Genomic DNA, 63,892 nt, shown 5'->3' with positions numbered 1-63,892 from the left:
TCTAGCAGGGTCTCTGAGCATGCCCCTACTGCCTTGGTTCTAGCAGGGTCTCTGAGCATGCCCCTACTGCGGTGGTTCTAGCAGGGTCTCTGAGCATGCCCCTACTGCCTTGGTTCTAGCAGGGTCTCTGAGCATGCCCCTACTGCCTTGGTTCTAGCAGGGTCTCTGAGCATGCCCCTATTGCCTTGGTTCTAGCAGGGTCTCTGAGCATGCCCCTACTGCCTTGGTTCTAGCAGGGTCTCTGAGTATGCCCTTACTGCCTTGGTTCTAGCAGGGTCTCTGAGCATGCCCCTACTGCCGTGGTTCTAGCAGGGTCTCTGAGCATGCCCTTACTGCCTTGGTTCTAGCAGGGTCTCTGAGCATGCCCCTATTGCCTTGGTTCTAGCAGGGTCTCTGAGCATGCCCTTACTGCCTTGGTTCTAGCAGGGTCTCTGAGCATGCCCTTACTGCCTTGGTTCTAGCATGCTCTCGAGACGACTGTATGATTAAAATAATCTGAACATGAGTGTCCAACCCAAACATAAACATCTCGTATTGTCAAATGGGTCATTACCACCCGCCACTGTGCCTCCACACACGCAGCTGATTTACCGCCAGAGCTGAATGAAGAAGAAAACATACGAAAAACAAACAAGAAAAAACAACAAATGAGCATTCAAAATGAAATGCACTTTTATAATTAACTCCTAAAAGATATTTTATTGTCTTTGTGAAGCACCAGTCACAGGGAATCTACTCTCCCCCCCCTCCCTCCCCAGGAGTCACAGAGACAAAGCTTTCAGTTGCTTCTTCCCTCAGCCGCTTTGGTGTTAATAAGATTTGATATTCATAAATACTGCTTTACATTCATTACTGTCAGGCACAGTGAAAAGCGGGAGGCAGGGGTCGCTCGGCGGAGGTCCTGCTCATGCAGAACGCTCTGCAGTCGCTGTCACGCAGGCCCAATGCGCCCACGCCCCGCGTCCTCTATTAGCAAGGCTCCGAGCTGCAACCTTTCCCACCACCTGCGATTCTGCCGCCTTTGGTCGGCTCCCCATTTCCATACCGACAGCGGAAACATTCCTTTGTTGGAGGACGGCTGACGCTTTCTTAAAGCTGCATGTCCCTCCACCCCCTGCCTGGCCTGCCGTCGCCCCCCTGCGACGGTCGCATTTTACACTGCCCCTCGGAACGTTTGAGTGCGTGAGCTTCACACCCCTTTGTCTGATGGTAGAGGATCCAAACCCTTTGCCTGTGGTGTTTCTCTAACAGAAAGTGGCGCGGTTAAGGGCCACATGCTCCAGGGTCTTCCAAGAGGAAGCTACCTGGTCTCTGACCCAAATTGCTTCAGACTGGGAAGGTGGCTTTTGAAGCATCAGAAGAAACATATCAGGGTAACGCATGTACAGGGAGGGGGCGAATTCACAGGCATGTAAATGCACAATGACTGATTTAAAGCATAGTGGTTGTCACAATCTTCGATAAGGGCTTTAAGAGCCTGCATGCTCTGTTGTTTGTTTGTTTTGATTCGGTCATTGGTATGAGAAACGCTACCTGAACTCATCTGTATGCCGGTGACATCACACATGAAGCGCTCTCTGCCTGCCGTGCTACCGGCTCCCTGTGCCATGTGCCAAGACCCACTCGGGAAGATATTTGCATACCGAATGATAATTCAAATGCTTCACGAAAGAATCATGCGGTGTAAAATCGTTTTAAGTGCGATGGATTGATGGATTCTACTTGCTCGTGGTAATCTTGAGGATAAACATCCTGAAAATGTCTTTAACTGGCTCACATACAATGACAAACGGTTGCCAGGTTGGATACTTTGAAACATCCTTTCCTGTGCTTTTTACATCAGATTAAAACTATTTTTAATATAACACCGCACTAAACGCTAATGCAATGGGTGTCTTTTAATTTTAAGCACTAGTCAAATTTGATTTCATATATTAAAAGGTATATAGCCTTCATTCAAAATGTTATGATTTCCAAACCAATTTCACAGTTTTACAGGGACATAAAGATTTAAGATGACAATCGAGCAGGAATTTTGCACCATAAAAACAAGAATGTGACAGAAAGTGCTGCGAAGAAAATCCTCCGATTTTTCTGCTGTCTGATCTCATTCTTTATCTGCTACATTTCTTTTGATATTTGCTCCTGTATTTCAAGTAGCAGTGAAAATATTTGTTAGTGGTGGGGAAGCTGTAACTGTTAAACACTTCATATGTGCCACTCAAACCGAATTTAGTGACCAGTTTAGCATAAATATTATAGCTGTAAGTTGATATGGGACAATTTGGAGTGTGTAATATGCAGTAACGCATCTTTAATTATTTTTGAAGGTAGCATTAATGGTCTGCTTTAGCAGGAAGTGGCCACTTGAAATGGACACTGAGGGGTGTAATTTGGGGTGAGTCTCGGCTCCGTCGCATTAAAAGGAGTACAGGCAGGAGCTGTCGCCGAACAGGTTTCCACGCACCCAGGGGGAGAGCCGACGTGTCTGTAACTGGCGAAGGCACGCCGGTGATTGGCAGGCAGATGGTGTCAGTCACTTCTCATCTGGCTGCCCGGGGACCCGCCAGCACTACTGTCACACGTCGTTCGCCTGTCAGAGCCGTCAGACGCGATGCTATTCAGCCTGACATTTGGGGGGGGATTCTTTAAAAAAATATGCACTCAGGAGATGTTACGACTCCTGGGTGAATAAAACAGTCTCCCATTCAAGTTTATAAGCGGTCCTTCAAGCTCAGCCGGCTCCCTTAGGAACGCGATCCCTAACCCTCGCCGTTATGCTTGTTGCCGGTATGGAATCCATCCATGCATCTTTCATAACTGTTTATTCTGGTTTGAGGTGAGCAAATAGTTCACGACAAATGAGCCGCTCAGGTCGCAACTGGATGGATTTGAGGTCCTTCTCTCACACGCTTCATCTCAAGAACAAGAGACCGATGTTAAGTCTTCCGCCAAGCGTTCGATTTTACACTATGAAATACCGCAAAATCACTAAGAAAGCGGGATGACGTAACGGCGATATAACAAAGGCAGATTAGCCTTAGCAGATTTCTTTGAACTTCTACAAAAAGCGATCCCCGCACACTCCCCAAATTGACGGTCATGCATCCGTTTAACCAAATAAGAAAATAAAACAATGCGTCTGTCTGCCGTGGGGGACAAAATGCAGAGTTATTTAAATCTGGTAAGAACTGCTTAAAAGGGGTCGGAGCAGGGCCCACTCTGAGCCTGTTTCATCGCATTAGAGGCCCTTTTATCAGCTGCATGTACCTGCAAGCCGCATTGCTGTCACATGACAAACACAATTATGCTCAGACAAGCAAAGCAACATCCATCTCTTTAATATGGTGATTACATTACAGCATCAACGATGTACAAAACGGCTTAAGACGTGTGAATGAATCCAGAGAGGTAGAGAGCTTCTCATTGGTAACAGTCTCTAAGTGAAATCTACACAACGCTGAAGATCGGAACGGTCAGTCCCGCTTTCTGGCGCTGCGAGGATTCCTCCTGACAGATAATAAATAGCGACCGATGAAAATCCAGGTTAAACAGTGTTGTCTTTCTATGGACTGAAACAAGTAGGAAATCGATATAAAAAACTGCTCGTAAACACATGTAGCTCAAAGACAAACAAATGAAAAAAAGTCAAACTGGATCAGGGCCTTCAGGAGGAAAGAAGTTCAAATGAAGAAGTGATCATTGGTTTCTGAAAGTCCCAGAGTGCGGAGTGAAGGACTAAATGTCAGTCCAGCTCTGTGACACCATGTCCTTGTGCCCAGCGCTTTGGCTTCATGGGGGTACAGTGGAGGGGGGGGGGGGAAACTCCAGCGGATGAATACAAAGTCGAAAATCCGAAGCTGAAATGTTCAGCGTGTTCACAGTTTCTTCAACTGTACCGAAGTACAGAGACGTCGTGTTAAATTTGTCTAAACTACAATGTCCACTTCTCTACCACTTTTTCCATCAACAGAGTCAAGCCAAAAGCCACTGTTAAGAATATATTCAGGAGAAAAAACGTCATATGCGAGCCAGAAGGGAACATTCCCGCCCCTCCGACAGACGTGCACAGAAGCAGCAAGTGCACCAAGATTTAACCAACAAATTCATTTGGTCTCGATGCTGGAAATGTCTGAGAGAAGGACAGCAGAGGACTTCACTACGAAGCTCAAAGCCAGTAGGTGGGATAGTGGTGCTTCAGTAAAGCTAAGAGTATCAATGCAATTGCACAGCAACGTCAACAATTCAGTTCATACTACTTTGGTAGGCAACTAAAGTTACTTTACTATTATTCATATACACACATTTTTAAGCATACAAATACCATATATCAACATATTATAGCAAATTAAGCTAGACATTAACATTATAATTACAAATTACACTGTAAGTAAAATTTATGGGAATATACTATATCCGATACTACTAAATAATGAGGAGATACATGTATAGGGATTATGGCAAGGCAATGATTAAAGGCGTACCCAAAGCAATCCTCGGGATGCCGATATCCAGGAATTGAATAAACCACCCCTTTTTAGAGTGAAATGTTCATATATTCGTAATCAAAATTTAATATGCTTCATTATCAGTATTAAAGAAATATTACCCAGTTCAGAGTAATGCACAAATTAAGACTAATGGGGTTTCCCAGTCCTGTCCATGACACTCGGCCTGGTTCTGGGCAGGCCACAGTGCACGCCGCTTCAGTCCGCACACACTCGGTTTAGACCCAAAACATCATACTCCATTCACAGTAGGAGATACAATAACGCACGGGGATTCAAAATAAAAAACAGTTACCAGTAAGCATTTCAAGCCTACAGTTGGCCAGACGTGTATATATAAAATTAAAGGGCGTGACGCTTTATTAAAAGGAGATTCCTCAAGGTAGCACACTCCTCCTTTATCTTTTCAATCGCCTCGAGATTTCAGCGGCGTGCTCCTGGTTGAGACACAAAGGTGAGCGGCGGTAGATTCACGGCAAATAATTTTATCTAAATTCGGGTCAGACGGTGATTCCGGCGTAGACTTATAAGACAATTCCACGTACGCCATTATATCAAACGACGTAACAGAACTTCGGTAGCGGTACATTCCTACTATAAACCTATATAGGCCTAAGTACATAAGCAAATACTTCAAAGGGTTACTTAACTCTTTAGTTTTTAAATACGACTCCTGAGCTTCCCCAAATGTCACAGTCTGGAACGTTTGGCCAGCATGCGTATGCTGTCCTGAAGCTTAGCAATCCTGAGGAAAACGAGGAAATGTTACTGACCTTCTGTAGATTACCGAGTATTTCATAAACCTGAGCTCTGGTGCCCGTTAATCTGGGCAACGGTTAAATATTGATCATCTTTTTGAAATGCTTTATACTGCTTTCTTATTAAAATCATCGTCACTGAATTGCACTCTAAATTAATCCCCAATAAAATGCATTTTCTTTCCTGCAAATAAAAGTAGATTTTTTAAATCCTATCGAAACTAATTCATTGACTTAAACTACAATTCAAGAAATCTACGTAAGCAAAGTTTAAAATGAAAAAAATAAATAATACAAACGTCAGTTTCAAGTCTGAACCGCAGATTAGCAAACATGAAATATACTACTGTATTTTTCTTCTTTGTTCAGAGGAGATTGGGTTTGGTTTTATATATATATATATATATATATATATATATATATATATATATATATATATATATATATATATATATATATATATATATATAAAAAACAACACATTTTTTTGCAGTGCTTAGAACTGTTAGTGAAACAGAAAATAACTCTAGTTACAAAATCCACTGAGCTGAATGAGACCGGGGTGGGTCCAATTTGAACAGGTGCTGAGCCACATTTTTATTTACGCTGAACCGGATTCACGGTGGCGCGGAGCAGGCCTCGCACTGTTGGGCTTTCACACCGTCGCCGATTCCCCGGCCAGGGGTATTTTTGGTGCATGTTCCTCATCCAAGGCGGCCGCTTTGCAGTCCAGTGCCGAGCCTGCGGGCGCCGAGTCACGCGGATCCTTGAGTGGCACACGGAGTGCGGCGAGCTGGAACGCATCGGCACGGAAGGACGCGTGGCGAACGCTCTGGACGCCCGTCTTCAGGTTCCTTTTCTGAGAGGCGACGTACGGGCAGTGCCAGCTCCAGAATGGTTTCTCCCCTGCGGGACACAGAGACAAGGGCGCAAAACAGGGGGGAGGAGGGGGTCAGGTCCGTTGTGCACTGGGCACAGGTGGCACTCTGCCTGTCATGTATACAACCCCCCCCCCATTTCTAAGGCAGGCCGAGGAGGAACTGTAACGGTGACTGACAGCACGTCGCTGTGGCATATGGGAAAGGCGAGATCTCCGGCCCAAGGGAGACGTCAAGCGCGGTCGCCATCAGCTGGGCCCGTGACAGAGGTGCTGCGACGGACTGCAGGCTTCCCGTTGCCCGGGCGAGAAGGCACACAACATTCATGCGAGTAACACGCCATTGACTCTGTCACGCCGCTTAGCATTGCAATTAAACCGCGTCTCCGTTCTGCTGCTGATCGGAAGCTTTTGTGCTGTACCAAGATGTGTAACATAAGAGTTTGCAGGGAGAGGTTCAGCCGTGTCAAAATATAGGGTATGTCACCTGCCTGCGGTCACCCCCCAGGTAAAGCACCCTCCATACACACTTGGTGTAATTAGATTGACCTACAGAGATGCACGATAATAAGCAAGAGCCTGATTAAAACAAGAGACAGTGAGAAAGGAGCAGAAACCAGGCAGCAGGCCGCCGTTCATGAAGACTCTGGATGGAGCAGCACACTTAGAAGGCTTGGGAGTGAGCTAATCTTAGCGTTAGCAAGAGGCGCCGACTTTAACTACAAATGGCATTCCTTCTTTTTGAGTATTAACCAATTGTACGATGTAATAAATAGGAACGAATGAATGATTAATAAAGCAGGGTTAGTGCGGAGCTGCTGACTTCAAGAACATCATTAATTTTGTCCTGCTCGCTTCTGCAAACGCTTTATGGAATAGGAGAGAGGGTGGAAACCTCTATTACTGCTCCGTTAGTGATGGAGGCGAGTGGACGCAACGTGATGGGTCACTGGTGGGATGTAGGAGAGGCACACCAAAGCAGAACAGCGGTTCAAAAGCTGCAGGACAGGGAGGCAAGTCCGTAACCTGCATGAATGGTCAGGCGGGATAGATGCGACTGGACAGGTCCCTGCAGCCCCCTGAATAAAGGTGTTTTTATTTAAAGTTACGTGTCAGCAGAGATCTACGGTACCCATGTTACACTGTCACCACATTCATTGTGCCTATTCTCTACTACCACGGTCCCCGTGGCAACCACCAACCCAAAACACGCAGGTTGGACACACCGTCCCATCCATCTGCGTGCAACAGATCAGGAGTTACGGAGTTATGGAGTTATGGAGTTACGGAGTTATCGCATTAACTGTGCGCCCGGTTAGCGCCAGTCACCGAGGTAACCGGGACCTTGTTTAGTAGCCTCATTACTTGGGACCGCAGTGAATGACTTTAATCCTGCACAGTGTGAGAAAATGCAGCCATACTGATCCAGACACATGGCAGAAGATGGAAACTATCAAGCAACCAAGGCTCAAATGTGTAAACACATACTCTCTCACACACACACACACACACACACACACACACACACACACACACACACACAAAGTGAATGGCGGAACATACTTGCTTGGGGGCTTCGGCAGTGGGGGTGTGAGCATCAGAACCTTGGAGTCCACTGGACTCCACAACCACTGTGGGAACAAGGGGGGGGGGGGGGTGCGCAGTTAAAACCAGGGCCTCTGAGCCGCAGTTCAGATCTGCGGAGGTGCCAGGACCCACCACACGATTGAGATCGTGGCCCGTGGGCTAAAACCGGCAATTGTACATGACACTCATAGTTTGGGGGGGGGGTAAACCTGAGACCTTCAGCTAGCCGCCATCCTAAGAGATTGCTTCCGACTGCCACCACCCGCTCGAGGACGGAGAGGCTATCCCGTAGCCTGAAACCGCCAATTGAACATGACGCGTGCGGTTAGCGAGCACTCTAATGGACGCCGGCACTGACAACATTAATTACGATTGTAGGTGAGATGGGGAGGGGGGGGCCCTTCCTGCATTGCTGACCGGCCCGGCCCTGTCCCCTGGCATGTCCATACGTCACTCTGGCGTCTGACGTCGTGCCCCTCAGCCTTCGCCCGTCTGCCAGCCCGTCCGGCGAGGACACCGGCTTCCCCGTTGTCTCCCTGGTGTGGCGGGGGCTCCTCCGCCCCACGGGCGGCACGCACCCCCACACCACCAGCTCTATTAACGGTAGATCAAATCTCCCTAACTGGCATCTAATTAATAATGCATACGGACCCTCGCCGGCTGGAATCACAAAGAAAGATGCAACCCTGAACCGAAAAAATAGAGCTGATGTACAGGGAGAGCAAATCCCCTGCCCCCCTGCTCTATTTTACTCCCCCTAATGTAAAAAAAAAACAATAAACATATGAAAAAACTGGAACAAATTAAGTAGAAGGTTAGGGACTCCTCGCCATTTTAGAAGCCTGTACTTCTGGATGTCGACCGATGGCAAATGCACAAAGTCTGTCTTTTAATGCTCACCGTCCTACAGTCCGGGAGTTTGGGAAAATGCACACAGGTACAAACACGCACGCACCCACATGCGGGCCGCACGAGCACAGCTCCGAGCCGCACACCCCTCACACGCACTCCCGCCGACGCACGCCTGCGTCTTACGCACCTGTGTGTGACCTCATGTGTGTGCGTAGGTGGCTGGGCTGGCCAAAGCTCCTTCCACAGTCGCGGCAGATGTAGTCTCCTTGGTGGGCCAGTGACCTCAGCATTCCTGAGGGGGGGGGGGGGGGTTTAGAAAATTAAAGTTAAAGAAGACAACATTATGCCTGGGCAGAAAAAAAAATGGAGAGAGGAAACATCATTAGTATGTCTAATGTGTCATTATGTAGGGCTACCTCCGGGGCCTGGAAGGCTGCTGTCAGGCTACATGAAGCAGGGCCTGACAGCCAGACGTGAGCAGGCCACAGAGCCGCATAAATTACAGACAATTAAGAGGCGTCACCCGTCACGTGCCCGCTCCAGGACTGGCGTGTCACATGTCAGCCGGCTGTCTTGCTCTCCCTCCCTCTCTATCTCTCCCTTTCTGCCTCTCTCTCTCTCTCTCTGCTTCCTCAGCCGTCACTTCGATGGCCAGCTGCCAACTTGTGGGGGGGGTGGTGGGTTGAGAGGAACAGGAGTCTTGTAGCTACACACCTACATGGGTACACAAACTGACCGTGCCCTAACTACAGGTACCCATGTACCCCCATCCCTATCTGGGCCCAGTCCATCGACTCATGCCACACCTGTCCCTTTGTGTCTGCACCGTACCCCACACCCCTCTCCGGCCCTGTAGGGACACGGTTCCCTTTCGCCAGCAAGATGAAAATAAATGAGGACACAAAGAGAAGCGAAACCGTTCCCCTTTCTCAAAGGTCACTTTGCCTAGTCTGACTCAAAGGGGCCACGCTGGGCCGTGATATCGTCCTCGCTGACTCTAAGACGCAAGGCGCGGTAATTTGCCATAAAAAAGGGAGAAATCACACAGGGTTGGCAGATAGAGCACAGTTTCCTGTGTTAAATTGTCCCACTTGACCTTAGAAATAAGCAGTATTCGCAGGGAAATCGTGCAGAAACGTGGGTTTTGTGAATGCCGGATTTCTAAGAAGCTGCTGCCTTAATTTAATTTTTCTCCCTTGCTCAGTGGTACTTTACATATTTGTGCTGTCAGGTGAAATCCAAAGTGGATCTAACCTGAGCTTGTCACAATGGCTTTTTGGCTGAGGGCATCACGGTACCGGGCTGCCTGTCTCTGCGCATTACTCAGAATTCTAGCCGCCACCAGTATTTTTAACCGCACGTGAATGTGCTCCATGGATAGGCATACGCTCAGAGATGGGGCCTTTTGGACTCCGTTATGAGCGTACACCTAAAAAAAAAAAAAAAAACACACAGCCCTTTTTGGGAAGGACGCGCGAATCGGCACCACGAGTTATTCTGGTGCGGCTAACTGAACGTGACGGATGGATCCTGAAGGCAACGCTTCCATCACATTCCATCACCAGCAGGGGGCAGAAACACAGCGCTGGCTGTAGTTACTGGGGAGCAGGTTAATACATCTGTGTCCCCAGCTGAGAGTCACTCCAAGGACCTCCAGTAGTTAATAAATACGTAGCTACACACAATGTATTGTTTTGTACTGTGCAAATTTTATTACGTTGAAAAGAGAACCCACAGTCCCGCTTTGCCAGGGAAGTCATAAATCTCTGCCGCGGTAAGATGAAAAAGTACTTCCACCTAAATAAAATATGCACAGCGACAGTTCAAATAAAGTTAAGCGGTCTAGGCGGGGAGGTCTACAGGAGGTCATTCTCAGACGGCATCCTCAGAGGCCGCCATTTTGGTGCCGTGGAATTGGAACAGCTCAGGAGCTTCGACAAGTGTCCAGGCATATCCGATACGAGTCTAGCAGCCATCTTGGCGCCAGGGCGGCTGTCCTTTACCTGCCGAGACGGTTGCTCATCAGTACGACTTAATTAGATTGCATGTAATGTGGCCTATCAAGCAACAGATCTACAGTGACTGTAGAAGTGAGTACCTCTGCTGGCACCTGCACTCTCTAGGCCCATCAGTCATCTGTCAGCTATCAGGTAATTATCCGGCTAATTAATGGAGTGAGCAAAGCTGGTCAGGGAGGGGATAACATTCCGAATAGCCCTGTGCATGTGGGTTTGGTTGATGTACACACACACACACACACACACAGGCACACATGATACCATTCACTGTCACGGACAGTGATACGCAACCGTATTGGCCGTATTGACACTTTAGGTGTGGCCACACCCACTTACCTGTGTGAGTCAGAAGCGGATTGGAGGAGCCCCAGCGCTGGTAGAGTGTGGCTAGGTCATGGGCTTGGCAGTTCTTCAGGAAGCTGAGAATGTCCGCCGGGGAGTTGGGCGCTGACTCGTACTTGGTCGCGGGACGCGACAGGGGGGAACCCATTACAGGGCTTCCCCGTGTCTGAGAGCCACCTGGGTTCCGTCCTGGACTCATCGGGTCCTGCTGGCCCATCTTGGCCTGGGACTGTATTGCCGGGGGCGGAGGCAGACCTGTGGGGGGGGCGTGCTGGGACATGTCGTGTTTGCTGGAAAGCATGAAGCCTAGGCCCTCCTGGGGAAGCGGGCGTCTCTCTGCTGGCCGGGCCCCCATTTTGGGGCTCGCCGGTGGTGGCTGGGGGGTGTCGGGGTTCCTCTCCGTGGGCCTGGTCTGCGTCTCGGGCTTGGGTCGCTGTTGCCGGGCCTCTTCCACCCCGGACCGGCTGATCCTGCTAGATGCGGCCCCTTGAGACCCAGATCCTGTGGTCATGCTTCCCCTGGGTCCGCCGCTTGATCTGTCCCAGTTAGGGGGCTGCGTACGTGCAGAGCGGGTGGTGGGGAGGGCAGGACACTCCTTCCCGCCAGAGGCAGGTGGGGGTCCGGTCCGCCTCCATGATGCCAGAATACTCAAAGACCCCTTGGGCCTAGAGCGCGGGGCCCAGCAGGGAATCAGGGCACTGCTCTTCACCTTGTGGGCGACAGTCTGGTGGATCCAGAGCACTTCAGGATAGTGGGTACCATAAGAGCAGTAAGAGCACTGGTGGCCAGATGGGGTGTCATTAGGGAGCGCCAGAGGGCCCCCAGGTGGGATACCCACACACATCGACAGATCAAGTGCAGCAATGGAGGGATCCTTTGAAAGTCTGGGCTTCTCCTTGACCTTTCCATTATGGGTACCTGTTACCAGATGAAGACACTCCACCTCAACCCTCTCAGGAGAAGAGTAGGGGGCAGAATTGCCCAAGTAGGCTGGTGCTGGCCTTCCCTTCTGGCCCGGGTTGTTACAGAGATCCTCTCCCAAAGTGCCTGACTTGCCCAGACTGCCACCTGTGGCATGCTGGGAAAGCAGGTGCGTGGCCAAGGTGCTGGAGTCTCTGCTTCTGAATTCACACAGGTCACAGACGTGCTGCTTTTCATCTGTCAAGAGTGGAATGAAACAAAAGGGGTCAAGATGATTTTCTAGAAGGTGTACATGTGTGCTTAGAAAGGGCAACCAAAAATGACCAGCAGTACATAATAAGAAGAATAATGCAGGTATTTAGTGCACACTGCCACAAGATGGCACTGTAACACCACTTTTAGAGCAGTTTTTAATCCTCTGACTGTTACTCATGGCATTCCTAACTCCCCTTACAATTCACCTTAAAAATGCTGAGGCATGGTGCACAGCTAATCTTGCTGCTTTTTTTTCACCCTGATGAGCCGCCCTTATTTCTCAGCACTCCCCCACATGTCTCAGCAGCCTGGGGGGGCAGGACACAGGAGGCCATTTCCGCAAGCTGCAGAACATCGGGGCCTGGGAAGCAGTGACCCAGGCCTCCTCCGGGGGCAGCACTGTTTACACACACGCAGTGAGCGCTTACCCCATCCCTCCCCACACTGCACAGTGATGGAGTTGTATCTTACACCGGGGGGGGGGGGGGGGGGGGGGGGGGCAGGCAGCCGTCTGGATTCAATTCAGCCAGCAATGCGCTGGGATGCCTGGGGTTGGTGAACCCGGGTCGTGACAGGTGGCAGCAGAGATCTGCCCCTCCTCATCCTGCACACTGTTCCCACACCCCCCCCCCTGCCGACAGTCCACCGGCCCCCATGAGCCCCAGAGAAGCAGAAACAGTAGGAACAGCATGTAGTTTATATGAGGTTAATGTGGCGGTGTCTGGGTCACATTACACTGAAATTTGAAGTACGTTGCGAAGTCGGCAGCGGCATTGTGGGTAAGCTGGCCGCGATGGTGCCGGAGTACAGCCTGGACACGAGAGCGGCATTGTGGGTAAGCTGGCCGCGATGGTGCCGGAGTACAGCCTGGACACGAGAGCGGCATTGTGGGTAAGCTGGCCGCGATGGTGCCGGAGTACAGCCTGGACACGACAGCGGCATTGTGGGTAAGCTGGCCGCGATGGTGCCGGAGTACAGCCTGGACACGGCAGCGGCATTGTGGGTAAGCTGGCCGCGATGGTACCGGACACTCTCCCAACACTGTAGCTCATGGCACAGACGTCTCTAACTTGGGACTCATACAGAACCATGTGACCGCACACAGGGGGGCTGGATAGGATGTTTATCAGGGGAGTCCATGTCCTTTTCGGGGACAAACGCGATCCAGCTGGGATGGGAGTGAAAGCAAAAAGAAAACGGCAAGTTTGGTGGGAAATGAAAAGCAAACATGGGGGGGCACAGGAAAGGAAGGCCTTTGTGGGTGGGGCCCTCAGCGGAGTGCAGCTCAGCTCTGACTTGGGGGGAAAACCCACACAAATTTACACTCATTTATGCACCACATGGGGAATGACGGACAAGGGCAACTAATCGATACGCGAAACCTTGTTGAAACGCTGTGCCCAAGGACGTCACACCGGGTAATTGGTGTTTGAATACAGCCTGTACTGTAGGGTTGTGGCTCATTATCCCAAGGCTAAGAAACAGTCACAGGCACGTTTTTGCAAGTAAAAATCAAAAGTATGTCCCTGAAATTTGATTTGTCTTATTGGTGCTTTTGTTCCATTAGTGTACAGCCTACTGTGTCAAAAGTTAGATAAGTACCGTGGCTCATTACAGGGCTGGCAGTGCTGCCCATTCTCCTGTGCGTCTTACACTATTCGATACACCCCCCAATGTCCCACTGCATCCGCTTTCAGGTCACTCTCTATGGACAAAAATACAATGGGATGGGATGATATACAGTGGAACCTTGGAACATGAACTTCCAGAAGGCTGGTTGAGTAGCAATTTGTTCGAGTTCCAAGCTGAATTTCCCCATAAGAAATAATGCAAATGAATTTAATTAATTACAACCCCCTAAATGATAGTCTATTTAAACTTATCTACCTAATGCTAAAAAGAATTATCAATCAATATAAAACTACACATACAAAAGCAATAAACATGAAATAACTGACAATCACCCTCCAAAGACACGCGCACCACCTTCAGGTCTCCCTATAATTTCCTTTTTAAGTTCTTCAGTTACTTTCACCACATTCCTCTTTGGTTTGCTGCTATCACTGCGCGCGTTCCTAGGGGGCATGATTACTGTATCACTAAATGTGCTGTAGATAAAGCACAAAAAAATTCACACCGAACACAGGAAGACAGCTTTCACGCGTCGACGTCGGTCGAGAGGCGCCGTGAGACTGAGAGCGATTCATAGGCATCGGCATCCCAGTGGGTCCGTTCGCCTTTGTTTCAGTCCGTCAGAGACGCGTCCCGATCTGTACAGGTTTTGGCAGGTCTCACTTGTTTTGTTGTGTTCAGAGTTTATGGTCGAAATGCAGTTACAAGCACGACTTGTTCAAGGTCCGATCTGGTACGGTTAAGAGGTGTTCCAGTTCCAAGGTTCTGCTGTATATATACTGCACTGAATGACTGATGCAGTTCAGGCCACAATGTTTACTGGGGTGTCCAATACAAATCTCACTGCTAAGATTTGAATCTGTAACCTTTCGGGGAGGATTTCAGTTCGCCAGCCCACTTGAGTACCTACCAGCTCTGGGTATTGAGATTTCTCGTGGAGTTCCCACTTACAAGCCTCTGGACCACAAAATAATGTGGATGATGGGATAAAAAAGGGATAATGTAAGGTGCTTTGAGAAGGTAATGTTGTGAAAAGGAGTTATACCAATATAACTGAACTGAGTTGAGTTGAGTTGAGTTGAATGACAACTTGTGAGTTTGGCGAAATCATACATCTGTGTTGGTGCTGTTTTATGCTGATGTAGTTTTATTTCATGCTTTTAAAATACAGTTATTATTTGCTTCTCCCCGGTGATTCTGCAGATCTGTTAGTTTGTCAGGTATGTCCCCTACCACTGTCTTCTGTTTAAGTGAATTCTTACTAATCTAATCTGAAGACCATTATGTACTAAAAATGTTCAACAGATAACACTGATAACATTCATTCTTTGGGAGATGTGTCATGTGATTAGCTCATGGAGAATGGAGCTGAAAATGTTCTGTATAGCACCTGCTGCTTCCAAATGTGACCACTAGGTGTCTAGTGCATCCCACTCTTGTGTACTGGGAGCTGGAGGTGAAGAGCTGTTTTAACAATGGGCTTTTCACAAACAGCTGCTTTTTAGTGCTGAATCTGTCCAAAGCAGGGAGCTGAGACAGACTATAAGCACAAAACAAACCCGTCGTCTGACAGAAACGGGTCGCCGGCAGAGAATGACTCTTCTTTGTGAGTAAATGTCCTCAGAACCAATCTCAAGTATTAATGTCATGCACGGTTTAACTGTTTTCGGTTAGAGACACAGCTGTGACTCACATAGAAAGGTCCTGTAAGGGACAGAGAGTGCTGCATGCTGCTATAATCGGCAGGTACTGCAGAAGTGGAAATCCCAGGTTCAGAAAGCAAAAATCCAGATGTTTAAGCCAACCAGTTGAGCACTCTGTGACTGTGACTGTTCAGGCTTAGTCGGTTGGTTGAAACAAAACTTTGGTTTGGATGTTTACTTTTGGGACCTGAACTTTTCACCTCTGATGTACAGCCCCGCCTTAAAGTAAAGAAGACAATGCTCTGGTTTACCTGATAACCCCTGAGCATGAGATTTTTGGTCTCAACCAATAGCGTGTCTGCGTCTATTTGGCTGCCGATCTCTGAGCTAACCCTGCCATCTCTGGTTGGTCCTGACCAACAACGGGGAGGGAACAAGTCCTTACTGACCCACAATGCCATAAAAACAACCCATACGAGACAGTTCATGTTGTGATGCTTTTAATTAATTATGACTACATTCAATATTAATATATTAATTAGTTTCTCTGGTAAAAAATTTGGTTCTTTCTTGTATTATGACAGAGCTTTAAATCAGGATGAAGCTGTGAAATGTCAGATAAAAATGAGTGGCAAATTTGCAAAAAAAGACTCGTAAGAAAGTGGAAAGACCCATGAGTAAGCAAACTGGGCTGAAGGTCACAGTATGATGATTATACGCATTAGCTGTGCATTACTTGTCAAAAGTTTTTTCACACCACAGGTTTTTACCACTTTTCCATTTATTTCATAAACTGATTTTTTATTCTTGTTAAATATTGGGAAGTTGAGTGAACAACTATAAATGAAAATGCAAGTAAAAAAAAAACAAGGTTCCTTTATAAAATGGATAGAGTATGTAACAGTTCATGTCTGACATCCTATTATAACTGGTCGTGTGGTGATGGAATAGTCAAATTCTAGGCTGTCATTTAACTTTAAATGTTAGTTAACTGATCATCCTATGAAACAGAGCAGTATGTAGAAATGTACTTAAAATTTTCTCTGCTGTTATTGTAGCTGCTAGAGGATGCTACTTTGACACATCAAAGATGTAACATTTTCTTACTAATAAAGCACTCAATTGATGACTATACATTTATTTGCTAGCAAAGAATACTGAGTGTATTTTTAGTAAATGTTAAGTGAGTAACATGCAAATGTAGAAAATCTCATGCAAATATAGAAAAAGCCAAAACGTTCGGCTGGTAGCGTATAGCTGTATTCTGTTTACACAAACCAGATATAAATTAAAAAGATCGTAAAACCGTGTCCTTACCTGGGACGGCGGTCGGGGATTTCTCTTCCACCCTGTCCGGGGTGGTGTCGCCCGCCCTGGAGGCAGGCAGCGAGGACCCAGAGCGAGGGGTGCTGGGGCGGCTGGCCGAGCCCGACTCGGCCTCACTGACGGAACCACCACGGTCCCCTCTGGAGGTCCGGCCCCCCTCCCGGCGGTGTGTGCGAGCATGCATCGCCATCTGGTTGCGCGTGCGGAACACCTTCCCACACTCGAAGCACTCGGTGGCTTTGCTCTGTGAGGAGCGCCGGCCTGCTCGAGATGGGGGCCGGTACTCTGAGTCACTCAAGCTCTCAGGGGTGAAGTCACCCAGGGCATGTCCGTTCCCACTGTGGTGGTGGGCGTGGCTCCCGCTGTTCCTCCTTTTGCCACCGCCAGAACTATAGTGAGAGTCCACCTCCCTCTTCCGCTTCTCTTGCCCTACCAGGATGTACTCTCCTGTCCCCTGATCATTGCCCAAATCTCCATCCACCGCCACCTCTTCCCAGCCAATGTCCTTGACGTTGTCCCAAGAATCCGTCACCCTACCTTTGGTGGCTAGCTGCCAGGCCTGGTAACTGCAGACTGGGTCCAGCTCCGGGATGCGTGTGCCCAATTTGTTCCTCAATGTTTTGTTTCCTCCATCCTCAGAGGGTTGGAGATTCAGGCACCCCAAAAAAAGCTTCTTTGCAGTAGACGAGTCTGGGTGGTTGCTGGTTCCTTCGTGCTTGTCCTGCCGTTCAAGGTGCGACGCCCGGCTGTGGATTCTATTATGGATCTGAAGGTTCTCTCTGTCATGGAAGAGGTTCCCACACTTCAAGCAGAGCTGGTAGAGAGAGGCAGTCCTGACCAGAACTGCTTCATCCTGCACTACGTTGTTGATGGTGGCCGGTGGCTCCAGCTCACTCCTTGACTTGCCTCGACAGTTAGCCTTGATACTGTGGGTCTTCATGTGGTTCTTTAGGAACCAGGCTTCGCGGAAGCGCCGGCCACAGACATGGCAGGCGTGTTCAAAGGGGCCCAAGTGCTTCTTCGTGTGGGCCTTCAGGAGCCAGGCCTGGGCAAAGCTCTGGCCGCACAAGCCGCAGGAAAATTCACCAGACTCCCCTTCGGACCCGACCCCGGGGACTGCATCTTCTGGGATGCGAGGCCTTTTGAGGTGGTCGAGGAGCTGATTCTCTCGTTGAGCAACGTGGCTGCAGAGCCGGCAGAGCTGTGAATGCTTATCCAGCTCTGCCTGGCTACCCAACTTCCTGCTGCAGACGGTGCACTGAAGAGACAGCGTCCAGGCATTGGTGCTCGGTACCTTGCCCCTGGTGCCCTCTGGGCTGCCGTTGACCACCTGGTTGCAAGCCGACGTGCTCTTGGTCGGGCTGGCACAGCTGTCCAGGCCCTCAGACACGCCTACCTCGCTGCTCTGTTGTTCCCCCACCTCCGCCTCCTCCTCGTCTCCTTCTGCATCCGTCTGCTCGTGGCCACGCCCGGGGACACCCACGCGGTGGCTACGGATGTGGACCTTCAACCGGCCCTTCTGGGCTTCCCGGTGGTCGCAGTAGGGACACTTGTATGGTCTGGCCTCCGTGTGCTTCCGCATGTGCTGCGACAGCGAGCTCTGAAAGGGGAAGCTGCGGCTGCATACGCTGCAGGCGTAGTGAGCTGACCCGTCCTCCTCGGCTATAGCAGCCTTGCTCCTGCCCATCTGGACGCCTCCTTCGGAACTGTGTTGGCGCTCCATCGTCTGGCGCCTAACCACAACTTTACAGATCGCCAAGCCGGGGCTATCTGTAATGGTACACCCAGTCCGAGGCTCTGCAGAAAGAGCCGCCCTTGCTCTCCGTCATGCACTCTCTACGGCGGTGCCCTCGCCGGTAACCCTATCGATTCCTCTGAGGCTTGTTTTCACTTTACTTTATCTTATTGCCAGGAAAGCCTTCTGTGGCTGGGACAAATCATTCCGGATACAACCCAAGCAGCTCCACACCTAGGTAACAAGGGAAAGCAGAAGGTATATTAGCCATTGGCTGTAAATCCTGCAGGCCAACACTAAACTCATTACACAGTGGATCAGCCTCAAAGCAACATAGAACCCCTTTAAATCTCACTCTCAGATACATCGTATTTCATTACTGTTGTCTGCTTGTTACACGACGATGCATCCGTTTGCATACACAGTATGTGCGTGCTACGTATTTGTGCTGCGCAATGCAATACATAATTAGTTTGAATACATAGACCTCTCGGTGATCCGAGCAGCTGTGCATGAAAGAAAAGTGCATAGCCGGATCGGAGCGATCAGGAAGGTGTCTGACTTTGGCCACGCCATCAGTGAGATCTGCCTGTACATTAAAAGTCTGTGACACAAAATCAGACGCAAATGATTCAAATACAACCGTCCATGGATCCGAGGCGTAAAATAGTAAAATTCACAGAGGCACGATAGTGCTGTTACTGCCTTGACTGCCACTGTCAGCCATTAGGATTCCCGGAATGTGTTTTTCTTTGTCCTGCTGTCAGAGACGCTAAATGTAACCTACTTTTGAAGAACTCATCCACATTTGAAAAACTGCTCACTTAAGATGGAGAAAAGGAAACTGCCCGCCCTATGTTGTTCTATGAGCCTCGGTAAGGGATCTTATAGAGATTAATGACTAGAAGAGAATCCACATTTTCTTTGAAAAACTATACATCGGTCTGAACCGGCACCCTTAAAACGAGAATCTGTATAAATGACTTCTAATGCCAAGGATTAAAAACAAGTCAGTACAGCCTTTAAGGAACGACCATGGGATCTGCGTCCAAGGAAAGCTGACCAAGGAAAAGCAGATAAACCAACGAGAAGCACGCATCACCTTTACGGCATCATCATGGAGCATTATGCATCTTGGGTAGAGCTGTCATGATTCCTCGATTAATGTCCATTTTTAAAAAGCGTTGATTAAAATTTGCCTTCTGGATCACCCAGCAATAAGGCGGGAGGAAGATTAGGGTCCAGGTGAAGAGCAAAAGCCTCAGTTGGGTGGTAGACAACTGGCTTGAAGGCCTCGGCTAGTAATGCGAAGTTATCCATGAATAAGTGTAAGTGTAAGTGTTGCGCCCTTCAGCCTCTTGGAATATTTACTGTCTACAGCTCCTGTATCTCTAGAGAATCGCTGATAAAATTAAGACTAGGCCTGAGGTTTACATGATACATAATACAGTACAGAACTACCATATATTAATTTATATAATTTTTTAAACATATCGTGTGCATTGAGTAGGCCTGGACAATAACAGAAAAAGTTCACATTGACATAATTTTTGTGCTAAATATTGTGATGTTTATAAAGCAAAAATGGAAATTTACCTAAAATAAACTATAGTCAAACAGAACTTGTCGTGTGTGTGTGTGTGTGGAGTTTGCATGTTTTCCCTGTGTGTGTGTGTGTGTGTTTTACTGACTTCTTTGGATTCCCACCCCCCCAGGGTGGGGTAATATATTGAATTTTTCTCATATTCAATGCATTTTTACATATGAAATGGCTTGATAATGTTATATCACTGCTGGCAAGCCATACTGTCAACATATACTACAAATACATATTATTTATTTAAAGTAAATATAGACAATATGGTCTTATGTAAAATGCCAGGACAAACGAATTGGGCAGTGCCAGAAAGAGTAACGTAGTATACGCATGCTGAAAAAAAGCTGTGAATGCACAGACATGCAAGGTACAAATCAGGCAGGTGGTACGCATTGGGGATCGTGTAGTGACAGACACCTCCAGAACCCCTGCCTACCCACACAGTGTCAAGAAGAGGCCACATAGTGAAATGTAAAGAAAAATACAACGAAAAAGGAAAGAATCTTTGCAAACACATTAGTGCTGAACAAAGTGAAATGTAAAGGAAAAAAAAAATTATTAAATACATAAAATTTGACAAAAGAAAAAATCTCTTGATATATCGGTTTTGTTTGCTATAATATATGCTCGTGTTTACGGTGCGTACATTTATTTGCCTCTCTGTGACCACAGTTTGACTCCATGCATTTAACTTTTATCTAACCAGTTGCTAAATACTTTAAATAACATTTCATTTTTTATAATTACGGGCACTGATCTTTAGAGAATTTGTAATCATTTGCTGGTTCATGTTAAACAGTTCAGCAGAGGAACACACTGAAAAAATGCTATATAATTATAATATAATTTTATTTTGAATATAAGCATTTACCTACACAGTCTAATAGTTAAATACTTGAAAATTTGTTTACATTTCAGGTACTCGGATATTCAGTTAATGTGTATTTTTTTCTAAGACTTAAGTTTTTCTTTTACATCTTATGTGATATTATGTTCCGCAGAGAAGCATTTGTATGCTTTCCAGTTGTGAAACATTGATGTGAGTAAATTAAACCATAATTCATGTGAGTGTACTCTCCATGATGGGCTCGCACTGCCACCCAGGGCTGGTTCCCACCTTGTGAGTGACATCCCTAATCTTTGGTTAAAACTTTTATTTTGTTGCACTGCAAGGGGTGCAATTCTTGACCTGGATTTGATAAATACAGTGTTCCAGACTTGAGAGATATATGGGGGGGGATAGGAATGCATTACAGTATGTCAGAGCAAAGATCTACACACCTTTTGACGATCTGTGGAGCATGTGTAAAGCCGAACAGAATCGCAATAAAACCGCCACTCCCCATTTAAAATGATAGGAAAATTAATTCACTGTATATCAGTAGAGAATAACAACCTTGTTCCAATTGGGATACCGAGCTGCAGCTTGTGATCGACTGATTTTGCACGGTTTCTCCCAAGAGGGTCTTGTAACAGCACACCACTAACAAGGGCCCGTGTCTCAGTTGAGGCTGATAGATTAATCATATCACTAGCTAAAAGCTGGCCTTGGAAGAGCTCAGTCTGCAAGACAATAGGTATCGACTGCGTTCGCACTGAGCCCTGAATAGCGCCTGCGTCTGCAGGAGCGGCCGGCCTTCAGATCACGCCCCTTGCCGCTTGCCATCTCCATCCAGCAGCTCAGCACAAGTCCTCTGACTGAACGCATATTTCATTATGCAGATTCCTCTGTCTAAACCTCCTCGTGCTGCTCGCTCCTTAGCCCAGTGGAGTCCTGGATTAGAGTGTGAAAAGCTGCCATCCCCCGTCTCCTAACGCCTGCTGTCCACCAGGCCCACTTTCACCCAAAAGCCAGTGACTCACGGGTCTTTGCACAGACCAGACTGTGCCTAGGGGCCCCTGGCATGGGGCCCACACCTCTGGGTGCTTGATCTTACTGGGATGCCGGAGGGAAGGAATAGCAGCAGATCTGGGATTCTAGCGCATGGGTGCTTCTTCTGAGCAATGTTATCTAAGCGCCCCCCCAATTCCAGATCCGAGTAATTCTTTTTTATTGCCCCCTAAACATGAACCATACTTTACATTCAGATATGTAATGCTGATCTTTCCCCTACGGGGAAATAATTCCCATTTCCCTTTCTGTGTGTACATCCATCGGCTGAGGCGGTAATATAACACCACGAGGTTTTTCATTTTCTCTCTCTGCCTCACTCTTTCTCTATCATTCCGCTCACTCTCCGTTTCTTCCCCGGTCACCGTGTTTCTTATTCAGAAAAGGGAAAAAAAACAACAACATTGTGCTTCTCTGCAAGTTTTTCGACAAATAAACACAAACCCCTAGTTGAGCTGACCATCCAGCGGGGTCACATGACCCCAATGAGTCGCATGGCCTCAGCGAGTCACGTGGCCTCTGCGAGTCACATGGCCTGGCCAAATTAAATTGTAAAGAGATTAACTGCTTTTAAACCGGTTGCTGCACACACAGTACAAACCGATAAATTGGCTTAGGAGCGAAGACCACAAGGATCCGTCTGGTAAAACCCAGCACAGAAAACAGATGGTGCTCCAAACCCTTTCTGTATTCTGCATGTGAAATGACAGGAGTCTTTTCTGAAAAAGAGAGTGCCCAGATCTTGTTTTAAAAACAACAAGGTCCACACCCAAGGAAGCAGGAAGCTGTGGCATTTTGAAATGGTTCCCATCAGACCCGAACATACCAAACCTCTTCAATGATTCTCCCTCTTTACCCCCCCCCTGCAAATTCTTTAAACATCTGCTGATAGTCACCCTGCACACATCTCACTATGGCTGCACAGAGCCCAAGACCATATATACATATATATTTTTTTTTTCGTGTCTGCTAGCACTCCTCTCGTCTGAAGGGTTCGAGGAGCATAAATAAATTTCATAAAGATGACAGCCTGACAGAACGGCCTTGTTCTGGGGAACAGAGCAGTTTCAGTGGTTCCCAACAGCCCGGCCTGTGACCGAGGCCACGCCCCTTCCCTCTGGAATGAATAAGGAATGATTGGATGAACAAACGCAGTGTGAATGGGAAAGCGTCAGGACCAATCGGTGACCCCCTCTCAACCCACACCATCTGCATGCTCCCATCAGGAAAGAGGACACAACGGACTGCTGTCTCCTGGAAACGTGGGAGGAGAACAATAATGTTAAACAATGGAAAAGTGACCTTAATAAGTGGCAAAAGCTAAGCAGAGATAGAAAAGCATTAATCCCTGCATCCATTGAGCTCCCTGTTGTAAGACCCCCGAGTTTCACGGCTACGGAACCCTAAAACAGTACACCTGTTACTCGTTTAGAATGCTGAGTACATTAGACCAAACGTTAAACCTATCGTTTGTGTTTGCTTTCATTGAACTCCAGTGGTGATTGTCCCAGATACAGAAATTGATTTTCCAGTGACTGCGACAGTGAGGGAGAGCTAACGAACAAGAATGTGACACCCCATAAGTCAGAAACACCCATTTCTTACAACCCTAATAACTCTGCTCATAATTAGATACTAAATTTTAAGTATTTTACGTATTATACACTATGGGCTGGGGGATGTATGTTAAGTTTGGCTTGGCTTGTTAGACAACCAGCGTTCTGACCTCGATGGAGCGAAAGGGAGCGCATTCACTGACGCACTGGAAGCGGCGGAGGGAGGGTTTTCGTGTCACGCACACCGTGAGACCTGTCGGCCCAGCCCCCAAGCCACATCGCCCGTGCAGGTGCAGGAAAAGGATGTGGCAGGTCCTCCGACCCCCCTGTGACTCGGCTCTGACGAACGCCGCTACACGGGTCCGCCGCCGGCAAAATGCCGCAACCTGGAGCGCATCCAACGCACCAGAGGACGCCGCCGCGAGCAGCAGACTCAGGGCTCTCGGCCAAATCGGCTGTTGTACCTTAGAGTGATTCAACTCTTAACAGAATGAAAAATAAAACAACTGTACTAATAATTAATTTGTATCATGTGTAACCATCACTTACTTATAAAAAGACCCGAGGAACGATGACATAATATATTAACGACATTTGGCCCGCAACCCTGAGCTGGTGTCACAGTAAAGACCACGATTCACCTGCATGAATCCTGCGCGTCCCAGAGAAGCAGAAGCAACTGAAAGCAGCGATGTGTAGCGACGGGATCATCAGCTTCTCACGTGCACAGTGGAGGCTGCCTGCACACTCTGCGTCACGCCTCCAACTTCCTGTGCCCTCGATGAAGTGTCGTGGGAGTGGGGAGTGGGGGGGTTGGCGTTATCACGTTTTACCTATCATGTTGTTTAATTTTTTTTTAATAATAACCTTTTTAGAGCGATCCCGCGCGGCTGCTCTCACGGCCATCGCTCGTAGTGCATTTCCGACTCCACAGCATGAGGTCCTGCCCCCCCCCACCCCCACAGACAGGTGCCTAAAATTGCTGAAGCACATTTCCCCTGAAACCTTAAAAAAAAAAAGCGATCTTATTTCCATGCCTGCAGAGTCTCTGTACACACACTGAAGGCACACGGGAACGTGCTGTGCTCCCCCCACCCCTTAAAAACAGACAACCCCCTCTCTGCCCACTCACGCCCCAGTTTGCATCCCGGCAGGATTATAACCCCATAACCTCCCCCCACCCCCAGGTGTCCCCCCTCCCCATGCTGCTTGTCTGCATCTAGCAGCTCAGTCCTCTGCTCACATGGGTCGGCGTGGAAGCTGCGGCGTGGAACTCTGCAAGGTCGGGGGCCATCTGGCCCCCATAAGAATCCCCACGAGGTGGGGGGGGCGGCATCCGGCAAGTGCGCCGCCTATGATTGGCCACCCTATAAAGCGGAGTTCTAACCCAGAGTGTTACTGCACACGTGTATTACTGCACACGTGTATTACTGCACACGTGTATACGATCCCTCCGTCACAAACTTCGTAAACGGTCACTTCCTCATCTCATCCGCAAGCGCTGGGTGACTGGATCTCTCCCAGGGCCACCATATCTAGGGCCTGTACACACCTGTATCGTGACGCTGTCAGCCAATCCCCAGTCGTCTTTGCCGTCACTAACCTAAACTGGCCCTCCGGATTCGTCGATAAATTACAAACCCACAGCCTAAAGCACAAACATTGTGCTTGCATAACATGACGCTATCGACCAATCCCTAGCCATTATCACAGCTACTAACCTAAACCGACTTCCCTCATTGGCCAATAGATAAATGCCCCAACACAAAACAGTGCTGGACAATGTGCTCCAATGAGCACTGTGACAAGCATGTGACCTGGGCCCCTATTCATGTGCTTCCGTCTGGCTTTAGTTAAACCTCAGACTAACAGAAGGTCTCCTTCAGAATTATGTTGAATACCCGCCATATAAGACTGCAGTTAGCTTGGTCTGCACCCACTTTATTACGATTATTACTGCGTGTTTTAGGACACTTCTGTTTATCATCAAATTTGCATTTTCAGTGGACCATCATAAAATTTGTTTCCTAGAAGTTTCCCAGCACAATACGTACTGCCCAGTTAATCTCCCTCCCAGTACACCGCATCCATGCTGGTTTGAAAGGGCTGAAGATTAGTACACCCCCCCCCCCATAACGTCAGGCCCCCCCACCTCGTCACTTGTCACATTTGTGTCTCTGTAAGTATGCCTTGACATTACCACAGAAAAATGAGAAGTAGGCCAGGCTGTGTCCTGGGGTGGCCCATAGGGGGCGCTTAACAGTGATGGGGGTAAGCCAGCAAGCGCTACATTACTTAGATCAGGGGTGGGCAATCTTATCCACAAAGGGCCGCTGTCTGTGCGGGTTTTCGCTGCAACTGCATAATTAGATGACTAATTAGAGGACTGATTGGCTGAAGAGTCCTCACACCTGGGTTTGTACAGCTGACCTAAAGGTCACCCCAAAAACCTGAACACACACCGGCCCTTTGCCGATAAGACTGCCCAGCCTGTAGCGACTTGCATATCTAAAACATGTTAAACAACATAGCTGCAAGAATCCTCCACATTTTGTATGGCTTCCTTTTCATTCTCATCCTCTTCCTCTCCTTATTAATACTGTAAAAAGTGTTTTACAGTGAATTATGCTCACTGCTGGTCCTCTCTCTGCCACAGTGTGATCTGATGGTCACTTTAGTAATTTTCCTTAATGCCTTAAATTTACCTTAAAATAACATGTTCTTTACTTTATACAGATGTAGCTATTTTGCATAAATAAAATTAAGATGTGACCCTGCTGTGCAAAAAGGCACTGCTGTAAAAGCTTAAACCCGGATCAGGCTGCAGTGGTCACTGTAATATCCATCTCTGAGAGGTTTGTTTGGTTGGTATTAGCCCTGAGGCCTGAATCATGAAGCGAGATTTGTTGCTTAGCTAGATAACTTGTCAGATTTAAGGTATCCCTGGTCTGAATGGCCTTTATCTTTGTTCACTTACATTCACCCCAGACTACCTTAAATCTTGCTAACTCAAAAACCCATCGTACTGGTCTGTGTGCAGGGAGATTTGAATAGCAGCAAACAAGGGAAGACCATGCCCCGAAAGACACCACCGACACACTTTCCCTCACCGCGGTATTAGTGGGTATGTTCTCCTGACACGGCCGCTGCTAATCTTGCCAAAAATAGCTGGGCTTATGCCCCCCCCCCCCCTCGGGGGTGTCCCTGTGCTGGCGTGACATGGACACATGGGGTCAGTGTAGGAGGAACAGGCCCGAGGCAGGCATCCATAGAGCAGAAGGTTTACCGTCCACACATCCATCCATCCATCCATCCATCCATCAATCCATCCATCCATCCATCCATCCATCCATCCATCCTCGAAAAGCTAATCCCTGACTGTTTTAAAGGGGGCTCTCCAATGCTGGTGACGAGCGAAAATAAACGGTCAGGAATAGTCGCTAAACGAGACGTGAATGACTGAAATAAAACAGACTGTCAGCCCCGGGCCACACTTTAGGAAACGCGAGTCCTGACTGGCGGGAGAAAAGAAAAAGTCCAGCTGCCTTTGATTCAAGCCCTCGAGACAAATTCGAAATGGTTCTAAATTGTTGAGGACCAGGAATTCAGTAACACATTTGAATTACGATTCCACTTATTGAGACACACATTTTTAATCAACCATGTAAGGGTCAAGGTATGACAACTCTGCTTGCATGTTTACTTATAATTATTTTCATGTTTACGAACCAAGAACACATTTATTAGTAGAACTACTATTTAGGCTCGGGGGGGGGGGGGGGGGGGTACAATGGCAGTACAGCACACCACTGCATTTCCATTCAACGATACATTATCTTGGAGGATTTCAAGGTACAAGAATAGCAGTTCTTTTTAAAATACAGCTAAAATACTTTATTCCTCAGTCTAATGTCTGGACGGTATCAAACATTGGATATTACCCACTACTATTAAACCTTTTGGGTACATTAACTTCACCTTCATAATGCATTCATAAGCAGCATGCAAGTACACCTCAATATCATAACAACCCTTAACAGCTTTAATATACATTAATAACAAACATTACATGACCATACAATTGTAATGTTTGTTATTATTATATAATGTTTGTTATTAATGTATATTACAGCTGTTAAGGGATGTTAGGATGTTAAGGTGTACATAGAATGATTTCAGAATACTAAATTAATACATTATGAAGGTGCACTGAACGTTTTATGAATGCAATATAACAGCATTATGATATATTTTGTTTATATCACTGTCTATAATTCGAAAATACTCCGTTGCGAAGACCGTAAGACAGTCGTTAGTTCGGCCTGCTGCTAAATCCAAACGCTGGTCTTGTGCAAATGTGAAATGAATGATTTAAGTGAGTATTAAGTGAGCTGCAGAAGGGAAGTATAGATGATCATTTAGCCATGGCTTCATTAATTTAGCTTTATGTACCAAATAATATGTGTTAATATTCCATATTAACAAAATATGGAAGTGACAAACCTGCTTCAAGTAACCTTTGTTGTAAAATCTGAATTTGACTTCTTTAAAGAGAATAAATGCAGTGTTGTTTTTTTTTACTGAAATATATATTTTTTTCTTTGCCGTATTACAGGTGGAACCAAGAATTGACTAGAACTGGATTCCAAGGGCAGAATCAGATTTGGAATCGATAAAATCTAAAGAAGATCCAACCCTATTGCTGAGTGGGAGATTGAGAGTGATTAGGGTGGAGAGCTAACAGGAAGCTGTCGTCATCATAACAAACACGGATTGGGGACGATTCTGTGCAGGATGCCATCTACCTGTGTCCGGTCCATAAGTACTCTCACTCTCACTTGGCCCTTTGGTGGCAATGAAAGGAACTTTGATGTTTATGTTTAAATAAGCACCATTTACACTTTAAAGCTTTCTTTCTCTTAAAACACTACTTCATTCTGTGATGTTTTTCCTTTAAAATAAAACATCACATTCTTATTTCTCTAAATTGCATTTCAGTTACCAGAGCATTTAACAGTAATAGTTAAGATGAAAAAAATACAAATGTGTTGCGTTGCATGTCACTTTAAGATTCTCAGTAAGGAACCCCAGTGCTGCTAGCGGGAGAAGTTCGATTCCCCAAAATCGAACCCTGGGTTCTGCACCCTCCAGGAAAGAGGTCTGACACACCACGGTGAGCCGCCTCCCCCCCCCCCATCATATTACCCTGGCGACTAGCTCTTCCTCCCAGATTAAGCTGGGCTCCCTATCATTAAACAAAGGTCAAAAGCAGAGAGAAGGAGAGAGGAGATGTTTTGCTGTTCCTACAAGCCAAAGCCCGCCCGTGAGATCCAAGTACAGTAAAGCTGTGGGGTCTGCGCTTCATGTCTGCTTTTACTGCTCTTGTTTCTTCCTGTCCTTGGCCCTGGGCACACTGACCCCACTTCCTCTCACCCATATGGCTGCAATGTGGGAACGAAGTGGGACTCCAAAGGGAGGCGGGGCCTATCTTCCAGATGCTGTACGGACCAATGAGAGAGCGGACATGACAGGGACAGTTTTTTTTTTCTTTTTTTTTTTTTTACATTCGAGGATGCGGTTCTGTACTGTCTCCACCGTGAGGCACCTCTCCTCAGGGGTGCAGTCCGGCCCACTTAAGCATCACTCTCCTGTTGGCACCTAACACCGCAAGGTTTAATTACACAGCTGTGCTCGTGGTTAACATGACGGCCACATGTGAGTACATGTCCTCCTCCGTGTTTCCCGGGGCAACGCGGGCCGGCCATCTCATGAGCACTCACACACCTGCCGAGTGATCGGCCCCGTGACCTTGTGAACAACTGTGGTCACGCTTGGAGAGAGACACATGGAGAGGGGAGAAGGTCACCCCAGAGCCCTGCAATCCTGCGGGGAACCTGCAGATTTTGCAGGAATGGGAACCTAGAACCAGCTACAGCAGAACCATGATCCTCAATTGCCCAGCAATCTTTTGGAATCAGTGTGTAAAATCATGCCACATTAAACACCAGTCAATTAAGAGGAGGACAGAAGATTCTCCTCGGAGATTTCTCCCTCTGGCAGAGTGCTTCTCAGACAGGAAAGCACTCTGAAGACGCTACAAAAAAACGTTCTGTGTCGCTATGCTGGGGACCTGAGCTGTCAGTGCATCGCTTGTTTATGGGAACCTGCCACTTCACAGCGCGGCTGGAGGCCCAGCGAGAGAGCAGCTGCGGAGGCAGCTGACTGGCCAGGCTACAGCGTCTCCCCTGAAGCTCGGCTCTCTACGGTTTATTGAGTTTCAGGGGCACAATGTGCAAACCTCCCCCCCTGTACGGCGGTGATGTTGAATCACCGAGGTCACCTTAAACATGCCTCATCTTTTCAGGATCAGCAGCGCATCCGCTCCCGCCTCTGAGTTTAGGGATTTATGTTGTTTGTTTTTTCTTTTTTCCTTTTTGGATGGGAATTGGGATATGCGATTAGCACTCAGACGTCCAACAGGAAAAGACTGTTGGCCTAGCAACCAGGATATCTGATTCTGCGTCGCAGGGATCTGGTTCACTTAGGCAGAGAAGACAGACCAAAATAAACAGAGAAGCGGCGACGATCGGCACGTTTAGGGACGGATTCACATCGTGGGCTGCGATCTGTTATTCCGTTCCATGCAGGAAGAGCCACGTGGCAGACCTCTTTGAAAAAGATGAAGGCCATCGATAAAAGAGAGACAGCCCCCCCCCCCCCGCCCCACCCAACCCCTCCCCTCTCCTCAAAGCCAGAAAGAAAGACTTTACCTTTTTAAGTTTTTACAGCTTTTCACCGCACCAGGTACCGTCTTTCCAGTACAATATTTCCAGTAATTTCCCTTTTCCATTGACTCCTGGTTGAGTTCCAGTACCAAAAGTTCCAGCATCTACTGGGGAACTTTTTTGGTAGTTTGGTACTTTGATGTGGGACTTCAAACACTGTCTTTGTTGCTTGGTTATGCAAATAGCCTGCCTCTAAAAAACAATATGATCACCATCTTGATACAAAATTGCGATGCCTGGACAAATGAAGAGACCCAACTGTAAATCGCGATCTGGTTGGAAGAACAGATACAACAAGATCAGGATGGTATGACAAGGAATAAAGTATAATATACCAGGGCGGCACAATATTGGAATTTTTCCAGAAATCACAATGTGAATTTTGTTTTAACAAATACTGGGATATTTATAGAGCAAAAAAACTTTCTCACAAACCCGTCTAGGACTGATTTAATCAGCAAGTGCGAAAATGATTATGATTGTCTGGGAGAACGCATGCCGCGCTCTTGCAAAAGCAGCGGAGGTAAACTTAGTATACTTAGTAAACTAAATATATACTAGATCATCAGAGGAAGGATCATCAAAATCGCAGAGGTAGCTGAGGTTTCGTCCCATGACAGAGTAAAAACGTTTCCGCGAGACTTAAACTCCCTGCGATGTAAAATCCATGCCAAACTGAAGGTGTGGAAAAGCCTGATCTTAATATCGCACGCTGTCCAGTCCTATAAAACACTACAGGCATTTTCTGAATTCCGTACAAAATTTCCCGCCTTGTGCTGTGACGTCATTCAGCACTGATACCGGAAGAAGAAAACATTAAATAAAATCTGGCTGCGTGGATTTTATGGATGATATGATGGTCATGGAGAAGCTCGAAAAACAAAGATATAACTTATAATTAATATAATTAATCTCAAGTCAATGGAACAGTGTGCTTCAGTAATGTCAAGAGAAGCTCTTTAACCGTTAATTACTGCTCGTTTCATCTGTGACCATCGTTATCCACTTAGCGAAGCTGATCCGAAGGAAGCCCGCTGTTACATTCAAATGGAATACAAACATTTTCTTTCAGAGTCTGAAATTCCCCTAAAGAAACGATCGTGACCAATCTCATGACCCGCCAAATGTAAGATTAAAGGAAGATCATAAAGCACATTCATAACCGCACCCTTGTCAATAAATTACACTTTTGTTTCTGTTCATAGTTTTCGCAGGAAACAGTTTGTGATATGAGAGTATAAACTGGAGGAACTGGGCTTGGTTACATCAGGGCCTCTTTGTGGAGTCATTTTCTGTGAGAAAATTGGCTCAGTTAAGCTATCTGCATTTGTATAACATTCAGTCGAGTTTTTGGGGGGTGGAGAAGGCGCAGAGAGTACACTAGGGACATTGGGGGCTGGCGAAAATGCACTAGTGAGCCCCCACGATCAATCCCTTCCTGCCGCAGCTGTTCTGGGCCGTTAGCCGTTAGCATGGGAAGCTGCCCCCTGCCCATGCTGTTAGCATGTGACTTAGCAGTGGGCTTCGTGCTGGGTGGGTGTCTGAGCGATTTCAGCATCAGTGCTGTAACAGCCGTAGCTGAGATTTTTCAGAATTAACAAATGAGGAAGGTGATCTTTGACAGTCAGCCTAACAAAGCAGAAATGTCCTACTAGCACACGAGTTCTAATCCAAAAAACAAGCATCACATCTTTACCTTTGTCCAGGGCAAAGACATGACTTTTTTATGAAGAAAAAAACTCACTTTTTTTTTTATTAATAATGGTTATTTAGCAGAATGTTAATTCAGTCTGTGTTTGTGTCTGTGTGGCTTTGTATGCACGTGTCTGTCTGCCTGTGTGTTTGTGTGTCTAACTTCTGCTGCTCTCACTCTTGAATAGACTATAACTCTCCTTTGGACTTTTTCTCACTAAAATTTCCATCTTACTCTCTGGGGAAGTGAGGGAGGTGAAACTGCCATTACGGTTTCTGTGCAAATTCACCCACCTTCACAACATGTTCCTGTACTGTTAACAATACCAGGAAGTAATTAAGCATGAGACAAAATGCACCTGGAAGTTAACTATTGTCATAATTTCTGCGAGTGTAAAAACACAGTCACACACACACACACACACACACACACACACACACACGTGATGGATACACCCCAAGAGTTCTTAGAATCCCAGTTTCTCCTGTGTTGTACAGGTTTCCTGCAAAAACAATGGTTCTCTCCACAGACCAAAGACCTGCAGGTATGGTAACTGGTCTCCCTAAATTCCCAGTGTGCCCTGTGCTGCTTGGGATGGCTCCAGGCCTCCATTACCTGGTCCAGGATAAGCTACCGCAAGACAGATAGATAAAGAGATATAGAAATGAAGACACAGTGACAATAAGAAGAGGACAGTTTGGTGAAATTATTGTGAAGAGGATAAGGCGGTTTGTGATAACTGAAAATGATATAATATAAAGCGTTATTTTTACAGAGCGCACACTTTCTATAAAATTAAGCGGTGCCAATTTACTAGTAGGTATTAAGCATTTGGGGAGTTAATATTGACAAAAGGCCCTAAAGTGAGTGAGATAGGACATTAAGTCGGCATTAAGTGAGCTGCCTACACATTTGTGAATTCACTTATTAGGGGTCCAAGCAGCCAAGCTCATGAGGGACTGTTGTCTTTTCACCTGATTGTCTGAAGCGACGTACAAGTGAGGAAAGCTTGGGATCAGAGTGCAGGATCAGGCAGAACCCAGCACTCTGGAGAAATTGGGTTAGGGGGCTTGCTCAAGGGCCCAATGATGCGGGATGATGCTACACGACTCACACCGATAATTAACTTTCAGGTTGAGGGTCAGAAGCTTTTAGAGAAAAACAGTCGTCAAACTGTGCAATTTATACAGCTAAGTTGTCCGTCTAAGAGCAGGTACCGTATTTTTAATCTGGGTGCAACTTTTAAGGAACGTATGTAATTTCAGATGCAGTCTAAGTTATAAATGAATAGAGTGTTATAACACTAGTTGAGACTCCGGCACCCCAGGAAACAGTCACAGGCCAGCGCCTTCGTAACGATTAACAGGCCGACAGCAGAACCGCGACAGCAGAACTGCGACTGGAGGGTCGCAGCCTGCTCCCCAAGCCTTGGTCCCGTTAATCCCACCTACCACCCCTCCCAGACATCCCACAATCCCTTCTCAGTCCCTTGCTAAACCATCCCTAACCCCCGCAGCTGGGATCGCCCCGTGTCATCCAGCAGTAGCTATGCGGTGTGCACAAGCACGTGCGGAAATCCAGCAGCAACGTGCAACAGCCTGCCGTGGTGACAGAGTGACAGGCGAGTCCGTTTCACCTCTCTGCACTCTTCTGTTTTAAATAACAGTTGTTAAACATGCGACGATAACCCCACTCTCGTTTGTAATATGGAAGCTACATCCGGGCAGCTGTACAAGACGTGGCAGATTTTCAAATGGTACAAAATGTGGTTTTACCGGTGTTTTCCATCTGGCCCTTAAGAAACACGTGCACAGAGGCAGTTTCTCTCTCTCTCACACACACACACACACACACACAGAAATGTTCACCAGAGTGCCTCACGGATACACTGCAAATCAAATCGAGGAGAACAGATCTCTCGACAGTACGCAGACACGCTCGAAAGAAACCTGGATTCGATTAAGTTCTTCTGTTCTCAGGCTGACCTTCGCTTTTAATAAAAGCTATAGGATGCAGAATAATGGACACAGGTGCTTTAACAAGGGGAGTAAAATAAACCCTGACTTCATTAATATTGGTAACTCAAATTTTCTGAAAAGAAAGTTTAGGGAGTGTGGAGTGCATGGCAGGATGTGGATGAGCGACGACTCAGGGCTGGGTCTAGGAGAGTGCCGGCATTTCCATGGCGACCGATGGCTAGCCCCTTACTTACTGCTAACCTGCTTGATGGATCCCAGCTGGCCTGTGTTTGAATAATTGCTCAGTTAGGGGTTTTTACTGGCTCAGCTGGGAGGATGTGGGGAAGCATGGAGAAAGGAGCCTCCATGCGTGGGGCTCTGGGTGGGGCTTTACGTTCGTATTTAAGCTGTTCGTTATAGTTTAAGGCGCTTTGGTTAGTGCTGAAAGTCAGTCCTTATCAGTTTGTTATTTAAAAAGACCTATTTGTTTTAATTAAACCACTCAGACTGCGACCCCAACACACAATGTGCTTCGTACCATTAGATATTTACAGATATTTAAATGTAAAAGAGAGCGTAAAGTTACACGAGGCAATGCATGGCAGGCAAGATATGGCGGAAAAGCTGGGGAAAAAAATCACGGAAAATCGGCAACGATGCGGATGACGGGAAACGCTGAGGCGGCAGAGCAGCTGACAGGGGCAGATGTAAAGTCGCCGCTATTTCTGTGACGCCTCCTCTGATGCGGCTGTGTTCGCGTAAAGGTCCGTGGGAGACTGGAGGGGGGGGGGACGGCATCCACAGCAGCGGTAGCAGAAAGGAGGACAAAGACCGAGCGCCCGTTCACTTAGACTCAGACCTTTGGTGGTGTCACTGCATACTGGCGCCAGAATTTGGCCGAATCCAGAAAATATTTTTCATAATCCTTAATCAGCCCAGAAAAAAGGAGGTGGGCCCATGTCCCTCGGGAGGGCGGGTCCTCCGCCAATCTGGTGAGCTCCCCCCAGCCCGCTTAGTCTTCCACCTGCCCTACCCCAAGCTTTCTCCTTAATCCCAGCGATTAACAGGTCATTACCATTCTGTCTAATTTTCCCTGAATATCTCACCGGCCTAACTGCATGGGGGTACTGTCAGGCAATGTTGACCCACTCAGGGGAACTGGCTCCCGGGGTGTCCATCCTACCCAGAATGCAGCTGTTCGGCGACTCTGGTTTCGTATGAGGAATGAAGATGGGAGACAGGCTCCACCGAGACAGAAACAGCCTCCCTGAAAACCTTCCTCTCTGGCAGGAAACACACACACACACACACACACACACACACACACACATAGTCCATGTATTTATATCTTTATAGGGATTCTCCATTCATTTCTATGCGCATAACCCCGGCTTCATTAATATGTCTAACTGAAATGTATGAGAGTGCACCCAACACAAACACGACGACCCCAACCCCACCCAGCCCTAACCTTAGCCATAAGTAACCAAACTACATACATGACTTCTGGCTGTTTTACTTTCTTGATTGCATTCACATATTTTTATAAAATTGAGGTTATTCTTGCGAAGACTGAAAAAATGTCACGCACACACAAACCTATTGTTTCTCTTTGCATTATGTGTAATTTAGCCAGTTTAACGGAAACCTGCTTATTCCCTGGGAAATCTACGTAACATACAAACACACTACACATGCAGACTGACCGTCCTCCATCTTACTCCCACGGCTGGATATTTCCACAATGTCATTCCTTCCTGACTCTGCGTGTGTCCGCCTTGCGCTTGTGTTTAACTGCTGAATCCTTTTCCCAGTAAATAGCACCTATGCTGGATTATCTGCAAATACTCTGAATAGGTTGAATGTTTATTAGCGCCATTAGAAATCCTATGAAAGTCACTGAAGTCAATTCATATCTGCACAGGCGACGCAGTTAATGGAGAATCTTGAAGATCGTCATGCTTTCTGAGCTCAGGGAGCAAACTGAGGATCCATTCAGTCCCCTAAAAAGGCATTTCAGACTTGCGTTGTTAATCCGTTACAAAGGACGTCTTGTTCTTTGTTTAATGAAATACAAAAAAATGCGTAAGAAACGCCTCAAACCTCTAACTGTTAGAAACATACCAGTGAGAGAGAGAGTTCAACGACTGGGCAAAGTATGCATTTTGTGTAGTGACCAGTTTAACCTCCGAACAGTACAATGAGTACATCCATCCACCGTCTCCTGCTCAGGGTCACAGGGGGACCTGGAGCCTATTGCAGGCAGCACATATACACCTTAACTATTACTGCACCTAATACATAATAAATGCCATCAATCAGGTATTGCTCAATAAATAGTGATAATGTTAGAACACTACCAATGTCCTGCTTTATCTAATTACAAGTTTTTACATTCTTTTCAGTGGCAATATACATATATACACATATACAGAGCATAGATTTATAATGAATTATTTTAATATCTAAAAACAAGCTTCACCAGCCACTTAAACTATAATTACCACCCAATGCTTTAAAATACATTTTTCCAGCAAGCAAATAATATAAAAGGCCTCAGCGTCCGTGGTTAATGAAGGTCTCAGCAGCAGCCTGCTTAATGTAGCCGTTCCAGATAATCTGTGGTCACGAGTGTCTCTTTAACCTTTAAATAATAAATTATATGGACAATGATTCCTGCAGCTTCCTTCAGCAGAATAACATAATTAGTTTAAATGTCTTTGGTGCAGCTAAATTGGAAATCATTTATGAGAAATCTATTAACTAAATACCTAGATGTACTTCAATATCGATATGGAAATTGCAGTGGAATAACGAGCAATAATCCGATGCAATACCAATAATAAACACTAGGTGGCTCCAATCACAATTCATGTGGATCGTCCACCATAAATCTGGGAAATAGCCCACTGTACATTAAACATGCACGTATTTAACTAAAATACCGAGAAAGTTTGCGAATCGTAATGAAGCAGCAGCGTGGCTCCTCTCGGGTATATAGATCAAAAACTGATTTAACCGAGTATGACACATTTCTGTACCGTGTTTACATAATTAAATTAATCTAGTACAGTACTTTTTCAATCCAGCACAGTTCAGAGATATTTACAACAATAAATATTTACTTACAAGAACACCAAAGGCACAATAATTATTACATCGCCAAATGCACCATTCTGAAATGATTATGAAACGACGGTATTAAGGACAGTCTTAAACGGGTGTACGTTATACAACCTTCCGCTTTAAAGAACACTATTCCGGGAAGAAGAAATGTCGAGTCGCCGAGTAAAACAATCACAAAGATGATTCCTGAATTTCACCACTGACACCCCATTACTCCACCTGAGCGATAGAAGAGAAATTCAAAATAACTTAAGCTAGATTTCCATTACATCCAATTGCAGCGACCGTCATACCAGACTGCGATCCTTCAAAATAACAAGCGAAACCTTTAAATAGTAACATAACTTCCTTACCAGCCTGCTTCGTGTCAGTAAGACAATAATACCTCTTCTCCGCTACGCAGACGCACGTCCGAGGGCTACAATGTTACATTTCGTTCCCTTGAGTCTTATCGATCCTTTCTTTTCCTACGCGAATCTCCCGAGGTTGCGCTGGCGGCGCCTTTTCGTTCCTTCGGCGTTATACCGGTTCTTAAAGTTCTGCTCGCCTGACGCACCTCGCAGGTCCCCGCCGCTTGTGCCGTGCAGAAACCAGGCTGCTCGGGTGACGTCCCTGAAACTAAGTAAGGATGACAAGTAGCTGGAAGAGCAGGGGGCGGGGGACGTGTCCAGATCGGCCCTGGCCATTACACTGATTGACTGCAAACGCCAGCGGCCATCAGGTGAACGCAATAGCTGAACCTTTATTCTACAGACCCATACAGGCGTTTTGGGTTTCAGACGCACAACATTAACATGGACATTATCACATATAATATATATTTTTGATCTGAATAAATCAAATACATCAAAACTGTTACGCACAGACGATAGTTGATTAAAAATGATTTAATCTGTACGTTACGATGCTACCGTGTATATAGCACACAATACATTGAATTATTTTAATATAACCTACATATTTTGCTGCATATGTCTACACAATAATCACAATATCCACCGGTCATGTCCATATTATTTGTTTATAAAATTAGTTTCTGCACTCTGTGATTCTTGATCCATGTCTTTAGGGATATCAGTTAAATTATTTGTACACATTATTTTTTTTATTATTTTATTTGTACAAATAAAAATGCAACGTAACAGTAGGCTACACTAAGAAATAGTTAACACAAATAAGACTAACTCTCTCCACACGTTAAACTAAAATGTGAAGTTTAAACAATATGGATTTTATTAAAACAGCCAGTATCAAACGAAAAAGTAACTTCTAAAGAGCTGATCGCTCGCCATTAATCACAGAGCATCTTCGCAAACTTCATAACTAAAGAGATCAACCTCCAACACAACCCCCCCCCCCCCCAACACACCCTTACTTTACAACCCCTTATATCCCCCCACCCCCACCCAGGTTCCTCGGCTAATTTTCTAAAACTCTGCTTGTTGTAAATTTTTCATCACCGGCGTTGCTTTTTAATTATTAAATCCCCGATGTTCCGTGTTTGTTTCACATTCTGACGTCGTACAGTTGATTTTTTTTTGTTTGGCTTAACATGGTCTACGCACAGGAAAGAGGTTATGATCTTACTGCTACTGTGATTACGGTAACATCACTATTATTTAAATATCCGACCTAAATAGTTACAAACTGGAAAAGGTCGTTATCTCCAGTAAGTGTAGTAAAGATTACTGTGTGCGCTCAGATTAGGATTTGACGCATTTCGGGACTAATGAATTTCCTCGTCATTCCCACATATTTGTCATCATCGCTTAGGCAGTGCAACCTTTGCCACTTTGTGACAGACTGAACGTTGATATCAGGCGACCTAAAAATGTCCAAAAGGACGGCCCAGTATACCTCTGTCCTGAAATCGATGCATTTCTTGGCAGATGGAAAGTTTATTATTCTCAAGTTATAAGTACTTTCCCCCATCCACACAGAGGAAGTTTTCTAAGCATTTTCTGCAGCCAGAGACATCGCAAAACAGCAGTTAGTAACAAATAACATGAAAACTTACCTTTGCGTGTATTCAATTTCAGTAAGGACAGATAAAGAAAAAAACCGAAGGTGAAACCATGCGCTGTAAATGGAACTGCACATGATTGAGTGAGCCGATTCCATTTTTTACAAAGGGGAATTGTCTGAGGTCAGACACACTATTGTACAAATAAATGAAGCTTGAAGGCAACTGTCAAAAGTATAGGTCTTTTTAAAAATCTACGGACAAGATCTGACCGATGGCCAGCTACAGCTGTGGAAAAACTGGTTTTAAAAAAACACCGGGTTGGCTGCCACACCTTTCCATGTCAACCGTTGGTATCTCCCGTATTAAATGCGTTGGCTGTCTACTATTGTCTCATCAGCACAAAGTTCTTGTGATGTACGTGAAGTCGGTGTGAGGCTTGAATGCGCTGCCAAGCCTGCTGACCCATAGCCCCCATCCTTTTATTCATTTATTTTGCAGCTGTATACGAGCATATAGTTTTATGCATGTTGTTCTGAAAGTTTATTTGCACTACTGCCGCAGTCGAATGTGTCAGGAGCTGTTAAATAATTCATGCTGGCGATTTTGGGCGTGTACTTAATTTAGCCTTGAATTCAGTATTTTTAGATATTCTTAATTAATGATCAGAACTTCTTAATCATCACAACAATTATGGCAGTTCACGTCATTTAACGTGTCGTATAAATCAAGTTACTGTCTGGAATAAGGTATCATGGCATTCTTTGTGTTACAGTTTAGTATATGGGTTCGCTGCGTGTGTGTGTGTGTGTGTGTGTGTGTGTGTGTGTGTGTGTGTGTGTGTGTGTGTGTGTGTGTGTTGTTGGTGCTAGTATGCCAGCCTGTACTGCTTATGAATGTCTAATATCCAGGTTGCATGAAAATATGGCGGTAAGACTGGGAAAGACTTGATGCGTTACTTTTAACAATAGAAGGTTTAAACGGCTCTGGAATTGCTAGGAGTTTTTAATTTGCATACGCGTATCTGGCATTTTGCTAAAGATCGTTCTCAGCCAGGTTAGTGATACGGTTTGCTGACCTCATTTTCTAACGCCGCCAGTTGCCCACATCTGTAACACATATTCACCTCTCCTTTGCCTGCAGTTGCTGTGAGGCGTTATGGGACTGAATTCAACAATAAGACTTTAGGCTTCGTATCCTGATTGGAAGGGCAATAGAGGAGTAATGGTGCCAAAGAAGCTCAAAAAGTTTTTAAAGGCGGATATAACTGAAAGCAGTGTTAGATACAGGTATCCGTACTCCTCACTGCATTACCACCCCCCCCCCATTCAACGAGCGCAAGCAGTACAATTGACCTTAGAAAGATATGTACATTTAAGAATTACCTCTGCAATTGTACACTGTTTCACACTATTGGATTTTTAAATTGCTGACTTGCTAAAAGTAGCCGTGTTGCATAACGATGCATGTGTTTCGATAATTAGTATTGCCTGGGACTCCTGCGCAGTGAAAGACTTCTTGCATCTTACAAAGCGACAGGCAGCAGCATCATAAACATCATACAGCTGTGTATGAACAGGCCACACTGCCTGCAGCAAGTCTTGATGTGGGACATATGGTGACTACTGCCATGTGTCATCTGGCTGTCTACATTATCACTGCCCTTTTCACTGGAACTAGGGGGGTCTGGGAAGTTGGAAACTTTCCATATGAATTAAGGGGAAATATACAGAAATGAATGGGAATAAACTGTACATCTGCAAAATTGCAGGTTAGCTTATAACAGGGAATTTAAATGTAGATGGCGCTAATAGTGATATAATTGTGTAACCAGGTGCTTCTGGGTAATTATGTCTGCGTAAAGTCACCCCAAAATAAGCATCTGCATCAAAGTGCACTGTGTATAGGTCATATTCTATGTTGTATTATTCATAGAGTTTGCTTTCTTTCCCATGAGTTCAAAGCAGTTCAGTATTTCCAAAATTTCCCAGCTTAAATTCCCATGGAAAGTTTCTGGAAGGTTTCCAGCCCTAGTTCCCATGGGAAGTTTCTGGAAGGTTTCTGGAAATTTACCAAAAGTCTTCCTACCCTTTGCAACCCTAATTGAAACTTTCCGAAACAGCTCTGTACTCATCAGTAGTTGCACAAAGGCATAGTTTTCACTGTCACCTATATGCTGTGGAAAAAAAAAGTCATTTGTGCTAAAGGTAGCTTCTGACAACTGTTGATCACTGAAATGTTTGAGGGATTGTGTCTGAGCTTATTCAGTGATGATCCGTCTGGCAAATTCCCATCCATCAATTCTATCCCATGAGCTCAGTTCCAGGTGTTTGCACATATGCAAGACTTCCTGCTATTGTGTTCAATTATATCAGCGTTACAGTCTTTAATCTCATCACAAAGCTGGGGAACTACATCTCGGTGTTTTTTAAATCTGCCTTTCAGCTGCAGGTGTTGTTGATGTCTCTCTGACATTCAGCATTGTTTGCTCCCACTGCCTGGGTGACTCCCTCCGTCACCTCGGGTAACCAGGGAAAAACAAAACACACGTGACACGAGTGTGTTAAGGCGATATGACTCAATGCTGAATGGCGGCGTGCTCTTATCAGGGGAATTAAAACTTTATAGCCCTCGAAGGACCCATTCCTCTCAACTCACGCTGACTGCAATTGTATGGTACAGTTCTGTGCATTCAAACATGAGATGTACACTTTCACAGAAAGTCTTGGGGCGTTATTTATTTCTGTAAAAATGTTGGGTAATTTATTGGTTTCATAACAAAAGCCCATCGACAAGCAATGTTCAACATACATCTCCCATACAAACATTTTCTTTTATTAAGTATAATATTCATTCAGCTCTCTTCTTACTATTGTGCTATTAATTTTAATTGTAGTCATTGGCTCCCAAAGGGATACTAAAGACAAATGCTTGGTGTGTTGTGTTATTGCAAAGGTGTTACTGATTAAAAAGCACGCAGTGAGATTTTTTGTCAGTGAAGTTTTTAACTCAGAACAGGTTTTTTTGATCTATAATTTGGGTTTCAATTTATTACTACTTGACATAAAAGCTTTACTTAAAACTACTGGTTGTTTCTAAGGTACTATATATATATTGCAACCCAGGATGGGGGGGCAGCCCTTCACAGGGAACACTCACAGACCATTCACTCACACGGGCAATTTAGCAACTCCAATCAGCCTCAGCATGTCTTTGGACTGTGGGGGAAATCGGAGGAAACCGCACAACGACATGGGGAGAACATTTTTCCCGTATCTTTGATTGCCAAGGGGACCTAAGAAGTGTTACGTGGTTTTTAGAAATCGCAGAGGGCTTGCACCCCTAACCCCTCGATGTGGATGGGCCAGCTGTAATCGTGTGGGATCACCGTCGTACGTGCGGTCCGCTATTGACCGAAATGTCGTCATGCAGCGTGTGACTGTATGTGCATATTATAGTAAATTATACAGATTACATAATGAAGGGAAGAGCATCAATAGATTCTGTCTATTGAATCTGCTTGGGTGTGGGGGGAGGGAGGGGGGGGGGTAGGGACAGGATTCGGAGCTGAACCGTACTTCAGGCTGCATGTAAAGCTCAAAGATTTGATCACTGCCATCTAGGACTAGTTCAGATCCTATATATCCCATATATTCACTCACGCCTCTTTACAAAATCCTGCAGTAAAGCAGATTAGCCTTTGGCGCTGTGCCTTCTCTGCCATTTATAGGTGGCCCTAACCCTTCCCTTTCTTAACTGCTTCCTCTATGTCTTCCCTGCCTCATATAGGGTACTTCTGACAGCGAGCTTCTCAGTGCCGCTTCTGACATGGCCCACATACACGCGGTGACCCCGTGTGACACTAACGGTTCGCGCTCAGGCTCCAGCCCCTGTATGCTTTCAAGGGATTTTCTCCACGGTTCTGTTGTACATCGATTCAACCCTGCGACCACGTGTTCTGTAATGCTCTTCAAAAACTGAGGGGTGATTTGGATATGCATGTAAGCTGAATGTTTTTGAAAAGCGTACAAATGACACGTCCTCTCCTCCTCTTTCATCTACACGTGTTTTTTTTTTTTCACTCGAGTGGCTTTGATTTTTTTTATCTGCAAAACTATCTTTGATTCTTTGAAGGGATGCAGACGTACACCTGTGGCACTCTGTTTGTTATTTTTGGAAATTACAGCGACAGGCACAAATTATTACTTTCACCATCTGCTTGTCTTTGCCCAGCTGTTTTTTCTTCTGAAAGTGACGCTGTCACATATATGTGCGAAAAACACGAAACTGTGAGTTTTCTTTCTTCCAGGTTTTGTATCTTCTCTGACGGATCTCGCCTCAAGTTATTTTCTGACTGTTTGGACTGGGAACCTGCAGCATGGGACAATGTCATGTTAGGGTCCCGGAAGGTGGTCCACAGGATGCATAAGCAGCATTTCCTTGACTGGGTACACTTGACTGGGTTTTTTTAATGTAATCATGAGGATATTAAAATATCGGGGGAAAAAAAAAATCCAGAACCTATATAAATATCACATTGGGAAGAAGATGCTTCCAAACCAGACCAGGATGAAGAAGATGGAAGAGAAAGGCAACGTCAAGCACAGCACATGCTCCAGCGACCCCAGCTTAGTGAAGATGATACACAAGACTTTTTAAAGTGCCCAAACGTTAGAGCCCAGTTTTACTCTTTCCTGCTCTTCTTTGGTGTTCCTGCAGTTGTGATGAAATTAAAATAAAGGTCAGGTCATCTGTACAACAATGTCATATTTGTTAGACATTTTAAACTTAGAAGTTTACCCACACATACAGATGCGCACACGAACACACACACACACACGCACATATATATATATATATATATATATATATATATGTTGCTAAATTGCCCGTAGGTGTGCATGTGTGAGTGCATGGTGTGTGAGTGTGCCCTGCGATGGGCTAGCCCCCCATCTTGGGTTGTTCCCTGCCTCGTTTGCATAGCTTCCAGGAAAGGCTCCGGACCCCCTGTGACCCAGAAGGAAAAACGGTTTGGAAAATGGATGGATGGATGGATATATATATATATATATATATATATATATATATATATATATATATATATATATATAATTTCCCCCTGGAATCAAGAAAATCTTATGCTTTATATATACTTCTGTTTTATTATTTTTCTGAAGAACCTTACCAGTTAAGCTTCTCATTATATTGTATGTCAGTTTCCTGGGGAAACTAGGGGGGCTGGTGGGGGGAGGGTGTGTAATTGCTCACATGCTAACAGGCAAAGGAACAGGGGCAGCCAGACTCTATAGCTCTGATCATGCGGCAGAACAATGTGGGCTGGTCTAGACGGCAGAAGCTGACTTATTGATGATGTTTTTGGGCCCTTTCTGCCTTCCCCTTCGGCCGGCATTCACATCTGTAGAATCGACCCTGCACCAGCCCACAGAAACGAGTATTATTTTCCTGGCTGACAGGTTTGTACTGAAGCCTGGCTGAGAACTGTGCTTTTTGTGTGTGTATGCACACATACGCGTACACGCCTCATAGCATCCACGCACACACGTGCAGCTTGGTGCATTCTCATGCACACACACACTCACACACACGCATGCATGCACACACACATAGACACACTTTCCATTCAGTTAGGCCACATTGTGGGCCCCGTAGCTGTTTGGCTTCTCACCATGCAGCAGAGACACATTGCTTGTTTCACCTGGGCCTGCAGCGTCGTTCATCTGTGGCTTTTGGGGAACTTTGAAGCCCAGGAAAGAGCTGCCACCGTGAGCTGCAGTCTGATGGCACCGATCCGTGCTCTTGCACAGAGAAGGGAAGGAAATAACAGGACTTGGTGTGGTTCGGTGGTGGGGGGAAGGGCGGCAGCACCCGTGGGGCCGCTCTCAGCTGAATCAATGTGGAGCTCCCAGTCCGGGAGCTGCGGGGAGCAGCTCGACGCCACGGCAACGCAGCTATCCTCCGCCGTCACACGGCCTGCTTTTTCAAAGCAGGTGATACGGTGATTCAGGGAGCCAGGAAGTCCCTGAAAACCTCAATTTATTTGTTTAGACTGTGCACCCGTGTGGGGTTGTTTTCACAAAAAAAAAAAAAAAACATAATTAAAAAACTTTAACTGGTAATTGTAACTACTGAACATGACCCATAATAAACAGCGAGTCACGCTCAGGCACTTTGCTGCTGGGTGCTGATCTTCTGTTTGAACCACGCAGACTGCATGGAGGTTTCTGCTGTCCAGATCCAAGACTCCACCCCCTGCAGGGCCATCTGTTGCTTCCAGTTTCTGCCTCTCCCAGCTTTGAGGGGGCAGGGGTGGTGGTGGTTGGGGGGGGGGGGGGGGGGGTTGCACACTGATCAAACGAGGTTGCGGCAGCAGCCACTGTGTCACAGACATGAACACAGTGAGAACTTACTCGGCTTGCTTTGCTGTTCTCGTATGCAGTTAACAGGCCACAACAGCAACAATAATAATAACATTAAGAAGCATAAAAGGAATGCAGCTTATTAACACTTACAGGGTCCTGCTCAATAATAATACAAAAAATGAGAAGAAAAGAATTTTTGGGAGATGCATGTGAAGATGGTGAGCACACATAAACGGTGCAACACATGCACGGTGAAAAACATAAGGAACATCCCCACAGCTTATCAGGCCCTTGGCTGACTGCTCATATCCGCACCATTGTCTGCACAAAGTGTGTGTGTGTGGGCGGGGAGGAGTGGGGGGGTCGTTCCTGTTACCCTCGCCGGAACAGGGTGGTTTCTCAGTTCAGCGTTTCACCGCAACACGCCTGCCACTGTCCAGGATCTTCCCTTGGAATTTTTGACGGTAAATAGAAAAACCAGGTGCTTCACTGGCACTTTGAAGAGGCACCATTCCCCCCCCCCCCCCCCCCCCCCCAAACCCCAGAGGGGGGTGCAGCATTACTGCCCAGGAAGGGAGGGACATTAAACAGCCTGCTGCCTGCATCTGTCTGCTTTTGAGTGGTAACTGGTTGTCACGGTAACGTTATTTTAGATTTAAATGACACGAAAGTTGGGAACATTTCACGGTGATTTTTTTAAGGCGGCTATTTAAAGCTAAATCTTATATGCAGAGGGACTTACAGTCAGGTCAAATGAAGATTACTTTGTACACGACCGAGGATTTAATGCAGCTGAAGATGAAAGCATCTGGGGAAATGGACCGGGAGATTTCACTGCAGATTCACTGCAGCCACTGCGCCCCCTTGTTTCTCTGGCGGTAACTGCGACGTCCGATTTCAGTCAGCTGCTTCTCACTGTCCGTTGAGCACGACGCGCTTTGTGTGTTTAGCGTGGGTGCCGACAGTGGGTAGCTGCGAAGGGCCACAATCGTAGAGGTTGTGACCCTCATTTGACACCTTTTCACCGAGTTTCTTTTATGAAACAGAAGGAATGGAAGGTATTTAAATCTCTCATGGTCTCATTCTCTTTCATTCTCAATGCTTCCATTCTTAAAATACATCAGCTCAGTGCCTAATGGGCTTTAAATTTCATTAAACTGCCCCCCCGGGGAGCCCCCTCACACGGAAATTGTCACAAAACTTCACGTCCAGAGGTCGCGTGCCTCGATGTGTGTGAGATCCGTAACGCGAAACCAGGAAGTCACTCGTTTTAGCCTGAAACAAACACATCTTCACCATCCTCATCATCCTCGTCTCTACCTCTGTAGCTGAGCTTATTTCCATAATAAGTCATCGGTGTGGTTTCAGGTTACCGCGACGCTTTCAAAAACCAGGTTAACCTTTATAATCTTCACCGAATTCAACATCGTCTGTTTCCTCAGATCACCGTGCCGCCTGCACCTGACCAGGGAGGGGTGTCGGAAGAGAAAAGCTCTTTTTTACCGGCAGAGGATTTTACAATGAAGTGTCAGACAGTGGATGGCAAAAACAAGATGGTGTGTTGTTTAAATAGAAGAGACCTATGAACTAGATGACATTCATAATGTTAGGAATGAGTTTTATTTTAATGGTTAATAAACATAACACACAGCCCAAATGTACAATGAACTGACCAGTGAACAGAGCTGCCTTGTGGACAGTCTATGAGTCACAACATCATTCCCTGGCAATATGCATAATTTTAATATGAATATTGTGCATTATCCATTTTCTGTAACTGTTTGTACTATTCCAGGGGTCCTGATCATACCCCAGAAACTGCAGGCACAAGGCAGGGAACAATCTGAGATAGGATACCAGCCTATCATTGGGTGCATGCACACACAATTGGGTAGTTCCAGTTAATCTCAGCATTGTTTGGGACTGTGAGGGGAAGCCAGAGGAAAACCCATGACAACAGGTGGAGAACATCTAAACTCCACACACATGGATCCACGGTGGAGACTTGAACCCTGGTCCCAGAGGTGTGAGGAAACAGTGCTAACCGCTGTGCCAGTCTGCCCCACATGGTGTGGGGGCTATGTTGGTAAGTTACATTTGAAGATTGCATTCTGTCTCACATACCTAATTGTTTTTCAGTGCTTGCGTTGAAATTTCAGCTTTAATGGGGCTAAATGATGTCAGCAGAATGAGGGCATGGTGAAGGGATCTGATCTCCCATCTCTGCTGGCCGTCTGTGGAATCGACCCCATTACGAGTAGGTGATGCGCTGAGCTTAACGGCTCAGAAAGTCAAAACGAGAGGTTGCTGTCAGCAAAATAAAACCGTTTTTCTTTTTTTTTTCTCACTCTCCTGACCCCGAGACCCGTGTGATCGTCAGGGCGACAAGCAGGCGTTCTCCATAAGCCCCAAGATGCTTCCAAGCCTCGCGTGTGGGAGGCACCGTCTTCAGTTTCAGGATCCACACAGTGTTTCATCTGTAGATGATGGGAAATCAGTGATTGATTTCTGCACAAGAGTACAGTGCGGACTGGGTTTCTCAGGGGCTGCAATGCGTAAGCAGAGAGAAACATCAGAAGAACATCAGAGGAACATCAGCGGAACATTAGAGGAACTGACATCCCATGACCCATGAGCTTGTGAACCTGGAACCTCCTCTACTCTACAAACAGAAGCAGAACCTAGAACTTAAATGCAGACTAACTGAAATGCATTTTGCAGTGCTCCCCCCCCCCCCCATCCCGAGATCAAAATCAGGCCCACCCCCAGTACCACAAGGGGTCAGAGAACTGGACCAGGGGGTAGTTTCACTAATTTATAAAAGGTGAGAGTAAATTACAGCAGCACTTAAACATCATTTCCCTGCGCGTTAGCACCCCAGTCCCCCGCAGCAGGACCCCACTGCGATCTCCCCAAGCTACCGTGGGACAGACAGTCGTGCTTTGGGTGAAGCTCGTCACCCCCTATGAGCAGCTGGCCCGTCTGCGTCAGCTGGGTCTATCCATCCGGTCTGCGGCTCCGGGGAAAAAAAATCCCTGTTGTGCCGAGCCGCTCTGAATTATTAACTGCACGCTTTTGCTCCGCCCCCGAAAGGCTCCTATGCCCGCGGTGCGCCTTCCTGGCTGCATGCGCTGTGTTTTATTCTGGCGTATCTGCTTGTCCAGAAGGAGACGGACGCACACAGATGCATTAATGAATAGAAGTGAATGGCAAGTATAAAATAACTTAACTAAAACCTTTTGTTGGATTCTTTAAGCAATTTATGATATAGTGTGTGTAAATGTGTATATATATATATATATATATATATATATATGTTTACATATTCATGTAAATATTTCTGAATATTACTGCTTGCTCATGTTTTTGAATAGGAACATGAGCTTGAGTGTGGAATTGGAGAGAGAGAAAGCAATGTGTGCGACAAATGTCATGTCATTGAAACAATCCACCTGGTCATTTGCAAGTACTCGAGGTGGGAAGTGGGGGCAGGGGTGTGGGATGTGGAAGCAGAGGGGTAGAAAGTGGAGGCATGGGAGTGGGATGTGGGGGCAAGGGGGGCAGGATGTGGAGGTAGAGGGGATGGGATGCAGATGCCTTGTGAGGCACGCACACACTTCATCTCCTTGTCGCTCTAACTGGATTTCCATTGAGGGGATGCCATACAGTCGCAGCCCCTCCCACAATATAGCAGCCGCTGGGGCGGTGGCCTTCTGGGAGCCGTCGCTAATGGTTTCTAATTGATCTGGGCGCGGCCAGGGATGGCGGTACGATCCGGTGGTATCTGTCCACGCGGCAGCTCCCTGCTGCAGAATCCACAGCAGCCACACAACCCCCCGAGAGCCATACGACCATCCTGCTGAAGGCAGGGATTATCCGTCTCGGAAGGATCCGGAGATGGCTTCTTCTGACCCAGAGCCGGACGCTCCAGTGTGCCATCCGGACTGCACCTATGACTCCAGCTTATCCCACGTTTTTCCTGAGAGGGAGCTGTGACTGAAACATGCCCCCCTGGGGGGGGGGGGGGGGGGGGGGGGGACATTGAAGGATTTGTGTGATACTGACACTGCACTCTCACACACACACATACAGTTTTCACATTAAAAACAGCCTCTCAGTTACTATTAGTTTACTGATCTATCATTTGTTGCTGATTATTTGTCTACTTTTCTATATTAATTTAATAATGTTTTCCATCCCACTATCCATCTTCCAGCTGCTTACCCTGCGACGGTGGGGGGGGGGGGGGGGGGACCTATGCTGGGCGTTAATAATATTCTATCTAATGCTATTCATTTTGGAATATCTATATTTCACAGATTTATTATATCATCAGTGCAGGCATACTTAAAATCAGCCAAGTAAAAAGATGGATTTTTAATGCTTAAAGGACATTAAGTTCGACTTCATTTTTTAAATTTATAATACATGTTGAAGCTCCGCATGAAATGAAAATGTGTCGTTGTATTATTGTGTTATTAGTGCATCCATCCATCTCCTGCACTTATCCAGCACAGTGAAGCGGGTGTCTGCCCAGTGAGCCCTCCCCCACACGTGCAGGCACACAGACGCCTGCTGACGCAGTCACTCACACTGCAGGCAATTAGAGACGCCAATTAGCCTACCTGCTTGTCGTTGGACGGCAGGAGGGAAGTCTGCCACAGTTTCTGCATATTCAGCGTTTCGTTTGGAAAAGACGAAGCTAACGCATGAACATCACAGCAGATGAAGCTCACTAATGTCCGACAAACATGGGTCTGCATTTGAGTTTGTTGAGGCTGAATTTGAAGTGCAGTGTTTTTTCGTTTCCCCCAGCTAGCTGATGTATTTTTAAAGTGCTGCCGGAGTTGAATGCGCCGTCGTTGCAGACCTAAAGCACGTCACCTGTAAATCCACACCGGGCAGGTGGGAAACACCATTGTGTCCAGCAGCTCCCAGGCGTGGAGGAAGTTGAGGAGCAGATGGTACATACGAGACGCGGAGGAGCAGTCTTCACACGAGGGACGATCCCACTGTGTACACGCCCCCCCACCCTGTTGAAAGCACCATGGCAACCTTGCCGGCTCCCCGGCTTGCGTGGGGACCACACCCCCGGCCCCTCTGTGGCACGTGACCAAACATCTGCTCCTCCTTGCCCCCCCCCTCCCCCCCCCACTGCATTTCTGTGTGGACAAAAGCTTCTCCCTCTCTCCTGGCTCCGATAGCGATCTGCCAGCCCAGCTTAGTGTCAGGTGACTTGTCAGCAGTGTTCACACTTCACATTATCGCTTTTGGTTATCACGCTTTTAGGGCAGATATCTTATCTTCCGTTATTCCTGTAAAGAATCCTCTCCATTAATAAGATCCAAACAGGTAAACAGGTAACTGTAGCCTTTCTGCGATGAGTTACAGTAAACACCCAGTTAGGACTCAGTCATTCTGTCACCATTTGTTTATTTTCTTAGTACCTGAGTATCCATAGAGACGCTTTCTGTAGAGAAAGATTTAACAAATAAATGAATACTTGGTACCTGAACACTGTAACTGAATAATATCCGAGTGTTTCTCAATGTTACCAATGAACCATACAGACATAATTTTATGTCCCTTCTCTTTGTCAGTCTTTGGCCGCCTGCGTTTGAATAGGTGCTGGTTTTACTGGTGAAGGCACTAGTCTCAAATGGTTTTGTTTGTGGTTGAGAGATTAGCAGATTGGGGATTACCCTCGTCTGTGTGCCACTGTGCTGTGCTGCCATATTTATATAAACCTCCCAACACACCCAATGTAGCACCCTCAAGCTTTGACAGACACTACAGTGATTGTGTTTGACTGAATGCGAACCATAAAACTGCGGGCAGGTTCTAAACGCGACGAAACAGTTTAAACATTATTTTGTTAACTAGGAGTAGAATGAAATAATTATCTTTTGGTTGGCCGTGTTGAATTTCTTATTTTTCAAGAAGACGGGCACCATCCTCTGTGTGTTTTTAAAAGTAAAATTGGGATCATGTGCACAGCTTAACGCTTCATTGCCCATTCTTCTGTTACAGCGCTCAGTGATACTGCACGCTGCTGTGCATCGTTCTGTTGGCATTCACAATGACAGGAGCCCCACTCTTTGTCCTGCCGTTCTGCTTACTGTGAAGCGTTTGCCTCTGAACAGGCGAGGAGGGGCTTACTTACTGAAAGGCAGCTGGCACTGCCAGCTGCTACAGCGGTGTAGGAGGTCGGGGGGGCGTGGCTACAGAGAGGCGGGGCAATGACATCACGGTGGGGGGCGGATCCGTAAAGGGACTTGGTGGTTGTAAGGTGAGCTCAGACATGAAGAGTCAGGGGACCCATTTACTCCGAGTAAAAGCATATTAAAGCAGCTTTTATATGAATGATGGGAAATGTATATAAGTTGAACTTATTTGTAAAACTGTAAGTTTAAGTAACTGTTATTCTTAGTCATAATCTTTAGGGTTCAAAGACCGCCTTCTTAATGACAATGCTACCAACTAGCCATTTATATAAATATATTTAACTGCTCCCCCTGTATGCCCCCTCTTCATAGTAAATATTTAATTTTGTTATTATATGCCAATTGATTGTAATTACCTGTTAACACAGTACTGTAGTTACTCAGTACCTATTTATAAAAGATAGTGATTTCCTGTTCCTCAGGCTGAGCAGCACTTAAAAGCTACAACAGAAAGTTGCCTTCTGAGTTGGTACATTCAGCTTCTCACCTGTGACTCTACAGATCTTCACATGCTTCACGTTATTGCAGCATGATCCAGACCCTGCAGCTCATTCGTAAACCCCTGGCCATCATCTTCAAGTATCTTCCTTTTCTTCCCACCCAAGATTCCCCCCCCCCCGCCGATCAAGCTATCCCGACGTTCTTGCTGATCCCAAAGAGCAGGTGCTACCGAGTCACGTTCACACCCCGTCGTCACCCCGAGGTTTTGCTTGCATCGCTGTCGCTGGTTTATGGGACGGTTTCCTCGAGCTGGAGACAGGAAGACAACGGAGATGGTGTCACTTTGAGAAACAGCAGGACGCCGCCTTGTTTAAGAATCAGACTCGAGACTCAAAGATAGTTCAGTCTGTGATGGAATCTTGGTGTTGAAGCCTCTTGGGGCCAGTGATGGGCAGCCTTGTGAGGTCCTGACTGGAGGTGCTTCAGTCCTTGATGACGTCGTGACACACAGGCCCTGCTTTCAACATCCATGCTTATTAAGCATTAAACGGTGTCATATCGGTCATAGCGGTTAGTGTATCTCAGCAGCTGACATGATGCTCTGAAGATTGTCTGAGATTTAATCATAGTTAGAATAAAGCAGTTTATGTCTGTCAGGAGCGAGGTTGAACCACCAAGTGGTTGTGGGTGTAAATCCCAGAACTGCGGAGCTCCTGGGTCGCACATCTGATGTTGGGAGAGCCAGTGGGTACCTGTGATGGCAAGGTTATATTTGAAATGAAATAGTTTGCAGATCACTAGTTACCCTGTAAAAATGTAATAAATAATCCATCTATTTTGTTGACTTCATCAAAGGAATGTAACTTATTACAACAGAGCACAGGGGGGTCTATGACAGCATCGGGAGACCCTGGTGTGTATTAGTGGTGTGATAATACATTTGAGGAAAACAAACCATTTAAAGCGTTCACTCACAGGAGGGACGTGACGTGGGCAGGTCAGGTGACCCTTATGGCTTTCATCACAGGCTACCGTAAATGGCCCATTCTACCATTACTGCTCCTCATTGTTCCTTATGAGAGCCCCGCTCACCTATAAAATAATGCTACACTCTGCCACAGGTGAAATATCAAATGCCGCTTTTTTATTTTCCATTTTATCCAAACCTATGTACATCGTGTTAAGTAAATAGATATACCAAAAAAAAAGAAAGAAAAAGGAGCCGAAAGTTGTGGTAGAAAAATAGCAATAGTGGCTGTTGTAATCAAATCTTAGCTGCTGTTCTTGTGATAATCAGGAAGTGAGGAGTGTATAACATAAAAAATTTCAGCTCTGACAGTTGAAACTCTGCTGATCTTATCTAAACTGCCGGCTGCTGAAAAAGCAGCAATTCGCAACTTCCTCTTTTACGCGTCCTTGGCTCTCTGGCACCCTCTAGTGCTCATCTGCATCAATGACCTTGGTGTACTTAGCAGACGTTTCCCTATAATGCAAATAACCAGGATACAGTTGTACAGAGTCATTGCTAAGCTACATTTAAATGTGAGTAGCAAACTGTAGATAATGTAGAGGTCACACTGTGACTAAATGAGCTGAAAGAACAGCACCGGCCTTTAATTAGTCACACCATTAAAAAAAACCCACACTCATTATATGTGTACAAAAATACTGTTTGGTAATTTTCATATCCACATTCAATTTAATCAGTTTCCATATACATATATATTTTGTTTGTCCATGAAACAAAATAACGCAACAGCACCAGAACCCAGAGATCAATATATTGAAATGGTCTTCTGCCGGGACTTTCTGTAAGAGCCCGGATAGCTCAGTCGGTAGAGCATCAGACTTTTAATCTGAGGGTCCAGGGTTCAAGTCCCTGTTCGGGCGGAAAATATAGTCGTTTTTCTATAAAACTGACTGACCTCATGATGCATTGACCCAGACCGAAAAAGCGAACTTTCAAGAGCCAAATACTTTATTTAGTAGCCATAATCCCCCTCGATTGCCAAGAGTGAAATGAATAAAGAATACATATGACTCGTTTTACTCCGATCTACCTCACACTGCGTTTTCCTTCTTTCATTGGCGACTGAAAGGACTAGTGGCAAAAGAAAATCTAGTCTAACTGTGCTTCCTATGTTGTGCCGATGTTTAGGCTTTTCTCCACATCTGTCCTGTGACTGGCATCACGTCAACGCTTTACCCCAATCAGGTTTCCATCACCCCATCACAGTCGTGAGGGTTTTTGGCATGGAAGATCCCCACAAACGTGAAAATACTCCAATAATACTTATCCCCCCAAACCTTTACCCATAACAGTCTGCTTGCATGAACTATAGCATAAAAGACTATTTAAACCAACTAATAAACAAACTGTACTGCACGGTACACTTTGCATGTCAAATTACATATATAATATATACTTATTGCGATGGGCTGGCCCCCCATCCTGGGTTGTTCCCTGCCTCGTGCCCATTGCTTCCGGGATAGGCTCCGGACCCCCCGCGACCCAGTAGGATAAGTGGTTTGGAAAATGGATGGATGGAATATATACTTATATAATACTAACCATGTAAACAGATATGCACACGCATATTCACCGATCAGCCATAACATTAAAACCACTTATAAGTGAAGTGAATAACATTGCTCGCTACAATACACACAAAATTTTCATCAGGGCAGGCGAACGGATTTTGTCCATATCTCTAAATATTCAAACCGCTTTGAAGGGATCTTCTTACGATGTACCGCACCCTCAGGACCCCTGAAGAAAGATGACATGCACATGATGCAGAGTGTACTCCAGCCTTGTGCTTAAGATTGCCTGTGATGGGTTCCAGGTCCCTCTAGAACCCTAGCCAGCAAAATCACTGATAGTTAAATGGCCATATCATTAAGTCATTTAAGATAAATATTAAAGATGTGTCAAATATAAAAAATTAAGACATATCAGATCCATCCTTTGATGACTATTTAATTGGAAATTTATTTGCTTCAAGACATTAAACATGAATCTGCAACCACATTAAATTTAGCGCTATAGGGCAAAAAACGTGATTATGGGAGCAGAAAAGAGGAAACGTTAATCACAAGCGCGCACACCTGCGGATTGTTGGCTCTGAAGTGATTTTCAGCAGAGACAACACTAGAGGTCGCCCCTTCCCACAGAGCAGCAATGACAAGAACATGCATGGGAAACGCTCTGGAGGGATCGAAACAGCTAATGAGAGAAAGATTCGATCTTTCGTAAGGTTGGAAACATCGCTTCGCTGTGACAACTGGTGGTGAAATTGTGCTCAGCAAAGCCAATAAGAAACTATATATTAACACAACGTAATTAAAGGGTGACCAGATAATCCGTCACTTCGAGCTACTTCAGGTTTCACAAAGTACTTGAAAACTGAAAGGCTCCTGTGCTCGATTGAATAGTTCCGTTCTTCTTGTGCTCCTCCCACAAAAGTCCCGCCAGTGATTCTCAATGTTCCGGAAACGTCTCGGTTCATAACTTTTACTGTTACCACAACATCACCACCCCCCCCCCCCCCCCAATATATTTCACAGCCAATATGCCTTCACTTTGTTACGTAAATATTAAGTATGTGCATCACTAAAAGTATCACTAAAACAAAGGGTCTGATAACAGACATTAAAACCTAAATGTTTAAAATGTACAATGCAACAGGAGTTAATATATACACAGTTTAGGCAGGCTTAGAATCAGACAAGGGAACTTGTTGGTTACATAAGAAAAGGACTACAGTAATGCTACATTGGCATACGGTATTCAGGAGGCTGTGCAAGTGCTGGCAAAGAGCTGAGGTTTAGATAGACTTTAAAAACTTTCAAAAATTCGGTGTGCCGATGAGGTGATATCAGGTAGCATCTAATCCCTGGCATGGAATCTCAGATAAAACTTTCAATTTAGGTGCTTTTTTGGATCATGTAAGATTGCTGACGTTGACAAAAACCTGTGACCCCCAGACTCAGGATCATGTCTCACCTCAAGAAGAGCTATCACGCTGGCCTCAACGAGACCAGACTCGCAAATTTGCTTTGACTTATCTATCTCCGCACGTCTCCCACTGAGTGAGAAGTGGCTCACAAGTCCATTCTCACAGATCATAAACCTGATCCTTTCATATCTCCCTCTTTTATCCAAGACCCATGTGACACGAAGTTAAAGTGCCCGGTGTGCATGACTGTGTTTGGTCTCAGTCTTGAAAAGTTAAATCATTGAAAAGATACAGAAATCTGGTCAAATCTTTGTTTGTTGGAAGGTTTTGCTTCTTTGGTGGGCAAAGTACTTTGACTGCCCATTGTTCATTTTCCAATTGATTGTCTGACAGTTATTTGTATTGAAGATGGATGAATGGACGATGTTTGAAGCATTCTACACCTTTGCCACTGAGCACATGCTGACATGAAGAATCACCACCTGCTGTGGGAGTTTCACCAATCAGGAGAGCAGAGGCCTGTGTGGAGTGGAGCATCCACCTGGAGGCGTTTTCCAGTGTTTTCCCCCAAAGCTACAGGTCAGTGGTGCAGGGACAAAGCGCTGAAGAGAATAAAGGACATATCCCCCCCCCCCCCCTCCCCAGCAGCGGCCCTAAGGCCAGAACCTGTGACCTAGAAAATGCATCTATCTTCAGCCTGTTTGTGTTCTGCATCTTTTATCTCAAGCAGTTACTCTAGTTGTTACTATATCTCTTCATTTCCTACATGTTATAACTCCAGATTGACAGCTTAGGCTTTTCTGTACCGAATCATGGCAAAGCATCTGAAACCTTTTTGAAATAATGTGACACAATGAAGGCCAATCACATGGTTTTGTCACATGGTCACATGGCTAGTCACATGGTTTTGTCATTTAAGTACCGACTTCGGAACAATGTATTGAAACACTATGCTCCAAATGAATGGAGTGTGACATCACATCTTGATTGCTCCATACAACCATGGTTTCTAAGTTAATTAGGACCACGTATAGAACATGCTTGGCAGATCTGACTTAACATTATTCTCCGCTATAATATCCAGAAGAAATTGAAAAACAGCAGAAAATTTAAATCAAGTACAGTCTGTTGAAGATGTCAGTGTAGGATACTACAGTCAGGTTGTAGCACATAAACCTGTCATTAAAGCTAAAAATACATGTTTTATGAGTAAATTGGTGTAAATGACATAGGCAGTGGTTTCCTTAGCAGTATAACAATGTCCTGTGGACAGAATCACTCTTCAGCCTGTTCAGAGCAAACAGGGGAGCTCAGGTATAGGCAAAGGGAACCTGCAAACCTATTTCACATGTGGGAAAGGTTCTGCCCACTACGCTGTGGTGTGGAGGGAATTCAGAGCGAGCGCATTCACCTTGTGGTGAAGCATTTCTATTCTGATGTTGTGAAATCATTCATGATGAGTGCCAGACACTAGTGGGGTGGTATGTAGCGCAGCTACTTAGGGCTCTGTGCTTGGAAGGTTGTGGGTTTGAATCCCATGGCCAGCTGAATCATCATATTCCTGCTGGAGCCTTGATAAAGGTCGTTAACCTCAACTACTCTGCTGCCGCTGGCTGACCCTGCTCCGTGACCCAGAATTTGCTCTGTTTATGCTGAACTAAACTGTGGCTCCTGGTGGACTGACCCCTGCTGGTGTTTTCCTTATATTGCACTTTTTGGGCTGTGAGGCTATTTTGTGCTGCACTATGAAATTCTGCTGCTTTTGCATGTAAGACTATAATTTATAGGAATATTTCTACAATCACAGAACTAGTATAGTAGGTTAATCACTGGCTCTGTTATGTACAGTCAGTTTTGCTACAACTCGACTGATGCTTTACTGAAAAACCTCGCGTTCACTAAAATTGCGTACTAAAATACACACATCCTATGGGAAAAAGTAGGGTTATGGGATCAAACTGGTGAAATTGGCAGCTGGCCAGAGAGGTAGCATTGAGAGAAAATATGTGATCTGAGGAGAGACTTTGAAAGTTGAAAAGCTGAGGCACCTTAGAGACTGAGTTCCAATGTTCCGGGACCAGTCACACCGAGCAAGCCTGCCCCTGGGAAGGAAAGGCTGAACCTGGGAAGGAAAGGCTGAACCTGGGAAGGAAAGGCTGAACCTGGGGAGCACGGCTAGGGATGGAAGTGTGAGGGGGTAGGAGCTAAATCCAGTCCTCGGAGACCCCCAGACAACCCATGTTTTTGCTCCCTCCCAGTTCCCTGCTTGACATTTTATCTCCTAAATCTTGGACTGTCTGGGGGATTCTGAGGATTGGATCGGGAAACACTGGACTAGGCCACGAGGAGCTCGGAAGTTAGTGAGGATTTCTTTGTGCTGGATATGGACCGTTAGCCGGTGCTAATTATAAAAGATGGGAGTGACATAAGATTTATTTAAGATGTATTGTGTGTGATAATGTGAGCTTTGGAGTTTTGAATAATACTATGAATCTAGAGAGAATTTTGAAAGGCGGGGAAATAATCTGGGCATTGCAGTAGGCTGGAGAAGAGGTGAGGCAGGCGCGAATTAGGGTTTCAGCATCCGTCATATGAGAAGAATAACATGAAGGCTGCGGATTTGGCAGTGCGGTCTCACCAAGAACTGCGGCAAAAATATAACAGTTGGAAAAGACACAGGACATCATGTAGTTCTGCTGAATATTTTGGTTCGGTGATTTAGTTTAATCCCTTGCAAGAACAGAATTCAGCCTATTTAATTGTGACTTCAAATTAGGTCTCTGTGTATTATATAAACATATTGTATCAAGCTGTAGCAAGAGCCATTTGCTGTAGTTTATTCATTAATCAGAAGCAAGACAGCTGAGGTTAATCTTGCTTGGATGGTGATGGAAACACTCTGCGTACACAGAGGGCTCCAGGGACAGGAAAACAAATTAAGCAAATATCAGGCTAGTAACTCATACAGCATTGGACTGGAGCTGCTGTCTAAATATAAAAACAGAGGTATGCAAATTTGCATGAACTCAGCCATAGCAGTGAAAATAAACACAAATAAAACAAGAAAGTTAACTAAATATTTAGCTGACAGACAAACCGGGTGGTTTGCATAACGAAGTTGCATAAACAGCCCCATCATTTGGGTAAAAAGGGTAGTGCAAGTGACAGTAATGGAGAGCAAGTCAATTGTATATTTTATTTCTGTCGGAGATAACAGCTACGGAAAATGGTTTATTTCTTTGGAGAGATTCCCATGACTAATAATGGATGTGACGTGACTAATGCTCCATATTCAATTGACGTCAACTTCAAACCACTGAACCAGACTTCTAAACCTGGAGGTGTGAGGTAACAGTGCTACCTTTCAGTCACAACACCATCCTTGACAGTCAAACAAGTGTACAGCAATAGCTTGTGGCTAGTTTACAGAGCACCACTTAACCAGGGCAACAGGGGGCATGGGGGGCGCAGATGAAACACTGGAGGCAGTCGGTTGCAGTACAACTTCTTCTTCTTAGAGTAAAGCGCCATTATTTTTTGTTTGTAAGCGTGTTGGTATACTGTACCACCACTGGGGGTCACTGCTGCATTGTGTCAACTCTTATCGAAACTGATTCCCTAGCAGACTGATTTGTTAATATACCTACACAAATATACCTGTATGTATGTCTGTATATAAAATACTTTTAAAAATGTATACAGTATGTCTATAATTAATGCATGTGCCTCATTCCAAACGTGGGTAACGAAAATATGCCTCTCTCATGAACGATGTGATCGGATTGACTCGGGAATAACTGAAGAATGATCAGACACTGAGAGAAATGAACAGTATGCTGACGAGATCATTTATCGTTCAGTTAAGGAACGAATGATTTACGAACGATACAAGTCTATTGGCAGCTTCATCCGTCGCCTGTTTACCAAACGTGTTCTGAGAGACGGTGAGAGGGAGCTAGGCTCTTTCATACCCAGACAGGTGATCTTCTGCCTCCTCATCCCCTCCCACAACCACACGGCGAATTATAATAATTGTAATGAGCTACATTTATCTAGGTTACGGGAATGAAAGTTTAATTTATACTACAAAAGCTAATTTGGAGAGACATATCTAATGCTTAAAACCATTGAAGACAGCTAATTATAAGTCTGGGAATAATCTGAAGCAGGTTTCTGTCATTTCTAAGAGGTGCAAGTCTGAGTTTGAAGATGACAGTCTGGAGGTATTAATTAAATAGTAAACTTCAGTATTGGCTCTTTCTTGGGAAATTAAATGAATAATTAAGAGCCTATGAAGTCATATAAATTAATAAACAATACAAGTTAAACACACGGACAGCCAAAGAACGGGTCAACACATGGTCTACATTTATGGATTTCAATCAGGTAAGACACCATCACCACCGTAACCACACCAGTCTGAGCTGTAAGCTCGTAAACAAGGAAGCTGCCATCTTGCAGACCAGGCAATACTGTCTGGTGCTGGATCTAACTAGATTTAAGTAGTTTTTAAGGCAAAACCTTTATGGGCAAATGTTTGTGTTTCAGTTTTGTGAACTAACAACATGTATTGTGAATTTCTAGGCCTATTTCAACGCAGTGACACCAAGATGCTTGCAATAAGCATTTTTTTATATATATATACAGTGCTTCGCAGGTGTGTGTATGTAGGCGGGGTGGCTGAAAGTTTATTTTAAGAAAAATCGGCTTCCTCAAAATGTTTTTTTGATGCCAAACTGCCTGTAGATACTCACTGCTTTACAAGGATCACCATTAACAAAGCTGTTTATGCTTTTAGATCTGTGTTGATTGGTTGTTTCTTAGGTGGTTGGGTTATAATGAGGAGTTCTGCTCATTGCTGTTAGGTAGCCTAGTGTGATCACAGTGATTGATCACAGCTGCCTCACAGACATGAATACACCTAAAATATTTGGTTATTTGCCGGAAACTTGCTCTCTTCTGGAAAATTAAAAATAAAGTAAAAGGGAAAAAAACTAAACTATGTAATTGACCCAACATATGCCAGGGAATGACCTTTTTCCCATTAAATGTCATTGTTCTAAGAGCAGTGAGTTGTTTGATCACAGGGTTGGACCAGTACTGTGGCCTCTACTGCGAAGCGGGGTTACTAGCTTATCGGGGTAACTTGTCGGATTTAAGGTGGACAATTAACCCTGATAAGCCAGCAACCCCGCCTTGTAGTACAGGCCATGGGTCAGCCCATGCCATTTGGGGTGATTGTAGTACTGGATCCCAGCAAACGACATTCTTACTCTTGGCTTTCACAGCTTCTCTTGGACCTTTCTACAAACCCACGCTTTAACGAGAGCTTTAGTTTAGGTGTTTAGGTAACGGTGACAAATATCTGTTTTTATGTTCCTCCTTTTCAGGGCAGATTTCTGGTACTCTGGTCTCTGTGTGTCTGTCTATTCAAGGCGGATTTACAGAATGGCAGTAGTATAGATAGGCAGGATGGAGGCTCGACCTTCTCTCTGAAAATGCTGAATAATTAACGAGTGACTTCCTGTGCCTTCTAGGTCATTCTTGGGGCAGATGCATTATGGGGATTAAGGATCTCTTTGGACCGGTTCCTCATTGTGAAGGGCGTAGTCCCATAACGCACAAGCTGCTAGTGGCTCATTTCACAGGATGGCTAACCACTCATTGTTCTCTGACCTAATTCCTTTAATTAGGCTCTTTTGTCTTGGGATGTGAATAGAGGAAAGTGCTTCCCCCCTCTTTACTGGTGCCTCCTTCGAATTAGATTAAGTCAGAAATGTATGGGTGTGCATGTCCGCTGCATTTTATTCAAACAAATTCACCCTTCCATCCAGTTAAGGCCGTTCATGAAGTTCTCTGCATCCCTGTGCATACTCACTGCGTGGCTAGAATCATTAGATGGCATTCCAACCAGAGATTAATGAAATCTGGTTGGTCAAGAGGTTTGAGGAAATGCCAATATGATGCCTGAAAGTGATGTGCCTGAAAGTGATGTGCCTGAAAGTGATGTGCCTGAAAGTGATGTGCCTGAAAGTGATGTGCCTGAAAGTGATGTGCCTGAAAGTGCATGCAGGAAATGAGAATGACATAACAGCAGCTCTTTCTTTTTATATTTGGGGGGGTGGACTACTAAAAAAAGGGCTCGTGGACCGCCAGACCTTTTGATGTGTGCTCTTGCTTTCCCTGCCTGTGCTACCCAAAGGACAGACATCAAAGCTCAGCTTGGCCTCTGATGTACCTGCCTCCTGGATCCGGCCAGGCCCAGATTCGCTTGGCACTGGTGCACTGCGCCGCTCCATTCGGGATGCGTTATTTTTGCTCGCCGATCGAGAGTAAGCCTTTGTCGCCGAGCCTGGCCATCGAGACCTGGGAATGCAGCGCTTTACTTGTCTAAGTGCCCTTCAGCCCACTCTGTACCATAGGGCTTTGCTTAATGAACACATACTACACGCAAAGAGAACCATTTTCCATTAGGGACTGAGGTGCGATGTTTACGGTGCACTCTGACTGAAGGCCTGTGAAAGGAAGAGTCAGGTGGATTTTGTGCCTGAAGATCTTAACCAGATTGCCTTCACCATCAAAGGTCTGTGACTTTAGAGTATAAATTAGAATTTAGTGATTAATTGTCATTGTTGACACACCACAGCACACAGTGCACAACAACGAAATGTGTCCTCTGCGTTTATTATTCAGTTATTCAATTGACTGCTTGTTTTTGGCAGAGAAACCAGACACATTCGTCAAACAGGAGTAACAGTTCGTCACATGGTCCTTCTGTTCAGCAAACGACAGTGTCTTTCGAGTGTCTGAGGCAGGGTCTCAGACAGAGACAAATGTGAGGTGCCCAAAACTTGTCTTGATCACTGATTTGACAGCTGTACAGATGATATGCTTTCTTCACAAGAGCAGTCACTGAGCATCTGTGAGGCTCAAGCGTATATTCGCAACAAATATAGAGGAATGTATTGCGGCTGACATTGATGAGGCATATCGACCGAGACCAATTGTCCTGCAAATGTCTATAGCATCTACCTTACTTGTTACATTGCTACTGAGGCAATGCTATATTCTGAAACAATACATACACACTATCAGGTATATATTAACCCAGTGAGCAGCATCTGTGCATGCAAGCCGCATTTATAGCCTGCTGAGGCAGTGGCAAGCTGACTCCGGCTTGTCCAGGCTTACCAAGGCTGCAAACTTCCAATGAACATTTTCCTAACTGGCCCGATTCTGTACAAAACATTGTTGGTAGGTCTCTTACAGAAATGTAAATTTTTGGACACAAATATGAGAAAAATACATGACAAAACTGAAGATTTCGATGAAACGGTACGTGACGGGCAAATTTGGATGTGATTTTCGTGATCAGCTATGAGGAGCAGCCAACAGTGTTCAAGAAGCGAAGCCTTTGTTGTGCAGTGAAATCGGCTGATTCTGATCCCTGGCTGTTCGATCAGTGTATCACACATACATGCATGTTCTCAGCATGGATTTTTGACTTTTTATTTTCCTTTGGGTAATAAATGAAGTTCCTGTTCTGTGAAAGGGCAAAGCATGGTTTGTTATTCAGGAAATGTACACTAGGCTATTGGCTTCAGCCTTTCTAGCATATGTAGGTCCCGAAGGTTTAGAAATAGATACCTTTTTGGTATAGCAGCACTTCATTGAAGTAACAAAGGATCTTCATCGGTGATGATATTCCTTTGAAAGGCAAGGAACGTTATTATTGAGAGGGATTTGAGGAGGAAGCTGTTGCCCTCAAACACAATGGATATTGCTTTCCACTGAATTATGGGCAAGGAAATACATTTTCGTATAATTCAAACACCTACTTCTTTCTCCAACCACTGGCATTAATC

The 63,892-nt window shown here is 45.6% G+C and overlaps 1 protein-coding gene and 1 non-coding gene across 10 annotated transcripts; one reads left to right on the top strand and one right to left on the bottom strand.

Moving 5' to 3' along the window:
* Positions 1-3,325: 3,325 nt before the first annotated feature.
* On the bottom strand, positions 3,326-39,227 carry LOC125749154 (zinc finger protein 516-like). 9 transcript variants are annotated; one of them, XM_049026102.1, is made up of 6 exons: positions 39,078-39,227; positions 16,711-18,688; positions 10,937-12,100; positions 8,770-8,874; positions 7,707-7,774; positions 3,326-6,172 (listed from the first exon to the last, which is right to left on the bottom strand). In XM_049026102.1, exons 2-6 carry the CDS (start codon positions 18,440-18,442, stop codon positions 6,113-6,115), a joined length of 3,129 nt encoding a protein of 1,042 aa, XP_048882059.1. In that variant the 5' UTR covers positions 18,443-18,688; positions 39,078-39,227; the 3' UTR covers positions 3,326-6,112. The 9 variants fall into 9 exon arrangements, with proteins under 9 accessions (XP_048882059.1, XP_048882058.1, XP_048882066.1 ...); XM_049026101.1 differs by lacking the exon at positions 39,078-39,227 and adding an exon at positions 37,414-37,771; XM_049026109.1 differs by lacking the exon at positions 39,078-39,227 and adding an exon at positions 37,617-37,673.
* A 14,658-nt stretch (positions 39,228-53,885) lies between these two features.
* Positions 53,886-53,958, top strand: trnak-uuu (transfer RNA lysine (anticodon UUU)). The gene has a single exon. It is a non-coding gene; the product is annotated as a tRNA-Lys (tRNA).
* The last annotated feature ends 9,934 nt before the right edge of the window (positions 53,959-63,892 follow it).

Source organism: Brienomyrus brachyistius, chromosome 9, assembly GCF_023856365.1.
Source record: "Brienomyrus brachyistius isolate T26 chromosome 9, BBRACH_0.4, whole genome shotgun sequence".
Taxonomy (NCBI): Eukaryota; Metazoa; Chordata; class Actinopteri; order Osteoglossiformes; family Mormyridae; genus Brienomyrus; species Brienomyrus brachyistius.
Note: the sequence above shows the minus strand (reverse complement) of the source record. Positions and strands in the feature narration are given on the sequence as shown.

Coding starts and splice junctions, on each gene's coding strand:
- LOC125749154 (XM_049026102.1), bottom strand. CDS start 18,442: ATGGAGCGCCAACACAGTTCCGAAGGAGGCGTCCAGATGGGCAGGAGC. Junction 12,101..16,710: donor ATCCCCGACCGCCGTCCCAG/GTAAGGACACGG, acceptor CACTCTTGACAG/ATGAAAAGCAGCACGTCTGT. Junction 6,173..7,706: donor CTGCCGAAGCCCCCAAGCAA/GTATGTTCCGCC, acceptor TGTGTCCCGCAG/GGGAGAAACCATTCTGGAGC.